General features: G+C 47.2%; 2 long non-coding RNA genes across 3 annotated transcripts; one reads left to right on the forward strand and one right to left on the reverse strand.

The window, feature by feature from the left end:
- Positions 1 to 25,729: 25,729 nt before the first annotated feature.
- Positions 25,730 to 36,131, reverse strand: LOC112579211. Of its 2 annotated transcripts, none has more exons than XR_003103698.3 (3): positions 33,019 to 36,131; positions 30,335 to 30,543; positions 25,730 to 26,727 (listed from the first exon to the last, which is right to left on the reverse strand). It is a non-coding gene; the product is annotated as an uncharacterized LOC112579211 (long non-coding RNA). The 2 variants fall into 2 exon arrangements; XR_003103696.3 differs by lacking the exon at positions 33,019 to 36,131 and adding an exon at positions 30,639 to 32,382.
- Positions 36,132 to 42,561: 6,430 nt separating this feature from the next.
- Positions 42,562 to 57,124, forward strand: LOC123329502. The gene is made up of 3 exons (XR_006545041.2): positions 42,562 to 44,360; positions 53,204 to 55,589; positions 56,519 to 57,124. It is a non-coding gene; the product is annotated as an uncharacterized LOC123329502 (long non-coding RNA).
- Positions 57,125 to 71,662: the final 14,538 nt, after the last annotated feature.

Genomic DNA, 71,662 nt, shown 5'->3' on the forward strand with positions numbered 1-71,662 from the left:
ATTTGTAGGGGCTACATATGATCCCTGCCCTCTAGGTTTTTACACTCAAACCATGGAGGATGTGAATTCACCTGGTTAAAGGTGAAAAGGAGGCTGACCTTCACTGAGGGTCTCCTCTGTACCAGACACTGTGTCAGGGGGTCCAAAGGTTATTGGGTTTATTCCTGCAGTAACTCTTTGAGGCTGAGATGGTCATTCTCATTTTCTGTTGTGATAACTGGGGCTCAGAGAAGTTAAGACATTTACCCAGGATTGTACAGCTAGATGTGTCAGAGCAGGGTGTGAACCCAAGACAGTCAGACCCCAGAGCCTGTGGACTTCCACTAACCATGTTGCCACACTATGTGCCAAGAACTCAGCTGGGGCCTGTGGGGGTCACAGAGCGGAATGAGCCTTGGGGTCACCTATAGGCCCTTGCTATCTGGTGAAGGGAGAACAGATTTAACTATGATATTGAGATAATGTAGACAGCGCCATGGAGCTCGGGGCGGGGCGGTGTGGGTAGCATTTGTGGAGGAGGTGGCATGTCAGAGGGGTTCTGGAGGACAGAAGCCTGTGCTCTGCAGATATGGGGCTGGGGAAGCAGACACTGCAGGGAGAGAACATGGAGGGAATCATAACGGCATATCATTCTATGGCAAGACCCGTCATGCTTTGCGAATTTGAACTCATTAAATCCTTACAGCAGTTCTAGGAGGCAGATATTTTTATTATCTTTGTTTCACGGAAGGCCAGAAAGGCTAAATAGTTTGCCTGTGGTCACACAACTGGCAGATGATAGAGCAGGTAGAAACCCAGCCTCTGGAGGGGGAAGTGAAGTCAGCCAGGAGGGTCATATTTGTGGGGGCAGCAGGGAGGAGGGTCAGACTGAAAAGGGAGGCTGGGGCTGGCTCCCAGAGTTCACATGCCGGGCAGGGGAATCTGGCCTTTGTCCTGCTGCCTTGGTGAGCTCAGGGAGGCCTTGAGGTAGGGGAGTGAAGTCAGCAAGCTGTGTTTAGGCAGATGACTCTGGTGGAAGGCTGTGGAATGCGTGAGAGGAGGAAAGGTTGTAGGTGGGTGGTGGCTTGGGAGGCTGCCATCCTTACTCTGGAGGGCACCAAGCCTGCAGCAGGGCTAGCCGTGGCAGAGGGGACTTGCCCAGCTGCAAGCTATCATCGGAAATTGGTGAGCTGTGACGTGTGCTCAGACCATGAAGAACAGCAGCGTGGCATTAAAGGTCGTGCTGCGTGTGCGTACCAAATCGCTTCACTTGTGTCCAACTCTTTGTGACCTATGGGCTGCAGCCCACCAAGCTCCTCTGTCCATGGGATTTTCCAGGCAAGAATACTGGGGTGGGTTGCCGTTTCCTTCTCCAGGAGATCTTACTGACCCAGGGATCGAACCTGCGTCTCTAACGTCTCCTGCGTTGGCAGGCAGATGCTTTACCACTAGTGCCGCCTGGGAAGCTGTGCTGTGTGGTGTCCATGCAGATGCCATCCTTGGCCTGGAGATCAGACCCCCATGGGACAGACTGGCTGAAGACAGCTTCAAGGCAGAGGACAATCTCTTCGGAGGACGAACAGATGGAAGGAGGAAGCTGTGTACAAGGGTTTCCACTGTCTTTTTTTTTTTTTTTTCTGGCCCCAAAGCCCTCCCGGTGCGTGGGATCTTAGTTCCCCAACCAGGGGTCCGAACCTGCACCCCCTGCAGTAAAGTGTGAAGTCTTAACCACTGGGCCGCCAGAGAAGTCCTGGTTTCCACTGTCTTGCTGGGCTCATCCGCCCACTGGGGATGCTGCCACCTGTCTGCCTCGGAGGGTTCACAAGCATGCTTTGAAGGCCAAATGAAACAATGCTTGTAAAGTGCTTGAGGAGTGATTGTCTGTGCCTACATACTGAAGGGGCTTGGTACAGCACCCCCGGGGAGCTGGGGAGCATCTGGTAGCTGAGGAATGTTCCTCACTAGCAGACTCACTGCCTTCTGGTGACCTGGAAGGGGGACTGCTTTGCCCTTTACTGACGGCAGGCTCACTCCCTTTCTACAGCAGCAGTGACTGGAGAAGGGCTTTCCACCTTGGAGGAGGGGAAACCTAGATGCCAAACAAAAGAACTCTCAGTCTTACTTAATTCATCAAACCTTGAGAGCAGGATGCCAGGTTGGGGGTGTGGCTGTGATTTGTGTCCGGTCCTTGCCTTCCATAGGCTCTCGGTTTATCAGCAGATACAACCCAGCTGGGATAGAGCGTTCCTGTCCCCTTTTAGGAAGATTGCACATCATTGCCCATGTTTAACACCCATGGGGCGGTTTCACTTGTTTTGAACAATGATCATTGAAAAGGATGAATGTATATTACTTCTCGGTGGAGGCAAATACCTTATTAAAAGTCAGTACCTTATTTAACATAATTTTCTTTTCTCTTTCTCATGACGACCAGCGATGTTCCCAAAATGGGATGTTCTGTCCAGTTGGGTTCCAGAGTGAAGCTGACCAGAGGAGCAAGCAATCCTTGCTGGACACGTAGGGTGAGTGAAAAGTAGGTCCGGGTTCTTGCAAGGCACCAAGAATCAGGGGAAGCTTGTTGGAGCAGCATAACCTGGCTCAAGCTGACTAATACATCAGGAAACAGTCCTACTGCAGTGGAGTGGGAATTTCTGGAAATTATCGTGTTGCATGGGAACACAGAGGAGGCAAGGAGGGAACAAAGATTAATCCTGTAGACAGAAGTCTCTGATGGTTTCTACTTTTGACTTGGTACTTATTTATGCCTTCTAATAAATTTGCAAGGTAGGAAGAGTTATCCTCATTTTTCAGGTAAGGGACTTTCGGCTCAGAGATGTTAAATTTCTCAGTGTCATTCAGCTTGCCATGCATGGAGATGTCATTTAATTTAGTTCTCCCTGCTACCTACACCCTATTTTTTTTTTTTTTTTTCTTTTTTGTATTAACAGTAGCTAACATATAGTACCTCTCATGGGCAAGTGTCTAATGGTGTCCTAGGAACTATGCTTGAATGCATATCAGTTAATCTTTATTAATCTTTATACCTACCCTATGAGTAGGTATATTATAAACCATTTTATAGAAAAGGAAATGAAAATCAAGTGACTTGCTTCATGTCACACAGCTGACTTTTGAAGCCCAGAAGTCTGGGCCCGGAATCCAGGTTCTTAACCACTGTCCCGTGCTCAGCCTGGTTCTTCTGTGCCCATGGGTTAGGTGGCTGAGCCTTCAAATAACTCCTCACCCTATGTTCCTTGCCTGAGTGATCTCACCAACACCCATGGCTTCAACCGTTGTATGCCAACTGTGTACTCAACAGTTCTCCTTAAGCCTCCTTTCTCATTAAACCTCCCTTCCTGGATGTCTGGTGGGTATCACAAACAACTAGATACAACCCTCACAGGTCGTCTTCAGACTCCAATCTGCAAACTCCAAATCGCAAACCTTCTGTTGAAAATCCTGCCATGTCTTCTCAGTGTCTTCCCTTCGCATTGCTGCCATGGTCATTCCTTTCTCTTCCTCCAGTCTTTCTTCATCTTCTTCCCTTTGCTGATCCCCTTTTCTAGAATATTCTTTTCTGACTCACTAACCCTCACTGTCCTTTAAGACTCAGGTCAGTAGTAGCTTTACTTATGACAGCCACAAACTGGAAGCAACCCAAGTGTCCATCAGCTAGTGAATGGATAAAACACCTGTGGTCCATCCATAAGGCAGAACACTGCTTAGCAACAAAAAGGACTGTACTGTTACCCAAAAATGTGGATGATTCTCAGAGGCAGGAGGCTAAATGAAAAGGGCCAGAAACAAAAGACTGTGTGATTCCAGGAAGTTCTAGGAAAGGCAAAACTATAATAGCAAAACTGACCAGTGGTTTCCAGGGATTGGGGGTGGGGGAGACAGGGAATGAGTATAAAGATACCCAAAGGAAATTTTTTTTTTTAAAAGAAGGAAGTGAAACTCTCTTTATTCACAGATAGTGAAAGTGAAAGTCAATCAGTTGTGTCTGACTCTTTGCGACCCCAATTCTCCAAGACAGAGTACTGGAGTGGGTAGCCTTTCCCTTCTTCAGGGGATCCTCCCAACCCAGGGATCGAACCCAGGTCTCCCACATTGCAGGCAGATTCTTTACCAGCTGAGCCACAGTTTAGTTCAGTTCAGTCCAGTCTCTCAGTCATGTCCGACTCTTTGCGACCCCATGAATCGCAGCACACCAGGCCTCCCTGTCCATCACCAATTCCTGGAGCTCACTCAGACTCACGTCCTTTGAGTCAGTGATGCCATCCAGCCACCTCATCCTCTGTCATCCCCTTGTCCTCCTGCCCCCAATCCCTCCCAACATTAGGGTCTTTTCCAATGAGTCAACTCTTTGCATGAGGTGGCCAAAGTACTGGAGTTTCAGCTTTAGCATCATTCCTTCCAAAGAGCCACAAGGGAAGCCCTATTCACAGGTAATCTGCAAAAGGGCTTCTAGAACTAACAAAGGAAATTTTTAAGGTGATAAAATGACTCTAGATCATACTTGTGATGGTGGTTACACAGGCATATACATATGCCAGACTCATCGACTCACTCAAGTGTTTAGGAACACTTAAAACAGATGCATTTTACTTTTGTAAATGACACCCGTTGATTTATTTTGCCATGCCCCCCAGGGCATGGAATCCCTGACTTGGGGTGCCCCCTGAATTGGCAGGATGGAGTCTTAAACTCTGGACCACCAAGGAAGTACCTAAAGTTGATTTTTAAAAAGCATTATTTCTGGATGCTGGCCTGGGGAAGGCTTGTAGGTCTCTATTGCTATACTGCAGCACTCCTCAGGCTATATTTTCTCAGTCTGTTTTCTGGCTTGTGTCTCACGCTAAGACTTGGATCTCCATGAGACTTATCTTGCAGGATCACCCTCACTTAGCACAGTGGCTGATACTCAGTGGACACTCAAGGAGTATTTGTCTAATGAAAAGTTGCTAATGACTTGCTGAAGTAATGGGGGTACCTGAAGAAATTTTTCCTTGCCTTCAGGGCCAAATTCAAGCCCCCAATCAGTTGGGCTGATAAAATCTGTAATCTGTATGCTGTAGGCTGTATCAAACCTCAGTCAACCATCTCTCTGGTTCAAAGAGAGGTCAGGACAGAGGGTGCAGATGGTCCTGACCACATATCATTGCACCTGGAGCAAACCCTGAACAGGTCTCTTGGTCACCACCATACCCTCATCCCCTCCCTGGCCCAAATGTCTATCATGCATCCTAACATGTAACCTGCAGTCCCAGGAGAGAAGAATCTGCGTCTGTCTTTCTCATGGATATTTCCTGATGCTTGGCATGCAATAAAATCACAATAGCTTTTATACATGATAAAATTGTCAAGTTTGGACACCTGGAATAAGTCAATTGTTAGTTTGCAGCTAAACATATTAAACTAATTTTAATTTTTGGAATGAAGGAATGGTGGGTCCAGGCGGTGGTTGTTTTCCCATCCTACACCGCCCTCTGCCCCACCAGTTGTCTTTGACCTTAAGTGAGTGGTGGTCTTGCACTTTGGGGTTAGAAACACAAGAGAGGTGACACCTCTGAGGTGTTAAAGTCTTGACGACCAGGTACATTTTGGAAGGGAGTGGCGAGTGGGACTGGGTTACTGACGTTTTGGACAATGATCTGTAGAGAAAAAAATTTTAATAAGCTTCAGTTTTTGTAGGATAGTTTTAGAGTTACAGATCAATTGCAATGATAGTTCAGAGAGTTCTCATATACCCTACACCCAGTTTTCTCTATTATTAATATCTTATATTAGAATGGGACTTTTTTCTTTTTTGTACAATTAGTGAACCAATATTAATAATTAAAAATCTGGTTTATTTAGCTTTCTTTAGTTTTTATTGAATGTCCTTTTCCTGTTTCAGGATCCCATGATAGCGCATTACACTTAGTTTTGTGTCTCCTAAGGCTCCTCTTGACTACGAAAGTTTCTAGAATTTTCTTTGCTTTTGATGACCTTTTGAGTTTGACCTTTTAGTGAGGTTTGAGGAGTAACAGTCTGGTATTTTCTAGACTGTTCCTCAATTGGGATTTGCCTGATGCTTTTCTCATGCTCAGTTCTGAAGTTATGGGTTTTGGGAAGGAAGACCATGGAGGTAAGAGGTTGTACTTACTTTTAAGATCTAAATTCAGTTAGTTTAGATGGAATGTGTTGTGGTTGACACTCTACACTTGTGAAATACCATGCTGATAAGAGATAAGGGTGAAAACAAAACAAACATTACACAAACAAAAAAATCACACAAACTTTTTTTGTACCTAAGCACCCTCCCTTCCACTTCCCGCCCACCCAAAGCAAAAATTACTGCAATTTCTGAATCTTGATAACTTTTTCTAAATGGACTCAGAATGAACCAGGAAGCCATTGCCTTTCACACTTGAGATCAGCCTCTTTCTGCTTCAGGGTTTTCTTTCTGAACAAATCTCCTTTGGATCAGAAGGTAGGGAAATGACTCTGTTCTGAAAGGTCTGCCTGACCAGGGAGCCCTCGACTCTCTCCCTTCCTTCCTCAGGCATTTTAAAGTTCCTATTATTAAGTTCCAGGAGCAATTCTTGGGCTGAATTGACAACCAAGCCCTAAAGCAGGACTGACGCCTGCAGAGAGCTGAATTTGGAAGGACAGACACACAATGAATGAAGGCTGCGAGGTGAGGATGTATTGATGCCTGAGACTGAGCAGCCCAACGGAGGGAGGGTGTCATTCTTTCAGGTTTGTATGAAGCTTGCCAATCAAATGCAACCCAGCAGCATAGGAGGCAGATAAAATGAGCATGTTAACAAGCTGGGTAGGCCCTGCTTGTCAGGGCCCAGTGAAAGCAGGATTTAACAAGGATAGTCTCTCCCCATATACCATCAGCCTTCAGGTGAATGAGAGATGCCTTTCCTTTCCATGTTCTGCCTGTGTGATGGCAAATGGTTTGCTTTGTACCCGGGCCAGGGGGAAGTAACCTAGTTTGTCTAGAGGCAGTGCTATGTTGTACCAACCCCTAATCCTTAAGTCTTGGGCTTTTCCCCCCACAAAACTAATGCCAAACCGATCCCCAGGAGTGAGGAACATGGTGCTTTGCAAAACACTCTGAATCTTAAGCCAGAAAGTTTGGGTTCAATTTTAAATGAATGAAAATTGCCTCTATTTGGGGGGCTGTATGAAAAGCTAGCTCCTATACTAAATGCCCTGTGTGTATTGCATCATCCAATCCTTCTAACAGTAAGAGATAATGCTACGAATGGGAGTTACAAAGTATTGAGCATTTATTATGTGCCAGAACTGTTTAAAGAGCTTGCTGAGGGTGCCCTCATTTAATTTTCATAACAGTCCTCTAAGTGCATACATCTCAAGCATGGAGCTAGATCAGTTTTTACCTCTGCGATCACCAGCACCCACATTAAGATACAGGACATTTCCCAGCAGGCTCCCTCCTGTCGTCTCCCAGTTTTTACCATCTCCCCACCCCCAGTGATCTCTCTTTCGACATGCATCACTGAAGATGAGTTTGGTCCATTAAAAAAATTGTTTTTAATTAAGGTGAAATTCACATAACAAAAATCACCCTGAAAATGCGCAATCCAGCAGTGTTTAGTTCATTCACAGGGTGGTGAAACCACCAGCTCTATGCAGATCCAAAACATTTTCAGCACTCTGCAAGGAAATCCTATGCTCATTAAGCAGTTGGCTTGTTTTTGATCATCAAATGTAATGAATCACGCAGCGTGGCCTTTGGGTTTGGCTTCTTTCTCCCCACATAAGCTTGTGAGAGTTACTGTGTTATGTGTGCCGTGGGTACCAATATCACCCTCACTTTATAGAGGAGACTCAGGCACAGAGAAGTTAAGTAATCTGCCTACAATCACACAGCTGGTACATGATGGAGCTGAGCCCCCTGGCAGGGTGGCCCCTAAACTCTGTTCCTGGAACCTGCACCCTCTTGCAGGGGAGGAGACCAGCTCCAGGGAGTGAGGTAATAAGCTGAGTGCAGCCATCCAGGGTTTCAGCGAGATTCCTCTGACTGCAGAGACAGATGTGTTGATAACTAGGCGATTTCCCCCTCAACTAGCTGTGTGATATGGGGCGCTTCTCTGGGCCCCGTTCCCCAGTCTTGGTAAAGCCTTCTGAACCTTCCTTGTTGGGCTGTGGGGGCCTTGGTTGAGAGCCCTTGTCAACCTCAGGGTGCCATACAAACTCAGTCATTAGGATTTAGTTGACTCTGTGCTGTTGTGGTCTTTGGAACTTGGCAGGGGCTGGTGGGCCCTTGAGGAGAGCAAGGGCTGCTTGATGCGGAGGGGTGTGGGCGACTGGGCAGGGGCCAGTGGGAGCCCAGCACCTCCCGTTCTCTCCGAGACAGCTTGTAGAGTTTTAGTATTTCCTGTGCGTGGCTCCATCCAGAATTATTATGCCAAACCCCGAAAATCCAGGGTCTCCTCACAAAAGAAAGTTCACCTTCAGAAATATCCCGACAGGCCCTGCTGGACTCCATAGGATGCACTGTTATCTTTATGCAGGTAACCGTCTGTTGGTCCAGAAGTCAGTTTAGGAGCAAAAAAGTTAAGTCAAGTGACCAGGCGTAGGGCAGTGCTCTCCAAGGGGTGGGTGCTTTGTTGAAATGAGTCCCACCATTTACTCAGGGCCAGAAAGTGTGCATGTGATACAAAGTGGAATTTTTTATTTTTAATTTTATTTTTTAACACCCAAACCATCTTGTATTAGGGTGTAGCTCACTAACAATGTTGTAATAGTTCCAGATGAACAGTGAAGGGATTCGGCCAAACATATACATGTATCCATTCTCTCCCAAACCCGGCTCCCATCCAGGCTGGCACATAACATTGAGCAGAGTTCCCTGTGCTATACAATAGGTTTTTGTTGATTATCTATTTTAAATATAGCAGCGTGTACATGACTTCCCCAAAGTCCTTAACTGTCCCTTCCCCCTGGCAACCAGGAGAGTTTTCTAAGTCTGTGAGTCTCTTTCTGTCTTATAAGCTCATTTATATCATTTTATTTTAGATTACACATATAAGCGATGCCATATATTTCTCCTCTGACTTAGGCAAAGGGGACTTAATACTTTCAGTCCTATCAATGAATAAAGTAATGTCATATCATGAAATGTCATACTCCCGAATAACAGTTCTCATCTCATCACCCTGCAGTTTCTGTGATGTTTCCAGCATTCCTCTCAATCCAGCAGCCGTTCTGCGTGCACACTGGGAAAATGAGTTCAGGTTGTGATGCCTTCCTCTGTCTGCTCTGTTATCCCTTTGGGCACCATGTCTTCCACTGGAGCCTTGTTTAAATCCCAATGCTTCCCTTTCCAAGTGGTTTCTAAGGGGAAACATAAAAAGAATGTTCCAGAAGGCTCTGCTGGCTCAGGGGTGATTTGCCAGAGCAGTTTCCTGGATTACGACCTCTTCCCCCAATCAGCAGATCATGTGAAACAAACTCCCGGTCAGCTGTAAACCCTGAATGTGGGAAAAAGAGCTGACCCACAGGGCGCGTTTTCGTAAAGTTGACATTTCTCATGAATAGCAAATTCCTGAATGTGGGCTGTTGACCAAGCCCAGGAATTCTCATTAGCTGGTGATAATCAGGCATGACTCTGGCAGCGGAAGGGAGGAGAGGTCATCCGTGTGGGCAGGGAGTGCCTGCTAAAATACGAAAACGCTCTGTAGGGGCTGCCGCTTCCTTTGCCTCCCCCAAGGCTCTGAGCCATCCTGGGGACCCCCACCACCCCACCATCCAACAGCAAAAGGGTGAATGTTGACCTGACAAAGGCCTTCCAGACCAGGACTGGCTGGGGTCTGCGCCTCTTTTGGATGGGTCTGTAGCTCACTAGTGGGTAAATAGATTACATGCCCCTCCTGGCTGTGGGGGTAACAGTTCCTTCCTCAGGCCCCAGCCTTCTTCCTGCTTCCTGAGAATGCGACCTCTGATCCCAGCACTTCAGAGTTGAAGGACATCTAGGAAATGAGTTAGGCTGATTGTTTCCCATGCAGAAGTCCAATCCCACCCGTCTCACATCCATGCTCCCTGAATAGTCAGCATTAGCTGTTTTTTTCCCCCTACCCTCATCTCTGCAGCATTTCCTGGTTTTCCCAAACAGAGTTAGTCACTTCCTTCTCTGTGTTCTCGTCATGCTCAGAAGCCACCGTATCTCTACGGTCTAACTTTTGTAAAAAAAATTTATTTATTTATTTGGCTGTGCTGAGTCTCAGCTGTGGCAAGCGGGATCGTCATTGCGGCATGCCAACTCTTAGCTGCATCATGAGGGATCTAGTTCCCTGACCAGGGATCAAACCTGGGCCGCCTACATTGGAAGCTCCAAGTCTTAGCCAGTCCCCATCTGTGGTCCAATTCTATTTTATGCACACTATGATTTTCTCTTATGGACATAACGAAAGCTTGTGAATATTTCTTTTTCTGCTTTGGCTTCTGGGAAGCTCAAATCCCAATTTGTAGCTGCACCTGGTTAAGTGATTGATATGTATATATTTTGTGAAGTGATCTTCTCCCTGGCTTTATCTGACATTCAGTGTTTCTTTCCTCTATTTCTTTATTTATATGTATTTGGATTATCTCTATCTATGTGACCCACCACAAATTAAAAAAATGTTATTTTTCGTTATCAACTTTAATGAGGTATAATTTACATACATAAAGTACATCCATTTTAACTAAAGTTTAATGACTTTGACAAGTGTATACACCCATGTAACCACCACTATAAAAACGATAGGGAATATATTTCTAAGATGCCAAAGTTGCCTTGTACCTGATCCTGGCTACTACTCATCTGCTTATAACCACTATATATCAGAGTCACCTTTTCCTAGAATTTCATATAAATGAAGCCATGTAGTATGTGGTCTTCTAGGTCTGGCTTTGTTTACTTGGCATAATGCTTTTGAGATGCTTCCATGATTTTGCATGTACCAACAGCGGTTCCTTTTTATTGCTCAGCAGTATTCCATTGTATGGATATATCACAGTTTGTCCATTCTCCTGTTGATAGACACGTGAGCTATTTCCATTTCTGGGTTATTGTGAAAATAACTGCTCTTACTCTCTATATACAAGTGTTTGTAGGAAAAAAAAAAAAACAACAACACAGCTGATGTATTATTCAAGGTCCTCCAGAGAAACAGAGCCAATAGGATTTATCTGTCTATCTACCTATCTATTATTTATTTATTGAAATTGGCTCACACAATTATCTAGGCTCTCAAGTTCCTAGATCTGCAGCTGGCAAACTGGAGATCAGGAGAGCTGATGATTCTGTTTGAGCCTGAAGGCAGTAAAAAAAAAACAACAACAAGAAAAAACCAACCTCAATGTCCTTGCTTGAAGAGAGTCAAGCAGGAGGAATTCCCTTTCATTGGGGGAATAGTCAAGGTTTTGAGCTAGTCAGGCCTTCAACTGATTGGATTAGGCCCACCAGCATTAGGCAGGGCAATCTGTTTTACTCAGTCTACCTATTTAAATGTTCAGATCAGATCAGTCGCTCAGTCATGTCCGACTCTTTGCGACCCCATGAATCGCAGCACGCCAGGCCTCCCTGTCCATCACCAACTCCCAGAGTTCACTGAGACTCAAGTCCATCGAGTCAGTGATGCCATCCAGCCATCTCATCCTCTGTCGTCCCCTTCTCCTCTTGCCCCCAATCCCTCCCAGCATCAGAGTCTTTTCCAATGAGTTAACTCTTCGCACGAGGTGGCCAAAGTACTGGAGTTTCAGCTTTAGCATCATTCCTTCCAAAGAAATCCCAGGGCTGATCTCCTTTAGAATGGACTGGTTGGATCTCCTTGCTGTCCAAGGGACTCTCAAGAGTCTTCTCCAACACCACAGTTCAAAAGCATCAATTCTTTGGCGCTCATCCTTCTTCACAGTCCAACTCTCATATCCATACGTGACCACAGGAAAAACCATAGCCTTGACTAGACAAACCTTTGTTGGCAAAGTAGTGTCTCTGCTTTTGAATATGCTATCTAGGTTGGTCATAACTTTCCTTCCAAGGAGCAAGCGTCTTTTAATTTCATGGCTGCAGCCACCATCTGCAGTGATTTTGGAGCCCAGAAAAATAAAGTCAGCCACTGTTTCCTCATCTATTTCCCATGAAGTGATGGGACTGGATGCCATGATCTTCGTTTTCTGAATGTTGAGCTTTAAGCCAACTTTTTCACTCTCTACTTTCACCTTCATCAAGAGGCTTTTTAGTTCCTCTTCACTTTCTGCCATAAGGGTGGTGTCATCTGCATATCTGAGGTGATTGATATTTCTCCTGGCAATCTTGATTCCAGCTTGTGTTTCTTCCAGTCCAGCGTTTCTCATGATGTACTCTGCATAGAAGTTAAATAAACAGGGTGACAATATACAGCCTTGACGTACTCCTTTTCCTATTTGGAACCAGTCTGTTGTTCCATGTCCAGTTCTAACTGTTGCTTCCTGACCTGCATACAAATTTCTCAAGAGGCAGATCAGGTGGTCTGGTATTCCCATCTCTTTCAGAATTTTCCACAGTTTATTGTGATCCACACAGTCAAAGGCTTTGGCATAGTCAATAAAGCAGAAAGAGATGTTTTTCTGGAACTCTCTTGCTTTTTCCATGATCCAAAGGATGTTGGCAATTTGATCTCTGGTTCCTCTGCCTTTTCTAAAACCAGCTTGAACATCAGGAAGTTCACGTTTCACATATTGCTAAAGCCTGGCTTGGAGAATTTTGAGCATTACTTTACTAGCATGTGAGATGAGTGCAATTGCGCAGTAGTTTGAGCATTCTTTGGCATTGCCTTTCTTTGGAATTGGAATGAAAACTGACCTTTTCCAGTCCTGGGGCCACTGCTGAGTTTTCCAAATTTGCTGGCATATTGAGTGCAGCACTTTCACAGCATCATCTTTCAGGATTTGAAATAGCTCAACTGGAATTCCATCACCTCCACTAGCTTTGTTCGTAGTGATGCTTTCTAAGGCCCACTTGACTTCACATTCCAGGATGTCTGGCTCTAGGTCAGTGATCACACCATTGTGATTATCTGGGTCGTGAAGATCTTTTTTGTACAGTTCTTCTGTGTATTCTTGCCATCTCTTAATATCTTCTGCTTCTGTTAGGTCCATACCATTTCTGTCCTTTATCGAGCCCATCTTTGCATGAAATGTTCCTTTGGTATCTCTGATTTTCTTGAAGAGATCTCTAGTCTTTCCCATTCTGTTGTTTTCCTCTATTTCTTTGCATTGATCACTGAAGAAGGCTTTCTTATCTCTTCTTCCTATTCTTTGGAACTCTGCATTCAGATGTTTATATCCTTCCTTTTCTCCTTTGCTTTTCACTTCTGTTCTTTTCACAGCTATTTGTAAGGCCTCCCCAGACAGCCATTTTGCTTTTTTGCATTTCTTTTCCATGGGGATGGTCTTGATCCCTGTCTCCTGTACAATGTCACGAACCTCATTCCATAGTTCATCAGGCACTCTATCTATCAGATCTAGGCCCTTAAATCTATTTCTCACTTCCACTGTATAATCATAAGGGATTTGATTTAGGTCATACCTGAATGGTCTAGTGGTTTTCCCTACTTTCTTCAATTTAAGTCTGAATTTGGCAATAAGGAGTTCATGGTCTGAGCCTCAGTCAGCTCCTGGTCTTGTTTTTGCTGACTGTATAGAGCTTCTCCATCTTTGGCTGCAAAGAATATAATCAATCTGATTTCTGTGTTGACCATCTGGTGATGTCCATGTGTAGAGTCTTCTCTTGTGTTGTTGGAAGAGGGTGTTTGTTATGACCAGTGCATTTTCTTGGCAAAACTATTAGTCTTTGCCCTGCTTCATTCCGTATTCCAAGGCCAAATTTGCCTGTTACTCCAGGTGTTTCTTGACTTCCTACTTTTGCATTCCAGTCCCCTATAATGAAAGGACATCTTTTTTGGGTGTTAGTTCTAAAAGGTCTTGTAGGTCTTCATAGAACCGTTCAACTTCAGCTTTAATCCTATCCAAAAACATCTTCACAGAAACAACCAGAATGGTGTTTGACTAAGTATCTGTGATCCAGTCAAGGTGACACATAAAATCGGCCATGGCACCTGGTATCCGTAAACACACAAATAAATAGTATAGAATAGAATCCAGTTGGATTACTGGTTTTGGGGCTTGCCTCACTGAGTGGGCCTGCTTATCAATTATAATACATTCATCTGCAGGTAATAGGAAGTCTAGCACCAATGGCTAGAGTAAATAAAGGTTTTGTGGGGGACACAGGTATTGGTTCAGCTGTTCAACAATGCTGCCAGAGGTTTGAGTTCTTCTCTTCATCTTCCACATCCTGGTGTTGTGGTCTCATGGTTGCAGGATGCAAGGTTGACATCCCGAGGTCTCATGTCAAGGGTGAGGCAGGGGAAAGGGGACTAGGGAAGCAGAAGGAAGCTGGGGGACACAGCTGAGCCTGTCCCTTTTTCTCAAGAAAGTAGAGGGGAGTTCCCTGGCTGTCCAGCACTGACTTAGTGGTTTCACTGCTGTGTCCTGAGTTCAATCCCTAGTCAGAGAACTAAGATGGCCCCCCCCCAAAAATGTAAAAAGTATAGTCTTCCCAGAAACCCCACCTGGGGGATTTCTCCTTATACCTTTTTGGCCAGAAATAGGTCACTTTACACCCTTAAGCTGCAAGGAAACTGAGAAGCAGGATTGTCGTGCGTATTTGGTCCAGTCAAATACATGTTGTTACCTCAAATTAAATCAGAGTTCAGTAGCAACAAAGAGTGTGGAGTGGGTGTTGGGCCAACTTCATTGTCAATGCCTTCAAGTGGTGCCTAGCACACAAGAGTACTGAAGAAATGTATGTTTGGGTGATTTCAGAAGCACCCTGGTAGGGAGAGAATTGAACCATGAATCACAGAAATAGAGGTCTCCATCCCAGCCCTGCCACTCCCCACTCTGTGATCTTGAATAAGCCAACTGTTTCCCAGTTCTGTACAATGGAACTAATCCTTCCAAAATTAAAATAATACCAGTGAAAGTACTTTGCAAAGACAAGAGAGACATGAGTGAAAACCACTATTACCTAGATCCCCAAACGATTGCTCTTTCTCCCCAGATCTCAAAATTCTCTGCTCCTCCTTCTGTTCTGCTGTCCTTGATGGCCCATGACCTTCACAGATTCCAGCGGGGAATGGAGATGGTGTCCACCCTTATGATCCAAGTTAGATCATAGAAAAAGCAAGAGAATTCCAGAAAATCTTCTGCTTCATTGACTACACTAACGCCTTTGTGTAGATCACAACAAACTGTGGAAAATTCTTAAAGAGATGAGAATATCATATCACCTTACCTGCCTTCTGAGAAATCTGTATGCAGGTCATGAAGCAACAGTTAGAACCGGACATGGAACAATGGACTGGTTCCAAACTGGGAAAGGAGTGTGTCAAGGCTGTTTATTGTCACCCTGCTTATTTAACTTATATGCAGAGTACATCATGCGACAAGCTGGGCTGGATGAAGCACAAGCTGGAATCAAGATTGCTGGGAGAAATATCAATAACCTCAGATATGTAAAGGACACCACCCTTATGGCAGAAAACAAAGAGGAACTAAAGAGCCTTTTGATGAAAATGAAAGAGGAGAGTGAAAAAGCTGGCTTAAAACTCAACATTCAAAAAATGAAGATCATAGCATCTGATCCCATCACTTCATGGCAAATAGATGGGGAAACAATGAAAACAGTGAGAGACTTTATTTTCTTGGGCTCCAAAATCACTGCAGATGGTGACTGCAGTCATGAAATTAAAAGACACTTGTTCCTTGGAAGGAAAGCGATGACCAATTAAAAAGCAGAGACATTACTTTGCTGACAACAGTCTGTCTAGTCAAAGCTATGGTTTTTCCAGTAGTCATGTATGGTTGTGATAGTCGGACTATAAAGAAAGCTGAGTGCCAAAGGACTGATGCTTTGAACTGTGGTGTTGGAGAAGACTCCTGGGAGTCCCTTGCACTGCAAAGAGATCCAACCAGTCCATCCTAAAGGAAATCAGTCCTGAATACTTACTGATGCTAAAACTGAAGCTCCAATCCTTTGGCCACCTGATGTGAAGAACTGACTCATTGGAAAAGACCCTGATGCTGGGAAAGATTGAAGGTGGGAGGAGAAGGGGACGACAGAAGATGAGATGGTTGGATGGCATCACTGACTTGATGGACATGAATTTGAGCAAGCTCCGGGAGTTGGTGATGGAGAGGGAAGCCTGGTGTGCTGCAGTCCATGTGGTCATGAAGAGTCAGATACAACTGAGTGACTGAACTGAACTGAACTCATAACTGGATCATCCTTCTGAGCAGCCCATAGACGAATACAATGAGTGTCCAACTTCCCCTGCTCCTAGCACCTACTGGAGATTGGCGCTTCAGGTGGAAGCCCAGGTACACACTCCCTCCCTGGGCCAGTGCCATGTCACAGCGCCACCAGGGCTGTTTACCACCCTGACCTTGCTCTCTATGACTCAGGAGTCAATGTTGTGCAAGTTCATCCAATGGCCCCCTGTGAAGGGTTTCACCAAACAGTGCGGTGACCTGAACATTGGCTTCCCACATCGACCCTGCAAAACTCCTGGCTCCTGATGTCTTTCCGTTCTTATCTTCTCCCTTTCCTTCCTGTGACATTTTAATGCACCAGATCTTCCTTATCTTGACATTATGACTTAACCCTACCAGCTTTAGTTTTTTTCCCTCTTTAAAAAAGTATTTAATGAATTTGTTACAATATTGCTTCTGCTTTATGTTTTGTTTTTTTGGCCATGAGGCATATGAGATCTGAACTAGTACCCCCTGCATTGAAAGGTGAAGTCTTAACCACTGGGCCAGTCCAGCTTTTTAATTATAGTTCCTTTTTCCCCCATCATTTTCAACTTGGACACAACTTGTGTCTACCTACCTCATGGTTCCACCAGCTTTACCTCCATCTCGTCCCTGAAATAAATAAGCTCCTGAGTGCCAAGTACCCGGGGATGTATTGGATCTTTTCTCCCTAGTGCTCTGTGTGGCTTCCACATTTCACTGGGCACTTGCTGGGCCCATTCTTCTTGTTTCCTTCCACTTTCACTCTACCCTCCAGCTGACCCTTGAGGGCTCGCGTAATCCCTGTTCTGACTTCACTCTGCTTCTCTTCTTGGAACACACTTCACTTAAGCAGCTGCTTCTGCTTTCACTGTTGATGTTGCCTAGATCAATATTTCCAGCCCAGGTTTATCCCTTCAGAACACTCTTTAAAAATCTGAAAGCTGAAACACATAGAGGTCATACAGTATGTCCATGTTCACAACTATGAAGGGGATGAGATTTAAAAAATTTTTTTAAATTGAAGTCTAGTTGATTTACAGTATCATGTTAGTGTCAGGTACACAGCAAAATGATCCAGTTATTTACACAAATATACATATTTTCAGATTATTTTATTACTTTTATTTTTTTCAGATTTATTTTATTACTATTATTGCAAGATATTGAATATTTTCCCCTGGGTTATATAGTAAATTCTTGTTGTTTACCTACATTTTAAATATAGTAGTTTGTATCAGTTAATTCCTAAACTCCTAATTTATCCCTCCCCCTCCTTCTTTTCCCCTTTGGTAACCATAAATTTGCTTTCTATATCTGTGAGTCTATTTCTGTTTTGTAAATAAGTTCTTTTTTTTTTTTATCACTTTTTAAGATTCCACATGCAATATTTATTTGCCTTTCTCTGTCTGATTTACTTTACTAAGTATGTTAAGCTCTAGGTTCATCCATGTTGCTGCAAATGGCAATATTTTCATTCTTTTTACGGCAGAGTAGTAGTCCAATGTGTATACACACCACATCTTAATTTGTCAGTTGGTGGACATTCAGGTTGCTTCCATGGACATAGGAGCCTGGCGGACTACAGTCCATGGGGTCGCCAAGAGTCGGACACGACTGAGCGACTTCACTTCACTCACTTCACTCATTTCATACTTTATCACTGGAGAAGGAAATGGCAACCCACTCCAGTATTCTTGCCTGGAGAATCCCATGGACAGAGGAGCCTGGCGGGCCATGGTCCATGGGGTCTCAGAGTCGGACACGACTGAAGTGACTGAGCACACACGCATATCTTGGTTATTGTAGACAGTACTGCTATGAACATTGGGATGGATGTAGTTTTTGGAATTAGAGTTTTTGTCTTTTCTAGATATATGCCCAGGAATGGGATTGCTGGATCATATAGTAGCTCTATCTTTAGCTTTTAAGGGAATATCAATACTATTTTCCATAGTGGCTGCTCCAACTTAACATTTAAGGGGGCTGAGTATTAACTCTAGCTGTTTATTTCACTGACTTGCTCTCCAACTATCTGTAGGGGAAAGAAGAGAGAGGGGCAGCGAGGGGACTCGTATGTACTAAGAGCTCACTGTGGGCCAGAGGCTAACTGAACTGGGCACTTTTGCATCATTACATGTACTCTTTGTGATGTCATCAATTCCTGTTTTATAGGTGAGGAGACTGAGGCTTCCCAGGTGGTTAGCAGTAAAACAATCTGCCTGTGATGCAGGACACATGGATTTGATCCCTGGATCAGGAAGATACCCTGGAGAAGGAAAGGACAACCTACTCCAGCATTCTTATTTGGGAAATCCCATGAACAAAGGAGCCTTGCGGGCTATAGCCATAGATTTTGCCAAAAGTTGGACACAACTTAACGACTAAACAGCAAACTGAGGACCAGGGAGGTGGAATACATTGCTCTTGGTCACACAGCTAGTAAATCTGTCAAGTCTAACTCTAGCCTTCCAACATCAAAGTTCAGGGCCTCTATTTTTTATTACCTAGTGTGTCTCTTTCTTTAAAAATCCAGATTTAGACAAATAGCCTTTTACTTTCAATGAGTCCAGACCATGTGACCTTCTGTGCAATTTTTTTGGACAAGCCCTGATGGGAATGGCTATGGAATGAACCTATAACACAGCAGCAAGCACGGATGCCGTCTCAAATTAGCCCGGGTCAGCAGTTGTAGGCTTGGCAGCCACATAATGTCAACCCCAAAATTCCTTGGGCTGGCTCCAGTGGGCTCTGCAGCCAGTAGGACACTTCGAGAGCCATGGGAAATCTGTGATCTACTGTTGGCCCCTCCTGCTACACTGGCTTTCAAATTGTTCCAGAATCATCTGACTGGTTGCAATAGCAGGGGAAATAACGAGTTAATCCTCCTGCCTGGGCTGTTTGCAAGAAGTTGTGTGCTTTGCTTATTCAAGTCTGTCTAGCATGGAAGGGAATAAATGGCCCTTCCAGAAGGGAGCCTCGTTGAGCGGTAGAAATCATTTTCTTCTGGTCAAGTGCAGGTTGTGGGTTAGAGACCTGCCCTGCAGGTTTCAGATAGTTTGTGCCAGGCCCGTGGGCCTTGGTTTTGTGTTCTGCTCATTTAGCAAGACTCCATCCTCTTTTACCTCCTTGATCAGGCTTCTGCTAAGAGAATCTAATGCTCACAAAACTTCTGACCTGCCTTTTCAAATTACCCTATTATTTTTTCTTTCTCACTGGGTGATTAGTGTCATAAGCACAAGTTTCCAAAAGTCGCAACACACCAAATGAAAAGTCAAGTTACTCCCTCCCTACTCCCATGCCCCAAGTAAATCTGATGTGTAAATTTAGCCTTCTAAAAACATCCAGTTTCATCTTGGAGAGAAAGGTCTCTGGATGAGGCCTAAACACAATTTTAAATCATATAAAAAAACTGACAGCTCAGAAAACACAAACCATAATAGAAAAAAATGATAAATTCTACTTCATCAAAATGAAAATGTATGCCCTTTGAAAGACACTATTAAGGAAATGAGATGATAAGCCACAATCTGGGAGAAAATATTTGTGATGAAAACAATCTAATTAAGAAATGGACAAAAGATTATTCTTTTATAAACACTTTACCAAAGAATATGTACAAAAGGCTAGGAGGTCCATGAAAAGATGCTCTGCACTGTTAGCCATCAGCGAAATGTCAATTAAAACCAAAGTGAAATATTAATATACAGACACTGGGATGACTAAAGTTCAAAAGACTGAGAATGCCAACTGCTGGTAAAAAATTTGGAGCAACTGGAATTCTTGCACATTGCTGGTGAGAATGCAAAATGGAGTAAATGCTTTTTATTTTTAAGATAGTTAAAAAAAAAAGCATATTATAATTAGAATTAGCCAATCAAACTCCGATTAGATGATCACAATTTTTTTTTTCCAGCATCCAAAGTGCTATAGGCAGGGATTAAATGCACACTGTTTTCTCACTATGAGAGCTGGTCAGAGTGTTTGTTGGCTGTGGCTGGTCAAGGTAGTAGAGCTTCTCCACAGAGTGTTTGACCTCACACTTATTGACCTTGATAGCATCCTCGGTGAATACCAATGTGACCTTGATCTCTGTGGTCAACTTCATGGCCAGACCAACTTGACGGCCCAGGGGTCAAGCTTGTTTCTCCTGGGGATGCTCATCCTCCATTAGTTGGGCTGCCTCTGGAACCACAGTGTCTTGGGCTCCTGGGAGGTAAATGGCATACGGCTCTTCATTGTTTTGATGTCTTTGGACACATTTCAGCACTGTTTTCCTGGTTATTAAAGCTTTTGCTTTGGATCATGTTGTGGTTGAAACAAGGGCTTCATTTTTCACTTTCGGTGTCATGTTCGTAAAAATCTGGGAAATCACTTTGGAAAATACTTTGGCAGTTTCTTATGAAGGTAAACGTATACTTTCTCTCCGACCCATCAATCCGCAGAGAAATGAAAATATAAGTCCACACGGACACCTGTATGTGAATATTCATAGCAACTGTACTTGTAACAGCCCTGACCTGGAAGAAACCCAGATCTTCATCAGCTGGTAAACAAATAGTGGTACCTGCATGCATTGGAATACTACTCAGTGAAGGAATAATAGTGAGACAACGTGGGCAAATATGAAAATCATTATGCTTAGCGAAAGAAGCCAGACTTGAAAGGCCACATATTCTGTGATCCCAAAAGTACAGAGACAGAAATCAGATGAATGGTTGCCAAGGGCTGGGGAAAGAGGGAATAAATAGAAGGAGACTGACTGCCAAAAAGCACAGGAGACCTTTTGGGAATGACAGAAATGTTCGGTATCTTGATTGCGTTAATGGGTATATGACTGCATTTATCAAAAGTCATGAAAGTGTACTCTTAAGAAAGATCAGTTTTGTTGCATGTAACTAATACCTCAACAAACCTGGCTAAAAGATAAGGCACAAGAGTTATCTGGAACACAGGTGGGTCTGGGTTTGAACCCCTGCATTCTACATTATCTCTGTGACACTGAACAGATGTCTTGACCTCTCTGTGTGCCCATTGCTACACTTATAAAATGGAGTGTACTGGTTAGGATGGCTAACTGCGGTGACAAATAGGCCCCAGACGTATATGGTTTAACAAAGGGTTTTGGTTCATATTACAGCCGAGGTTTCAAGTTGGTGCTAGCTCTTCTCCATGTAATCATCTGGGAAAACTGATGTAGCTCCTAAGGTCACCCTGGAGGTCATTCTAGCCATCCCTTCAACCAGAAGTTAAAGAGTACATGCAGGTCTTACGGGCCAGGCCTGAGTAATGTCTCTATTCATGTTACACTGCAGAGGACTCAGTCCCCTGGCCACACCTGGCTGCAGAGGAGGCTGGGAAATGTAGTCTAGCTGTGTGCCCAGGGTGAAGAGAAGAGCACTGGTTTTGGTGAGCAGCAAGCCGACCAGGATGAAAGGATATGGCACGTAACACAGCCCTATAAGTGGCATGATGGGTGGTATGAATCTCTGTCATAACATCTTGATAGTATTATCTCAGCCTCAATAATAAGCATTACAATTGATATTAAAGAACAAGGGCCCAGACTCAAATGCCTACAGGGGCCAAGAATATAAAATAATTGTGAATTTGGCCTGGGTTATAAAAACAAGGAATGGAAGGTCTGTAGCTGAGCTGGAGAGACATTATCCTGTCTAATGGCTTATCAGCTCCCCCAGATTGTAAACCGCCGTGTTGGGGGAGCAGTATGCTCTGTGAAGCACCTATGGTGACTTACAACAAAGTCCCATATCCTACAGATGCTTGATGGTCAGCCAGGGAGGCAGGTTGATGAGCTGGCTTCCAGAATCCATTCTTCCATTTGTCCTGTTGTTAGGATCGTAGCTGGGCTTGTAGGTGGTCAGCTAAATTGCATTTCCCAACCTTCTCAGCAGTTAGATGTGGCCAACCTGAGTGTGGGCTCCCCAGGTAGCACATGGTAGAGAATCCACCTGCCAAAACAGGAGATACAGGTTCAATCCCTGGGTTGGAAAGATCCTCTGGGGAAGGAGATGATGACCTACTCCAGTATTCTGGCCTGGAAAATTCCATGGACAGAGGAGCCTGGCGGTTTACAGTCCATGGGGTTGCAAAGAGTCGGCCCCGACTGTGTCACTGAGCACACACACAAGAGCCTGAGTGCTCGCCAGTAGAAGTGGTGTGTGCCACGTGTGGGTCTGAGACTTGGGTAACTGGACAAAGCCCTTCTTTACTCTGACAGCTGGAATCTAGGTGTGATGGTGACTCAATTTGGACCAGGCACACAGCAACAATATTCTAGTCTAGGGGATGGTGGAGCAACAGGACATGCGAGTCTGAGTCCCTGAATGACTGTATGGAGCAGAGCCTCCTTGATGACCTGGACAGCTCACCTCAGGGCTGTTTCATGAAAGAGAATTCTCCATATTGTTTAAGCCATTGCATTTTTGGACCTCTTTGTTAGAGTAGCCCAGTCTTTACCCAACTAATACAGTCAGATTCATTTGCTAAATGACTTGCCCTTCTTGCCATCTTTATGCTTCTGTAATTCTAATTCGAGACTTCAGCTAAATTCAGAGTCACTACCATGTTAGAGGCCTTCAGAGCTGCTCATGCCTGTGTGCATGCTAAGTTGCTTCAGTCATGTCCAACTCTTTGCAACCCTATGGACTGTAGCCTGCCAGGCTCCTCTGTCCACAGGATTCTCCAGGCAAGAATATTGGAGTGGGTTGCCATGCCCCCCTCCAAGGGATTTTCCTGTTCCAGGCTTTGAACCGACGTCTCTTATGTCTCCTGCATTGGCAAGCAGGTTCTTTATCACTAGTGCCACCTGGGAAGCCCCAGAGTTGCTCATGGATAATCAAAGCTACGATTGTGGAAAATCAGTTCAGTTCAGTTCAGTCTTTCATTTGTGTCCGACTCTTTGTGACCCCATGGACTGCAGCACACCAGGCCTTCCTGTCCATCACCAACTCCTGGAGTTTACTCAAACTCATGTCCATTGAGACGGTGATGCCATCCAACCATCTCATCCTCTGTTGTCCCCTTCTCCTCCCGTCTTCAATCTTTCCCAGCATCAGGGTCTTTTCCAATGAGTCAGTTCTTTACATCAGGTGGCTAAAGTACTGGAGTTTCAGCTTCAGCATCAGTTCTTCCAATGAATATTCAGGGCTGATTTCCTTTAGGATTGGCTGGTTGGATCTCCTTGCAGTCCAAGGGACCCTCAAGAGTCTTCTCCAACACCACAGTTCAAAAGCATCAGTCCTTCGGCGCTCAGCTTTCTTTATAGTCCAACTCTCACATCCATACATGACTACTGGAAAAACCATAGCCTTGACTAGACGGACCTTTGTTGTGGAAAATACCAAACATTTAATCAATCAATCAAAGAACATGTTTAGAAATTGTTTATTTTCAGCCCGGAACAAGAAGAATGCATCTCAGAAAAAGGAGAGGGAAAGGCAGCTCCTTTACTGTGCCTGTCTAATGGGCCAGGTGCTGGACTAGGCATTTATAGATGGAATCCCAGGTTCACTCTTACAAGAGTCCAGCTACAGAACTGCTGTTACTTTACACCGTAGATGAAGAAATTGTGGTTCAGAGAGATAAAGTAGCTTTGTTAAATCATAGCATGGAGTTAAAGGAAGGGGCTCAAACCGTGGTGATATAAAGGAAATGGGCCTTGCGTGGCTGTGAGGTGCCCTTAACCTTCTGTAGACTCCCTCTTGGAGATAGGAGCTCAAGGAAGTTTGGGATGTTTATGAGGGCAGATGAGTACAGCTTCCAAAATTGTAAACCTGATCATGTGGTTCTCTCGTTTATAACCCTTCAACAGGTCCTCATTGCTTTCCAGATAAAATCCCCAATTCTTACCAGCCTGGCCAAGACTTCAGTCACCTGAGCTCTATTTTTTAGCCTCACCTGTCAACATATCTCTTTTATATATTTCAAGAGCTCTCTTTGTTCCTCTGATCCTGCCTTGACTGTCCATTCTTCTCATATCTCCTCCTCTTTGCTGACTCCTCCATATGTTGCGAGATGCAGACATCACCTCCACCAGGAAGCCTTCTCTCCTGAGGTTAAGTAACTTGCTGAAGTCAAGTAGCAGGGCTGGAATTCAAACACAGGCTGTGGGACTTGAAGCCCACGCAGGAGCCTCTGTGCAATGCTGTCTCAGGTTTTCCAGTCCAGGTCGTGTCAATTACTCAGCACTTCTCTCCTGGGCACCTGCTGGCAAAGGCGTTGTGCTGATACAGGGAATTCCCAGAGGAGGGAATAAAGGAGAGCTACACACTGTCACCGGCCATCCCTAACATCAATGCAGTATTTATTGTATGTTAAGGGAAAGTGGTGTTCTAGAGACTATACCCGTGTTAGACTTATTTAAGTCTCCCAGGGAACCTTTGTGATAGGTGCTAGGGTTACTTCCTATTTTACAGGTTGGGAAACTGAGGTTTATAGCTTGCATAAGGGCACATAGCTCCTAAAAGGTTGAGCCTGGATTTCCACACAGAGTTATTCCTTATGCAGGGTGCAGCCATGATGGAGGTAGCATTTGGATGGGCTTCAGAAGTGAAAAGGTCGTGGGGAGATGTGTGCTGCTGGGTACCAATGAGTAGGTATCCAGCTAACCCTTCCAGACTCAAAGTCAATTCATAATGTAATCCACGACCCATGCTGATACCATCTCTGGGAACAGACTTGGAACACCCATGAGAAACTGAGCACAATAGTTGAGCAATGCAGCTTCATCTCTTAGGGGATGGAAAATTCTGGAAAGGAAGGTTCTGGGAGTTTGGCAGAGCCAGCGGTCTGAGAGTCCCTTCCATGTTCTCACCATAACCTCAGTTTACCTTGCCTGTTTCTCCACCTCTGAGCCTTTTCTGTCGTCTATAAAATGTACCCTGCTTCCCCCACTGCCTCCCTTCCAATCCCTCTCTTCCCTTGAAGGCCCCTCATTGCTGGTGGCAGTTGTACGGCCTCCCATCTTCCCTCCTCAGTGCAGAGCCAGCCAGCTGTGGCACCTTTATCCACACCATCCGTGTTACCCACTAAGCCTGGGTGGCATCTGGGCAGTGGAGGCAGACCCGCCTGCACTGACACTGGTGGAATAATGAAGCTAGGACTTATCTCGTCCTGCACTTGCCCAGGATTAAAGGTTCAGAAGGGAGAGTGAATCTCCTTAGGCCACGTGGAGAATTATTAGAGAATTCCTGTCCTGGTTCTTTTTTTAAACAATAATTTTATTTATTTTATTTTTGGCTGTGCTGGGTCTTTGTTGCTGCATGGGCTTTTCTCTAAGTGCCGCACACAGGGTCTATTCTCTAGTTGCAGTGAGTGGGCTTCTCACTGCAGTGGTTTCTCTTGTTGCAGAGCGCAGGCTCTAGGGCACAGGAGGGCTTCAGTGGTTGTGGCTCCTGGGCTTAATTGCTCTGTGGCATGTGGGATCTTCCCAGACCAGGGATCAAACCCAAGTCTCCTGCATTGGCAGGTGGATTCTTGACCACTGAGCCTCTAGGGAAGCCTTTCAAATGAGGGGAGTGATACTTTTAGGGGTGGTATTTCCCTCTGTGCTCAGTCATTGTAGAGGTTAGCCCTACTCCCCACCCACCTCATTCATCTTTTCAGTTAGATGTGTTTTCTTTTATGAAATGGTAGGACTTTGGAGTGGAGGTCAGAGGGTCTTCCTTAGAGCATTGCAGTAGCCTGGAGGGTGTCTTGCCCATACAAAAAGGCTCAAAGGATGTTGCTTAACAAAACAGCCTTTCAAAGAATATCCAGAGCCAGAGTGAGGTCCAGACTCCCTGGGGCTGTTTTGGCATTTCAGCTGCCATGTCAGAAGAGTGCCCTTGTGGTGCATAGGGGTCAGTTTTCCTGAAAAACCTGTTCTGGGGACAGAGTCCAGCCCAGGGAAGTAGGGTGCTAGGCAGCCATCCCAGAGTGAGACCCCATTAATCTTTGCTCAGCTGGTTGGAAGGGAGCTGAATAATCATTTATGTGCTCGTTGCGACAGGCACCTGGGCTCCAGGTTGAGACAAGTGGCCTCAGGTCGCCTCGATATTAATGTGGCTCATTATGTAGATTGCTTCACTGGGAGATGGGAGATACGCTGAGGCCTTGGGAGTTCCTGCGGGGAAGGCAGGCTTTGTGGGACCCAGCCCTTGGCATGCTCATCGATGCTCTGTCTGGGAAAACTGGGGTGTCCGAGCCAGTTCCTGGAGTGGCTGATCCTCACAGCTGCTTTCCCTGTGACAGTCTGCATCTCCAGGATGATCCTGGTGTGGCCACTCACGGAGAGATGGGCCCTCTGGGAAGGAGAAAGTCCGGAGCCAGGTAGAGTGGTGCTGACAGATGGCTCGATAATGATCAAAAGGTGCACCTCCCAGGTCTGGAGGGAAATGCCACCCCCTGCAAGTACGGAAAAGAAAAAAGAAATGCTGCTGAGGACAAGTCCTTGCAGGGTATTTGATACCATAGAAGGGTGAGTCTGGTTTCACTATTGAGCTTGGCTTGACTATTTCTGGTTCTGAAGGGGACAAAAGTGTAGGCTCTCTTTCCCATTCTCATTGATTATAAAATGCTATATTGATTTAATAGCAACTTCTATCTATTTGTGCTCAGTTGCTTCAGTCATGTCCGACTCTGCAACCCCAAGGACTATATAGCTCGCCAGGCTTCTCTGTCCATGGGATTCTCCAGGCAGGAATAGTGGGGTGGGTTGCCATGCCCTCTTCTAGGGGATCTTCCCAACCCACAGATCGAACCCAGGTCTCCCTCATTGCAGGCAGATTCCTTACCATTTGAGCCACCCGGGAAGCCCACTGAGGGACACTTAGGCTGTTTCTATTGCTTGCTGTAAATAATGCTGCAGCATAATTTTATGCTGAAAAAATTTAATTTTATGAAAATGGGGTGAAGATAACTCTTCTCAAGTTACTGATTTCATTTCCTTTGGACATATACTCAGCAGAAGAATTGCTAACTCATATGGCAATTCTGTTTTTAGTTTCTTGAGGAAGCACCATGCTGTTTTTTACACTGTCTGCACCAATGTACATTTCCACCAGTACTGCACGAGGGCCCCCTTTCCTGCTCACCAGCATCCGTCATCTCCTGTCTTTTTCAGAACAACCATTCTGACAGTTGTGAGACGGTATTTCATTGTGGTTTCATTTGCATTTCCCTGGTTAGTCATGTTGAGCATCTTTTCACATCCCTGTGGACTGTTTGGATGATTTCTTTGGATAGATGTCTGTACAAGTCCTCTGCCCATTTCTTAATTGATTTGTTGTTTGGTTACTGTTTCACTTAAGACACCTTGGAAGCACCTCGAACAAGACATTGCTAAGACTGCTGCTCAGTTTCTTCTCTATTGATTCCCTTTCTTCACTGAGTTTGGGGCTGGTCAAGATGCTTTGACAGTGTGGCTGGTGCTCAGGCATCTGGCCAGGACCCAGTGGCATCTCTTGGCCTCCTGACTGATAGCTGAGGCCTCTCCTCCCGCATATCCCTGGGGGATATAGAAAAGGGTCAGGAGGATGTGTTCTCAGGCGGCGGACGGTTACTGGGACGTTTGCGATCAGGTGATTGCAAAACAGAAATTGGGAAAGGGTGCATGGGGGGCAGGGCCCAGGATCTTGGGGCTGGGGGTGGGCCCAGGACCTCGGGGCTGGGGGTGGACCCCGGCAGACCCTCCAGCCACAGCCAAGTGCCCTCCCGGCTGCAGTGACAGGTGATCCTCAGGTCCCACTGCTTCTGAGGGCAGCCAATATCTAAGAGTTTGTAGAGCCCACAGTCCAGGTGATGCCAGGCTTAACACTCTTACAAGGACACCTGGCACACAATATTGAACACGTTAGCTGCTGTGATTACTCCGAACATCAGGCTTGGCATTGCTGGCCTCTGGCCCCTTTGGAACACGGCCCTCTGTTCCAATGAACCCTGCCTCCTCCCTTGGTAACTGGTCCTACCATGCATCTACGAGGGTGGAACTGGCCCTCTGGGCATCTGAAGAGAGCCAGGAGGGGCTCTCAGTCCATAACCAAGCTGCCAGGCAAGACTGGACCTGTTCTCTTTAAGACCAAGGGTCCATGGGGCAATTTGCTGAGAAGCCTGGAAGGCTGCAGTCCATGGGGTCGCTGAGGGTCGGACATGACCGAGCGACTTCAATTTCACTTTTACTTCCATGCATTGGAGAAGGAAATAGCAAGCCACTCCAGTGTTCTTGACTGGAGAATCCCAGGGACGGGGGAGCCTGGTGGGCTGCCGTCTATGGGGTCGCACAGAGTCGGACACGACTGAAGTGACTTAGCAGCAGCACACCAAGCAGGTTAACATGTGTTTCTATATCCCGGACACAGGTTACTAAAATGGCAACAATACACACAGACCAATGGTAGAAGCGGGAGGCAGAAGAGGACAATTTCAGAAGCTAAGAAGCCTGGAATTACATATGGATCATATAATTTTGCACCTTAGCCTTTTCATAATGGCGATCACAGTTTCTGCTGAATCCTTTTGAGGGATCTTGGAAAGAGCCAAATGAAGTGAGGGGCAGAACTTGGGGGTGAGATTCCAAGGTTTGCCACTTACCAGCTTTGTGGCTTTGCTGTTGTTTAGTTGCTAAGTCATGTCTGATTCTTTGTGACCCCATGGACAGAAGCCCACCAGGCTCCTGAGTCCATACTCTTTCCCTGGCAAGAATACTGGAGTAGGTTGCCATTTCCTTCTCCAGGGGATCTTCCTGACCCAGGGATCAAACCCATGTCTCCTGAAGCTCCTGCATTGGTAGGAGGATTCTTTATCACCGAGCTACCGGAGAAGCCCTTGTGGCTGTGAGTAAGTCACTTACATCTTCTCCCAGCTCAATGTTCCATCCTGTACAATGGGAATTATTACACCAACCACCAGAGCTGCAGATTCTAATCACAGCAGCGCTCGTGAGAAGGAGGGTGGAGGGTGTGGCCAGGGTATGCAATGGGCACCCACACATCTAGGTGTGTGTTCTCTGACCCCTACTCCGGAAATGTGGAGTCCACACTCTGTCTTCATCCAGCAGCTGAGTGTGAGGTCTTGCTCTGCACTGTTCTTAGAACCTTCCTGGAGGGACTGTCTTAACCCAGAAACCCAGAATGGTGTTGCACAGTAAACCAGTCTGTTAAGAAGGATATGCAGCTAGGCTGGGCTTGCATGCTAAGTTGCTTCAGTCTTGTCCTACTCTTTGCAACTCTATGGACCGTAACCCACCAGGTTCCTCTGTCCATGGGAAGTCTCTAGGCAAGAATACTGGAGTGGGTTGCCATGCCCTCCTCCAGGGGATCTTCCCAACTCAGGAATCCTGCATCGGCGGAGGGTTCTTTTCTACTAGTGCCACTCAGGCTGCTTGGGGTCAAACCCTGCCTCCTCTTCTTCCTAGCTGTGTGCTGTTGGGCAACTCAGAGAACCTCTCAGTACCTTATTTCCTAATCTCTAAAGTGGGGATCATAGCACTGTCCTTTTCTTGAGCTAGTTTGAATATTGAAATGAGTTAATTTCAGAACACTTAGGGTACGGTCACATCAGTGCATATAAGTAAAATAAATGACCACCCATCCTGGGCCCTTCCTGAAGGCCTGGCCCCCTATGTCCAGTCATTGTCAGGAGATGTGGACGGGGAGAAAGCAGGTTTTAATATTCCTCATCCTCAAATGATCAAATGAGAAGAAAGGTCGAAATCACCTGTTTTGGGTTTTGTCTAAAGTGAGAAGTGAGGTCTGTTTACTGCATCTACCACTTTGGGGAACATCTGTATTTTGACAACAGATAACCTGAAACCCGGAGAAGGCAATGGCACCCCATTCTAGTACTCTTGCCTGGAAAATCCCATGGATGGAGGAGCCTGGTAGGCTGCAGTCCATGGGGTCGCTAAGAGTCGGACACAACTGAGCGACTTAGCAGCAGCAACCTGAAACCAGAAATGATCAAACCAGGGCCCCTGCCCTGTGCCATTCCTGCCCCACCCCACCTCCATTCTGACCTCCGTCCCTCTGTCCAGGCAGGCAGAAAACACTTCCTCGAAGCACAGCACAGGAGGTCCCACGCCCAGACTCTGGAGACTGGCTGCAGGTGGATGGAGCATGGAACTGGTTCTAGATCCAGGTCTGGCTTTGGTTCCAGGGCAAAATCTTGAAAGATCCCTGAGCTGCAGTCTGCAGTTTGGTAGAATAGGGATTGTCCTGAATGCACCTAGGAGACAATAGATGCAAATGTGTGTTGTAAACAGGAAAGCTTGTTGTGTCCTGAACAGTGGGTAAGGGATCATCATCATTGAATGAAATTACCAGTTGCCAGTGTGTCTGGCAACTTCCATCAGGAGATTCCTGAACAGCCTATCCTGGAGCTGGGTGTGTATGTATGTGTCCAAACTCAGCTCACGGTGTGGAGGCTCAGGAGAATCCCATGGGCTGGTGGAGCTTAGCTGTCAGATGACCAGCCGTGGGCATCTAAAGGAGTGGCCATGTCCCCGACCTGCAGTCAGGACACCTGAGTTCCAGCTGGTTTCTGTCACTGTGCGGCTTTGGGCAGGTCACTTTCCTCCTCTGGGCCCTGGTTTCACCTTTTGTGAAATGAGAGGATGGGGACAGGAAGCAACACAGTGTGGCAGTGTATAGACTGACTAGGTAACTTCTGTGAAATACTTTTGCAAACTCTATGCATTACAGCATAGAAATAGTGCTGGCTAGGTGTTCGGACTCGAGGCTGACCTCTGGAGCAAGCGTGCTGTATGACCTCCGGCAAGTCACTTCTCTCTGAGCCTGGTTTTCTTCATCGGTTAACTGAATATCTAGGGCTGGATCAGTAGTTCCAAACCAGCTACACGTTAGAATCAATTTAGGGGATGGGTATAAAGATGACCCACCCTGTCCCAGACCAACCCAATCAGAATATCTGGGTGGAGTGTCAGGATCATTTCCAAGCCACCCATGGGTTGTCAGTGCTCAGTCCAGGCAGGGGCTAGCCAGGACAGACTAGCCAGTGTCTAGTCTATTAGGAGGGCCCCTCTTGGCTTGAGCTTGTCTGATTTCTCAGAAGTTGATGAGATATGGTGGTCACAGGTGTCCCCAACACAGGGGCCACCATCCTCATGGCTGAGATGGGGGATTTTTTCCCAGCTGCGGACCTTCTGTTCTCAGCTCTGGCTGAGTCCAAGAGTTCCCTCTGGGAGTTTTTAAAAAACTTCCATGACTGGGTCCCATGGAGAGCAAGTGAATACGATCTCTGGGGCAAGACATCCCTAGTGTATGAGTTCCCCAGGTGGTTCTAATGTACGACCTGAGCTGAGCTGAGAGCCACTGGTTAAAAGAGGGCCAACAGGGACTTCCATGAGGGTCCCATGGTTAAGAATCTGCCTTCCAGTGCAGGGGAACTAAGATCCCACATGCCACAGGGCAACTAAGCCCAATCCCCAAGACTAGAGAGAAGCCCTGGGTGCTGAAATAAAAGATCCTGAGGGACACAGAGAAGATCCTGCGTGTTGAAATTGAGACCTGAGCAGCTAAAAAACTTAAATAAATAAACATTAAAAAGTAAAGGGCCGGAGAACCAGAGAAAGCAGAGACCCCCTACCTCCTGGCCCCTTCCTTTCTTTGCCTGGAGTGCTCATGGCCTCCTAGCTTTGATGGTTAGCTGTGAGTGAGGCAGGTGGTCTAAAGGCTAAGGGCATGGACTCTGAAGCCAAGTGGCCTGGTGAATTCCAACTTTACCTCTTTACTGGCTGTGTGACTGGGTTCAAACATTACTACTCTGAGCCTCAGTTTCTCTGTTTGTAAACTAGGGCCCATGAGGGTACCCACCTCATGGCGTTGTAGAGGTTGAATGAATTAATGCATGAAAGGGCTACAGAATGGGGCTTGGGGCAGAGCATGGAGGCTCTAATTTGGGGGCAGGGACCTAGTCCTGTTTACTCTAGACTCCAGTGTTAGAATCCAGTAGCCCCACCAGTGACCTGTTGCCTGCCTGCCTTCTCAGTCACTTCAGTCGTGTCCAACTCTTTGTGACTCCATGGATTGTAGCCCTCCAGGCTCCTCTGTCAGTGGGATTTTCCTAGCAAGAATATTGGAGTTGGTTGCCATTTCCTGCAATGGCAACCCACTCCAGTGTTCTTGCCTGGAGAATCCCAGGGATGGCGGAGCCTGGTGGGCTGCCGTCTCTGGGGCCGCAAATAGTCGGACACGGCTGAAGCGACTTAGCAGTAGCAGCAGCAGCAGTAGCAGTAGCCATTTCCTCCTCCAGGGGATATTCCTGACCCAGGGATTGAGCCTGCGTCTCCTGCATTGCAGGTGGATTCTTTACTGCTGAGCCACTGGGGAAGCCCAGTGACCTGTTAGGTTGGATTAAAGAGAAGCTTCTCTATAAACAATGGGCTCATTGCCCATATTTCTCAAGTTCCTGCCTTGATCTTTTCGCCCTTAAACTTGTTAGCTAATTCAGTGCTTCTTAACCATGACTGTGGATCAGAATTACTGGGAGAATTTTTGAGAATGCGGCTCACTGGGCCTACTCCTCTGCTGCCCCACCCCCAATCACAGTTCCTATTCAGTAGGTCTTGGGGTGGGGGCGGAGGTCCAGGAGTTTGGGATTTGCCTCTCAAGGGACTTTTATACTCAGCCAGGGCTGGGAAAGTCTGCCCTCCGTCTGACTTCATGGGAGCCGGCGACTTACCTTTGTACACACACTCACAGATCAGAGGGAAGTTCTCTTCAGTCTAGGTGTCTGGAGTTTTGATTCAAGAAAGTACACCTTGGCCAAATTATTTTCGAATAGTAAGGAAGTTTTTCCATGGAGCCATTTATATTTTCTCACCTTGTGCTAGATCTGAAAAACATGTGTTTCAGCAACTGCTGTAAAGAGGAAGAATCTATTTCTTGATTCCTAGAACCTGAGCTGATTCTGGGGAGTCGCTTGGACTGGCAGCACGTGGTGGAAGTGAGGTTGTGTGAGTTCTGGAACCGAGGCATCCAGATGCTCTGTGGCTTTCACCTTTGCCCCTTGGGATGCTCTCCTGAGACCCCACATAAGGCAGCCAGAAGTTCACCAACTGAAAGGTGACAGGCCGCATGCAGAAGGACTGGGGTGCCCCCAGCAGCAGCCAGGACCATCTACCAGACTCATGAGTGAGGCCATCTTGGACCTTCCATGCCAACTGACCTTCCAATGGACCCAGACAAAACCAGCAGAGGAACTGTCTAGCCGACCAGCAGAACTATGAGAAGTCACAGTCATTGTTTTAAGCCGTGATGTTTTGGCCTGATTTGTTACATTGCAATAGATGGCTAGGATACATCTTGTCCATCTCTTTCAACTCAGGAGCTCTATCTATCATCGGGACAAGTCCCCAAAATAAGGGGCAAAAACTTACTCCCCCAAACCCCTGGGGGTTGAACCTGGCCCCCAGGTTTAGCCAATTTGCTAAACAGTCCCAGAAGAGGCCCATGTGGGGGTTATTGGGGTCAAGGTGATGCAGACCCCTGGTGGCCTGCTCGTCTTTGGAAGCCTCCTCCTGTAAGTGGCCTGAGGCTCCAACTGTCCCCATCAACCTCTGTTCGCGTTGTGGCAATATCCATTCTGTGGCCCCGGAGCCTTGGGAAATCCTGGCGCAATCATGAATGAGTTAAATGCTATCTGATCAGAAGCCAGAGGGCCTGTTTTCATTTTCAAAACTCTGTGTGTCAGTGACTCTAATGCAATGTCCAGCAATGTCTTGAGCAAGTGACCGGCAGGGGACATAGGATGCTATTTACTCAAGATAGCCCCATCACGCAAAAGCAACTTGCCTAACCAGGTTTGTAAGCAATTGTTACGAGACCACCATTGCAACAGGGATAGCCCTGGGTGATGGTCTCAGGAAGGGACTGATCCCTCCCTGCAAGGCCGAATTTGGGGCCATCTCTCTGTTTTTGGAGTTCTCAGTGCCCTGGGTCTCTGGCAAAAGAACAGAGAAAAAACACAGTTGGGAAATCTCACTCAAATGTGGAGTGGTCCTTTTAAGGATGGATGCTCTGGGGAAGAAAGCTTCTTGCTACCTTGAAAGGATACAGCTGCTGGACCAGAGGAGGCTGGAGGGGTGGCTGAGACTTGTGGTTGGTGAGGATGATGTGGTCTGGCTCATAAGCCAGTTGCTGAGCAAGAACGAGGCTGCCTGGGCTTTTGAAAGGATTGGTTTGGGTAATAAATCTACAGGGTTGGGACAGGGTTGGGGCAGAGTGGGTTACTCTCCAGCACCAAAACCATGGTGATTAGTGGTCACAATCCTGCCTACCCTCAGGGCTGGCTTTATGGTTGTTTGGGGAAGGTCAAATTATTAAATCCTTCACCTTTGTTCTCTTGGCTAAAATCTGAGTACCTTCCACACCTTCATCTGAATAGCTCTTATGATTTAAAAGTATTTTCATATATTCTCTCAAATAATCCTCACAACAATCCCAAGAGATAGGCATCATTATACCCATTTTACAGTTGGGAAAGTTGAGGCTTAGAGAAGCTAAATGTCTCATACAAGATTCCAAGTCATGTGTCCTATGAAAATATAAAGCAAGTCAGAAATGGGACCTGCATACATAATTTAATTCTGGCAGTTACGTTAAAAAATGTAAAAATAAACAGGTGAAATTAATTTTAGTAATATATTTTTAGCCCACTGTATCCATAATCACTTAAATATGCAATCAGTATAAGCATTATTGAACAATTTTATGTTCTTTTTTCATATTATTTTTTTTCATGTCTTTGAAATCTGCAATGTACTTTACACTTACAACACATCTCAGTTTGGACTTGTCACATTTCTAATGTTCAGGAGGCATTGCTGACCAGCGCTGCTGTGTTGGATGGCACAGTTCTAGAACCTCTGACTCTCTGACTCTTTCTCCTTCCTCACAGCATCTGTCTTCCTGTACTATGCATCCTGTTTCCCCCGTTTCTAAAGGAGGTGCTTGAACCCAATTATTTCCAAGGGCTTTTCCAGCTCTGAGGTTTTCTGATTCCAGAGTGAAGCCAGGATTCTGTCCAGGCTTCTCATAGACCCAAGACACAGAGGATCCAGGAAACACGAAGAAAGGATTCTGGAAACCTGGACACAGGTTGGTATGTTTCTTTCTCTGTGGCCTGCAGGGGAACACAGCAACAGACAGACATAGGGACATACAGATACACAGGCACAAAAGACAGTCTCATAGGCAGAGTTCCCCCGGACCCCTAGATAACAGATGCAAGACACACAGTTACAAAACCAAACACAGAGACACAGCCCCATGATGGAGGCTGAGGAAGCGGAGAGGTCGGGTGACTCTGAGTGCATTCTTGGTGTTCTTGTGAACAAAGTGCGCATGTCACCAGGACCATTGTGCCCCATAAGATCCAGATAAAATTACTATAAGCACCCCAAATCCCAGCCCGTCACTTCCATTTTTTTTCTTTCTATATTTGTGTGTGTTTGCATGCATGTGCACAGGTCACTCTCTGCACATGGATGCTGGGTGACTGTGTAAGAAGTATTTCCAGCCACAGGTTGTGGTTAAGCAATGTTGGACAACCATCTTCAAGAGGTCCTTGTGGCCCTGACCAGACATGTCTGAATCCACCTCCCCAAGCCCGTTTGGATTGTGCCTCCATTTCTCCAGTATCCAAATGCTGTTTTCTTTCCTTAGGGTCAACCGTGCATTTCTTGCCTTTTTGGTCTTCTAGTTTACAAATCCTCCATTTCCTCTGCCTGTGGAAGTACAAAGTGCTCCCCCAACTTCTGTTACTTCCAGACAGACTCTCTGTCCTGCCTCTCATCTTCCCCAGTGTGAGTCTTAGACCATCTCTTTGCTCTGTACACCCCAAGTCTCCAAGCTCTTGAAGCTAGGAGATGCTCCTGAAGATCTTTGGGAGCTCACAGGGAGGACCTCTTTCTTTTCCCCAGTCCCCCACCCCCATGCCCTGCTTGCTCCCAAGTCTTACCTTTCTAAGGCAAAACACCTCCCTGCCACTGGTCATCCCCCCAAATCCCTTCCTTGTCTCCTCCTACCTTGCAAATACCCAGTGAGGTATTTGTAATTCCTGCTGCCCCAAACACCTGAAACAAAATCAGCCCTCTCCTTCAGAGGAATCCTGCTGTCAGCTTTCACTTACATACTTCTTCTGTCTTTAATTCATGGATTGAGATTATAACTGGGCAAGACCTTTAACCCAGGGTCTCCAGCTCTCCAGCTATTTGCTTATCTCAGCTTTCAGGAGGGTGAAGCAGGTGTCTCCCAGGGAGGTGAGACCTTTCTGCCACTCAATGTCTGTCCCTTGTTGCTGTACCTAAATGCTCACAAGCTCCGGGGGCTCTTCTCAGTGTTTTGTATTATCTCTTTGAATTTTCAAAATAGTCTTAGGAGGTAGGTACTATTATCATCCAGATTTTACAAACAACACAGCTGAGACAGAGAAGTTAGTGACTTGCCCAGGATCATGCAACTGAGGAGCCATGGCACTGGGAATCTGTCCTGGTTCTGTCCTGGTCTCCAGCCCACTCTGGGGCTTTCTGGTCTGGGTTTGTGCCTGAAGGCCCCTTCTCTCTTAGCAGGCAGAGCTGTGGGTAGGGCGACAAACCTGTGCTGTCGGTGGGTGGAAGTTCAGATGGAAATCCCAAGGGATGGGATATTTACTGATGAGATGCTGCGGTGTCAGGTGGGGCTGCACCCACCTCCTGCCAGTGCACCCCGAGGGTAGCAGTACATTCTGCTGTCATCAGGGCGGTGGCCTTAGAAAGCAGGGTGCTTTCTCTGGGTGTCTGGACTCTTCCTCCTCTTTCTCCCATTCCTCCGTTCCCCATCAAAGTGACTGAGCCACTTAGCTGCTTTGAAGCCCTTTGCAACTCGAGTTGCTCATTCTGATGGAGGGATGTTCCTGGGACTCTCTGTGGGCCCCTGGAGGCATTGCCCAACACCATGTTTGTCAAATGATCGACAAGGTCTGGTGTTTTGAAATAAAGTTCTTAAAGAGAAGGCAAAAGGTTTTTTTTTTTTTTTTCCCCCACAGAGGAGAATTTCTCTGCACTGTGGAAGGGGTGCATGATTCTAGATAGATAAAGAAACGTGTCTAAACTCAGGAAGTACAAACAGGACTAGAACCTCCACTGGTCTTCGGGAGAAATCAGTTTTCTTCCCAGAGCAACTGCATAATGGGGGAGGCAGTTTGCAAAGCTTGAGGGGGAGAGGGGATGTTGAAGGAAGAGGTGATGAGTGCAGGGTGAATGGTGGGGAGGTGGATCAGGGAGCAGATGATGGGATGAGCTGGTCAGCCCCCTGTAGGGAAAGGCATGTGGTTTAACAGTGTGCACGAGTACAGGCTGCAGGGCTTGGGGTGGGTGGGCTGTTTGGTGTAGGGTAAGAAGGAAGGAGAGTGATTATATGGGTCTGTAGTATTAAGGGATGCTGCTAAGGTGGTGCTTAGGGGTATGTATGTGTTTTGTCTGGAGTGTAGGATTATGACTTGAATAGTGTAGTAAGAGTGCCTGGGCAACATGTAACAGAAAACTCAAAACTCGTGGCTTCAGTAAGAAGGGGATTACTTTCCTCACAAAACAAGGCTTCTGAATGCGCAGGCAAGAGCTGGTGCAGACACTCAACAATGTCACCCAGGTCCAGGCTTTCTTGATCTTCTCGACCTACCATCTTGGTGTGTTGACTTTCGACCTTCTGGTTGCGAGATGGGCATCGTGCCCATCAGCCAGGCAGGAGGAAGGAGCAAGAGATCACACCAGCTGGGGCTGTTTACTTTTTATTGGGAAAGTCATAAACTTTCCCAGTTGCCTCCCCGCTTTCCAGCAAACTTCTGCTTAGATTTCGCCGGTTGGCCACAATTGTGCCATATGGTGACCCCTTTAACAGCAAAGGAGATGGGGAAGTGAATTATTTGCTTTTCCCACCTATCTACTACAGGAAGTCATGGGAGAAGGAGGTGGGGTTGGGTGTGGATTGGTCAATCTCTAGCGCTGCCCTAAGTGGGAGAGTGAAATGATGTGGGAGTGTGTTGCAGGGTAGGTGTGTAGGTAATTGGGAAGGTGGTCCCACAGAAGGAATATCACCTTTTTTCTCAGGCATCATGTAGTCCAACTCTGCTAGCCACAGAGATCTTGGCTAGCTACTTACCTTCTCTAAGTTTTCCTTGTGGGGCACGTAAATGCCCAGCACAGGACACAACACTTAGTTGGTGCCCAGCCAAAGGGAATTTAACTGTGTCAAAGTGTATGGAGAGTGGTGGGTTTTCAGCCAGGAGGGGAGAGATATTCAAGGTCTACTCCTCCACGCCTATCTCGGTCAAAATCTTGCTCTAGTACAAGCGCTGAGTCTCGGGTCCCTCCCTGTTTGTGTTTCAGGTTGAATCTCTCAAAAGAGCTTGTTGGGTCGGCGATGGGGTTTGGTTCCTTCAGGGCAGAGGCCCAGGGAGAGGGCAGCTGGAAGGGGTGGGGTGTGGGAGTGGGGGGCCAGACGCACCCTTCCTTAAGAAGGAGTGGGTGGGGCTTCCCTGGTGGCTCAGTGGTAAAGAACCCACCTGCCGGTGCAGGAGACACAGGTTCGATCCCTGGTCTGGGAAGATCCCACATGCTGTGGAGCAACTGAGCCCACGTGCCACAATTACTGAGACTGTACTCGAGAGCCCGGGAACCACAGCTTCTGAAGCCCACACGCCCTAGAGCCCGAGATCGGCAACAAGAGAAGCCCCTGCAGCGAGCAGCCTGCACACTGCAGCAGATAGCCCCTTCTCAGCAACAGAGACCCAGCATGGCCAAAAGTAAATAAATAAGTAAAAATGTAAAACTGGAGTGGGTGTGAGGCAGCACTTTCCCCATGGTCTCATTGAGGAACCCTCGAAGGTGGATGTCGCTGACCTCATTCCCAACACAGGAAAGCTGAGGCTCAGAGGGGAAAGTTCATCCTTTGGGATACCCCAGTTTGGAGTGTGTGTGGGACCTGGGGGCTGGAGGAAATCCCAGGGCATCCTACGGGGTGGGTGTGGGTTCAGAATCAGCCTGGCCGGGCCTCCTGGTGGGGGTGGGCATGCTGCCTGTGAGTGTGAGAAGGCGGGCTCCCAGCTCCGCAGCAGGCCAGGGAGACACTGAAGGGCGCTGCGGTGATGAAACCTTTGTGACTCATTTCTACCTGACCCAGTGGCTTTTCCACCCAGCATGCTCTGGAGGCCAAGCTGCCCCCTGGGGGGTGGGGGTGGGGGGTGAGGGGCTCTGAGTGTCTTTCCAAGGCCTCCCCCTCGTTTGGGGGCTTTTGTCCTTGAGCTTTGACAGTGTCATGCTGGCTCTCAGCTAGTCTTCTCTCTTCCCCACTGAGGGCTGCTTTCACAAACGTGGGCCCAGTCTTACCTTCTCCAGGAAGTCTTCTCTGGTTGCCCCCACCCACCACACACACCTGCACTTAGAGGGCACTCAACTTCTGTGGGCGGGTCCCAATTTGCTCACTATGAAAGTGCAGATGCTCAGAGCAGGCAAATAAAGGGGACTGTTCTTCACTTTACAAGTGTCCCAGTATCTGCCTTTGTCAAATATCAACACATATCAACACACACTAGAAATTGATTTGATGTATGGAAATTAGATTTAAGCCCAGACCACTCTTAAGACCTACAATTAAGGACACTTGGGTTCAGATTCAGTCCTTTACATGTTTTACTTTTTGAAAGCCGGTTGAATTCACTTGCCCTCCCCCGTCCCCTTTTGATGGGAAAACAACATAAAAATAACACTAAAGATTTCTTTTTTTGGAAGAAAGAGGAAAAAAAAATCCTTTCCACCCATCAGCCGTCTTATTTTTGAACATTCCTGTCTCTGTTCACATGCATGTAGACTGAAATAGCCACAATCCTGGAACTTTGACTTGACTGCTGGGCTGTGAGCTTCCTGGGAGGAAGCGGAGACGCCTGTCATTCACCTGGAAGCCAGCAGAGTGCCAGCCAGTGATGGCAGACCCTGGCTGCGTGCGTGCTAAGTCCCTTCAGTCATGTTCAACACTTTGTGAGTCTATGGGCTGTAACCCACCAGGCTTCTCTGTCCATGGGATTCTCCAGGCAAGAATACTGGAGTGGGTTGCCATATCCTCCTCCAGGGGATCTTCCTGACCCAGGGATCGAACCTGAGTCTCTTAAGTCTCCTGTATTGGCAGGCAGGTTCTTTACCACCACCACCACCTGGGAAGCTCAGACACTGGCTACAAGAGTTATTGTCACTGTTGCTGTGCCTTCTAGCATGGTTGAGTCAGAGGTCAAGATCACTGCCCTCATTTGGCAATTTTAGGTGACCCCCTCCTTCATTTGATCCTCACAACCATCTTGCAGGGTAGGTGTTATTCCCTTCCTTTTACAGAAGAGGAAAAAGCTGCTTACCTGCCCAGAATTATAGAATTACCAACTGGCCGAGCTAGGATTTGAACCTAGTACCTTTGAGCTTACCACCTATAGTTTTTTTTTTTTCCCCTTCAAAAAGATGTATTAATTTAAGTTTTACTTGGTCTTTGTTGCTGCACACAGGCATTCCCTAGCTGTGGCAAGCGGGAGCTACTCACTAGTTGCGGAGCATGGCCTTCTTACTGTGGTTTCTTCTCTTGTTGTGGAGCCGGGACCCTAGCAGCACGGGTTTCAATAGTTGCGGCACAGCCTCTGTTAGTTGCCATGAGGCTTGTGGGATCTTCCCAGAGCAGGGATTGAACCTGTGTCCCCTGCACTGGCAGGCAGATTCTTTGAACCACCATGGAAGCCTGAGCCTGTAGTTTTTTCATTGCATTAGGTTTTCTCAAACGCAGCACTATTCATATTTGGGGCCGGATATTCTTGGCTGTGTGGGGCTGTCCTGTGCATTAGAGGATGTTTAGCAGTGTCCCCAGGCTCCACTCACTAAATACCAGCAGCCCTCTCTGCCCCCTCCACCCCTCCATCGTAACAGCCAAACATGTTTCCAGACATTGGTTAATGTCCTCTAAGGCACAAAATATCCCAGGGCTAGGAAGCACTGTTGCACAGTAAAGACCAGCAGACCGTGTAGCCTGTTTCTTTCATGTCCTTTCCCGGAGTCTAGGGCGGCATATACAGTAGGTGCCAATCCCTGTGGCTGCCTGCCAGGGCCCCCTTGCTGTCTGCGTTTGTGGTTGGTCCACAGGCAGGTTCCTGCTATTTAAGAGGTACAGAAATGAGGATTTGTGTCCAGTCTCTGGCTCAGCCTAGCAGGTCTTGGCACCCTGTCCAAGAATCTGGGATTTGCTTATCCTTGGCTACACCCAGCTGTGTTTGGGAGACTTACCTTTGGGGTGAGGCTTTGGCTACTGTGGGCACACCCAGCAGCATTGTACGAATTAGGACCATGCACCCGTTCCTTCTCCCTGTGCCAGGGCACGAGGCTTGGTGAACAGAGCCTGGGCTGGATTCCTGCCTCCACTCACCCCCTTGGATGTTCTTGTAGAGTCCACAGCCTGAACAACCTTTCATAGCAACCTCAATGTAGAACATTTTGCTAACTCTCTCTCTCTCGTTCCACCCCATGTAGGCAGGGGAAGCTCATAGATGAAGCCTAAACCTGCCTTGTGATATGAAACTGGACCTTTTCCTCCCCTAAATGTGCCCTGGACTTGCTCCTTTACTCACTCAACAAACACATAAGACATCTACTTTGTGCAAGGACGCGTCTAGACAACTGGGTTTGGAGCACCAGAAATGAGGTATATGATATGATGCGGCACAGTGATTCTCCAAGTCTGGTTCAGGGACCGTTGCAGGGGGTCTGTGAGATACTAGGATTTTATTCATTATGCTTTAATCCAAACCATGTATTACACAGTCCTGAATGCAGAAGAAGAGATGGAAACCCAGCTGCTTTCTCTTAAGCTCGGCATGAAGGAGATGTGCCAGATACAAAACAGTGCCACCCTTCTCAGTAATTTTTGTTTTATTTTGAAAAATAGGGCTATTTTTCATGAAAAGATATATAATATCTTATGTATTTCATATTTATGTTAAAGTGAAATGGGTTTCTTATTATTTCAGTTGAATTAATGAACATTAAACCTGAGAAAATTTGGGGATTTCCTTGAAGGTTCATTGGTTAAGACTGCGCTTTCAATGCAGGGGTTGCGGGTTTGATCCCTGGTCGGGGAACTAAAATCCCACATGCCGTGGTGTGGTCAAAAATAAATTTAAAAAACATTTTAGTTTCTATTGAAGCAAATATCAGTAGATAGACTCCACAAAAATGAGAGCTCGCTGGGGGCCTGCATAATTGTTAAGACTGTAAAAAGTGCCTGAGGCCAAAGGTATGGGGACTGCTTTTGTGGTGGGGCAGAGCCCTGGGCTTGGAGAATTGAAAATCAATAGCAATCCAGTTCTTCATTAGCAGGTTGTGAACTCTGGGCAAGTCCCTTAATTTTTCCGAGCCTCAGGTTTCTCATCTATACAATGGGAGCCTAATGGCCTCCTCAGAGGGTGATTGTGAGAATTTTGGGTCGCTCGCTGGAGCCTGTGATCTGTGGAGCTGAGCTGTGTGTGGTGTTGAGGTGTTCCAGGGGGACGTGTTGAGTGGATAGTGCCATGGGGGGAGGGGATACCAGTTTCCCCCACAAGGTAAATATGTGAGGATTGGGAAAGTTGGTCAAAGGAAAGGAATTCAGTTTGTGAAATAGCTTCAAAGGGGAATTGGAGGCAATGTGTTTTGCCTTTGATTATTTTGACTGTAGCCACTGTTAACTTTTTTAAACTTCTGCTCATGGTTCTCCTCTTCCTCTTTTCAACAGACAGAAAGGTCTTCTTAAGGTGCAACTAGCTGTCCCTTGCTGGGGTCCACTCAGGGAGGTAGCCTCCATGTCTGCTGGACACAGAGCCCTGGGAAGTAGCTTCAGAGAAGTGCAAAGGCCCACAGGTGTCAAGAGGGGACCAGGCATTAGTCCTGACCAGGCAGCTGATGAGGGGCTTCACCACCAGACTTGCCATGTTGGGGGCAGCAAAATGGCCCTTCCATCAGCCCGTCATGGTGCTGAATTTCTGCCACGTGAGATTTCTTCTGTGGGCTCTGGTTCTTATTTACCAGGAGCCTTATTCTACCTAAGTATAAATAACAGAACAACTTGTCACCAGCCAACAAATGCCTCATGATGGCCTTATTTGTTTGATAACAGAAAGCAGGGCTTTGGGATCATGACCTGGAGAACAGATAAATGTTGCATGTCACAGCCCCTACTGAGTTTCCAGCCTCTGTGTCTTAGCTCTTGGTTCTCCTGGGGCCCCTAGAACCCAGCCGTGGGTTTAGGACCACTCCTGTCCTGGAGAGGATGGGTCTCAAATCTTTAAACACCAGGGACTTAGCATTCTTCCTCCCTCAGCTCCCTTTTCCCTTATCTGTTCCAATTCTGATTCAAGTCTTTTATGACTCCCACCTAACAAGGTTCTACTTGCTTGAAGACTGAGAAATATCAAATTGGAAATTTGTATGATATTTAGGAGCTTGTGTTGGCCCTGAGATCTCTGTCTTCATCTCGATGATGCAGCTTAACTACTGTTCTTCTAATGAATTTCTAGTGGCTTCTTTAAGGCCTCTAGTGGGTGGAGTTCACAGAGTACTGCTTCCTCTCCTAAATGTCCACATTCTGATTCCTGGAATTTGTGAATATGTTGCCTCACCTGGCAAAAGGGACTTTGCACAAGATGTAATTAAGTTAAGGCTCTTGAGATCAGAGATTATCCTGGGTTATCCGGAGGGCCTGATGTAATCACAAAGGTCCTTAGGAGAGGGAGGCAGGAGGGTCAGAGGCAGAGGAGAGGTGATGATGGATGCAGAGGCTGGGCTGATGTGGTTGCTGGCTGTGAAGATGGAGGCAGGGACCCCGAGCCAAGATTCCAGCCTCAAAAGCTGGAGAAGGCAAGCAAATAGATTTTCTCCTAGAATTTCCAGGAAGGAGCACAATCCTGCCAATATGACCCATTGAAACCCAGTCTGGACTTCTGACTCCTGGGATTATAATATAATAAATTCGTGTTGTTTTAAACTGGTAAGTCTGTGGGGATTTGTTACAGTAAAAATAGGAAACAAGTACAGTTGGGAATAAGGACTGTCAGAAACTGATCAAGCGGTTGGTAGATACCCCTCAGGATGCAAGAAGATGTCGTGGTATAAATTATGCATGTTGATGTTTGGCAGAAACCAACAAAATTCTGTAAAGCAATTATTCTTCAATTAAAAAATAAATTAAAAAAACAAAACCCATATGGTAGCCATATTAAAAATTAGAAAAAGTAAAGCATTACCATTCCTTTTTAAAAAAAATAATGCACGGATTCTCCCCTCTAGGAGTTGACAGTCTAGCAGTGGGAACCAGACTTAAGGCAAGTAAGTCTAGAGTGATGAACACTAGGGTGAAGCTGCAGCTCATGCACAGACGACTGAGATGCTGCTTCTGCCCAGTGAGTTCCTGGGAGGATTCCTATCAGAGGTGACATTTGGGTTGGTCCTTAAGGGAAGGGTAAGATTCCCATGAATGGGCAGAGGGAACAGCGTGAGTGACAGCTCAGAAGTGGGAAAGCACAGCATGATCCCAGAACTCAAGGGAGAGTTGGGTTTGGAGCCAGTGATTTTCTATCAGGATGTTTGTCTCTGAGCAACAGACAATCTCAAGTCCCTTCATACAGAAGAAGCCCCAAAGTAGGGAGCATCTAGGTTCACCAATATGGTGCCTCCACGACCTCTCCAGTGACCCCTGTTTTTTCCTCCTCTGTTTTGTACCCTCATCTCACAGAGTTTGCCTTGGCCATCCCCCCCTGCCCCCCAGCCCCAACTCCTCAATCACAGGAGGGCTGCCGCTAATTCAGGAACCTGGTACAGACATGACAGTGTCTAGGAGAGGGCTGGGGACTCATTCTTCACACAAATGTCTACTGATTGGCAAAGAAACTTTTCCAAGAAGTTTCCATTCCTCTTTTTCTCTCTATGTCTCCAAGGCCTGAATTTTATCTCCTGCTTACTGGCAAGAGGACTGGTTTAGGGAAGCATGTGTGAAGAATAGAATAGATTATCAAACAGCTTTGGTGTTCTGTTAACTCAGAAGATGGGCAGATGAATTTTGGATAAGCAACCAAAAGTGTGTGCTGCCAGGGATGTAGAATTGGGGATGAACGAGGGAGGAGGGGGAGGACTTGGATGCCAAGTGGGTATCATCAGTTCGTTTTTCTGGTCTTTGGGAGCCATGGAAGGCTGTAGAGCAAGGGTGTGATCTGACCAGAGCTGAGCTTTAGAGAGATCACTCTAGTATTGTCATGGAGTGAAGAAGGGCATCCCTGGAGGCAGAGAGATAAGTTGGAAGCTAATGCAGTCATCCATGTAAGAGGGTAGCGGTGCTGTGCTCAGCTGTATCTGACTCTTTGTGACTTCATGGACTGCAGTCCCCCAGGTTCTTCTGTCCATGGGATTTTCCAGGCAAGACTACTGGAACGGGCTGGCATTTCCTTCTCCTGGGGATCTTCCCAACCCAGGGATTGAACCCTTGTCTCCTGTGTCTCCTGCATTGACAGGCCAGTTCTTTACCTTTGTGTCACCTGGGAAGCCCTGTAAGAGGGCAGTGAGTGTGAAAGGGAGAATGGAAATGAGAAGCATATTGGGAGCAGAATGGATGGAACTTTGGGCTGATTCTGTCTCTCACCACTTCTCATCCATCCCCAGTCCTGTTGGCACGGAGCTCCCCGTTTTCACAGCTGGGGCTCTACTTCCCCTCGCCTGCTTCTCCCACCAGGTTTACCACCCGCCCCACTTCCATTTCACTCCCCTCTAATCTAGGGGGAACACTATTTTTGTGGGGCTCCAAAATCGCTGCAGATGGTGACTGCAGCCATGAAATCAAAAGACGCTTGCTCATTGAAAGAAAAGCTATGACCAACCTAGACAGCATATGAAAAAGCAGAGACATTACTTTGCCAACAAAGGTCTGTCTAGTTAAAGCTATGGTTTTTCCAATGGTCATGTATGGATATGAGAACTGGACTAGAAAGACAGCTGAGTGCCGAAGAATTGATGCTTTTGAACTGTGGTGTTGGAGAAGACTCTTGAGAGTCCCTTGGAACTGCAAGGAGATCAAACCAGTCCATCCTAAAGGAAACCAGTCCTGGGTGTTCATTGGAAGGACTGATGCTGATGCTAATGCTGAAACTCCAACCCTTTGGCCACCTGATGTGAAGAATTGACTCATATGAAAAGACCCTGATGCTGGGAAAGATTGAAGGTGGGAGAAGGGGACAACGGAGGATGAGATGGTTGGATGATATCACCAACGTGAAGGACATAAGTCTGAGTAAGCTCTAGGAGTTAGTGATGGACAGGGAAGCCTGGTGTGCTGCAGTCCATGGGGGTCACAAAGAGTCAGACATGACTGAGCTACTGAGCACCAACCAACATTTTGGGTCTGACAATTCTCTGTTGTGGGAGGGGCCTGTCCTGAACACAGCAGGGAGTTTGGTGGCATCCTGGCCTCCACCCAGGATGGGTGATAAATGCCTGTGGCACCCTTGCCCCCAGCGTTGACAACTGACCATGTCTGCACGTGTGCCATATGTTCCCTGGGGGCAAAGTGCCCACAGCTGAGAACCACTGTCTGATGATCTTTAAAATGACAAACCTGATAGAGCTGCTCCCTTGCCTCCCATCTTCAATGTCTCTGGAGGTTTCTGGCTACACTCCTTTTGTTGTTGGCTTCTGCACACCCTTTGAACTTCACCCCCAGGTACCCCTCCCCTTCTCTAAGCCTGCTCTGGATATACTGGTCCTATCTCTACTCCTCAAGCCCTTCCCAAGAGTTGTGTCTTATGTCTGAAATGTTCTCCCACCCCTTTGCCTGGCCACACTGAGCATCCCTCAGCTCTTGGAGCCAATGTGACTTCTTCCAGGAAGCCTTCCTGGATTCCCCCCAATCCAGATTGAATCCCCAGTTATGAAAAACTCTCTCGAACACAACCCTCTTGATACAACTGAGGGGCTAAACCAGAAGATGAGTGAGGGGTTGTTCCTGTGAGGGGTCATTTCCTGTGAGGGGTCTGAAATCTGGCTGGTCAAGGGAGGGCAGTTTTTGTGACCAGAGGCATCACATGGAATGTGTCAGTCTGAGGGGTCATGCTGTGTCTGAAAACTGCACGTTATCCTTGTGCCTTCAGAGAAGACACCGCTGGGTGCGTGTAGGAGTGCTTGGGGTCTGGATACGGGTGGAAAGTTCTCGCTGGTCCAAAGAGACCTCTTGGCTGTGAAAGCGTGCTAGCTTTCGTATGAGCTGGGTGGCTTGGGAACCTCAGTTCATGTTTCTGACACTCATTTTTACCACCTATAAAGTGAGTATACATTCACAATCTTCTACCAAGTGAGGCCTGTTTTATAGAGTTGCAATTCAGTTAATGACAACATATATAAAATTCTTGGCACGTCTCAAGTACTCAACAGGTGAATCAACTGTTATTGTACTTGAGTGGGGAGTCTTAGCTCCCTGCCCTGGGGCTCCCTCAACTGAGCGTGTGCAATGTGTGTGTGTATCTGTCTCTGTGTGCGTGTGTCTGTGTGAATGCATGTGTGTGTGTGTGTTTGCATGTGTGTGTCTGTGCATGAGCATGTGTATATGGCAATCTGTGGAGGGGGCCGCCGGCTCTTACTCTGCAGGAAGTCGGAGCACTCCTGACAGCTCAGCACCCTGCCTGCCCTGGTCACGGGCACCTCACCCCAGGTGGTTGGAGGCGGCTGGTTGGCAGTGGTGTGGGTTTTTCACAATGACAGTTTCCTGAAAGTCACCCTGACTTCGGGCTGGGCATTGCTGGGTACCGGCCAAGGGGGGAAACATAGAAAGAGGAAGGTGCTTCCTGTTAGAAAGCAGAGGGCTGGGAGGTGAGACAAGGGGAGCAGGGCCCCAGAATTGAGGTGGGACTGTGGAGCGGCCTCAGCCAACGTCCAGGACTCTCAGGGCCTGGGAGGTGGAGGGGCTGGCGGGGCCTCCCGTGGCCGGTTCTGCCCAGGCCTGGCCAGCCCTGAGCCAGGTTGGTTGGCAGACCTCTCCAGGGCCCTGCCCTGGCCCAGCCGGCCTGGGGCCCTGCCTCTGTCTGCCCTGACTGAGCTTGCTGCTTCCCTCAGCGTCCCCTCTCCTGCCTCTCAGGCCCTGGACTGCTTTGCTTTCGAACCTACTTAGAAAAAAAAGGAAGGAAGCTGAGGGCTTCCCTCCCAGAGAGGCCACCACCCAGCGAGGCCAGGCTGCACGTGGCGGCTCCTAGCTCCCCTGCAACTCCAGCAATGGGGGCCTGCTGGCCATGCAAGACCCCTCCTCTGCTCCCATCCCCATCCGCGGAGCCCTCCGCCATCCTGGGCTGCCTTGGGCTCCTCTGAGGGGAAAGTTATACATCTGTCATATCCCCGGCTTACCAGAGCACTGCCCGATCACGGTGGACGGAAATCCCCACAAACCCTTCAGAGGTGACTGCGCCAGCCGACTACTCGCCTGCTTTCTCCTTTCTTCCCTCAGGACCTGGATTCCATCCGCTCACCCCCTTTGGCAGCTGCCTGTTGGCCAGGGGATTCTGAGCAGGTTTTAGTACCCCCTGAGCCTCCTCAGATGGAGGTATAATACTAACAACCCCCTGTCAGGGCTGACATGACGGTGCAGCAGCCTGGAAATCTCTCACTGCGGCTGGCGCGTCACAGGCTCGTGGTTCACGACCCTGTGTCCTTTTTCGCCCGGGGCAACCTGGTTTATGCCCACTGTCTTAGCGCCATTATTTAGTTGTTTATATTTTGGCGGCATTGCGTAGCGTGTGGGCGCTTAGTTCCAACCAGGGATCGAACCCCATTCCCCCTGCCTTAGCAGCATGGAGTCTTAACCACTGGACTGGCAGGAAAGTCCCTGGTGTCGTTATTAACAGACACCCCTTTTAATTCCCAGAAGTGTCCCGATTTGAACACTAAATGACACAGCCAGGGTCTGTTCCCCTCTCCTAACCGTTGGGGCCCCTCTTCCCTCGGTGGCCCACGGTGGGCTGGGTTCTCGTCCCGGCTCTGCCACCAAGCGCAGTACCGCCTCGGGCAAGCTGCTGCCCTGAGCTTCTGTGGCCCCGGCTGTGTGGCTTACTGTCACCCGCCGCCCTGGAGGGCCCAGCCGTGTGCTGTTCTGGTCTGTACCCTCAGTGCCTGGCACACAGGGAGTGCTTCGCTGGCCGGATGACTGACCTGCTCTGACTGGGGAAGACATCTCTGCCCTGCTTCAGACTCCCAGGGATGCCGGAGGCTGAATCAGGGCCAGCCGGCGCCTGTGGTCAGTGCCCCAGGACTACCGGCTCGCCTCCCCGGCCTCCCCACCCCCAGGCGGGATGTGGGCCCCGGACTGACTCCAGCTGCTTCAAACCTCCTCCCCGATTCCTCAGAGCACCCATTTCCTCAGCTTCGCGCTGGGAGATTGGGCAAGACAGGGTGTCAGGCTGCCTCCAACGCCAGCTGGGTTTCTGGCTTTAGGGGCCGCATTCCACAATGGGCTTGAGGGACACCAAGGCCATGGTGTGGACCCTGGCTGTGCCCCTTTATCATTGTGTGACCGTGGGCAAGCCTCTTATCCTCCTAGGCCACCATTTTCTCAAGGGAACAATGGGGAAATCTTACTTTGGCTGTGGGGTGGAGTCAAGGAGAGGCTGAAGTAGGTGTGCGGTGCAGGGGCCCAAGTAGGTACGTCACACACATCAGCCCCTCCCGCCAGGCTTTGCTTTCCCTCCCCTCCCCCTTCCCCCTGACGTCTCTCCTGGGCAGCCAAGGCGGGACCAGTGTCCCAGCTGGATGGTGGGAACTGGTCACCCTTCACCATACAGTATCTGAGTCCAGAGAGGTATGACAAGAGGCCTAATGGCGATGTAACCAAGAGGAGACTGGGCATCCCTGGTGGATCAGATGGTAGAGAATCTGCTTGCAATGCAGGAGATCCCGGGTTCAGTCTCTAGGGTGGGGAAGATCCCCTGGAGGAGGAAATGGCCACCCATTTCAATATTCTTGCCTGGAGAATTCCATGGACAGAGGAGCCTGGAGGGCTATATAGTCCACGGGGTCGCAAAGAGTCATACATGATTGAGCAACTAACACTTCTTTAAACCGAGAGAAAGTCAAGAAACCACGGTCCCTGAAAGTGTCCAGTGTGGACATGATCGGGTAGCTCACCCATCACAGGCTGATTTCTTGGCAGGAAGCAGGACAGTCCCAGGTGCATGATTCCTAAGCACTTATTAGGTGCTGGCATCTGCACTCAGGTGATGCTTTTCATCTCATGCTGTTCTGGGAAGGAGGCGTTGTTACTCTGACTTCAAGACGGAAATGGCATTGCTTTCCTTGCCTGATTTGTTCTCTGGCTAACTTACTCTCAGCAGACTTGCTGAGGAGACTTGAACCCAGGTGTGTGTATCACCCAAGCCTGCATGTCTTCCATCACCTTCCCCATCCAGGCCCCCCAGGCCTTTGTTCCATCCCCTCTCTCTGTCACAGTTGTGCTGGCCTCTGGGGATGCCTCAGTTTCTTCCTGCTCCATCAGCTGAGCCCTGCCTCCCACCCACTTCTCAGGGCTGCTTTGAAGACGGATCAGAGTGTGTTTTCCCAGAGCTCCCAGGGCCCTCCAGGGCCTCACCGGGGCATCGTGTTATTAGCTAAAGCACAAAGACAGCAGCAGTGTAGCCATAATGAGCGCTCTCCCAGCATCCTGTCGCCGAGGCAAGTGGCAGGCGTCATTAGCCCCATTTTAGAGACGGGAAAGCAGAGGCTGAGATCATCATTTGTGACCTGCCCATGGTGCCACGATGAGTCAGTGGAGGCTCCTTGCAAGCTTCCTTTGTTCTCTTCCCCTCTGGAGAAAAGGAGGGTCAGCAAAGAGAACTGCCACCCTGGGAACATCAGACTCATCTTTAGAGAGGAAAGGGGTACAGCCAGACTCTGTGGCTCCAGCCTGGCCTATGATGGGAGTGGAGAGAAATGAGGATGGGGGTGTCCAGGATCCCTTCCTCACTGGACACAGGCTCTGGTTGGTAGTGCTGGGACAGTGTCCCCCACGTTTCTCCAGCTGTTACTTTGAGGCTGAAACCATGGCCAAGGAGGTGGTGGAGGTGATGTCTATATGTTCTGGTTCTTCTAGCCCAAAGGGAAAGAAACTGATATGGAGGAGGGAGATGGGGAGGAAGGCAAAGAATTCCCATGTGCTCAGCACCTTTCATGTGCCACACATTTTACATCTCATCCCCATTCGACAGATGGGGAAACTGAGGTCAGGGGGTGAAGCATTTCCTGTGGGTAGCACAGCAGGTGGAAAACAGATCTGGTATTTCAGTCCAGGCTTCTTTAGCTGGAAAGCTATTGTTTTGGAAGCAGCCTACCTTGCTCTCTCTTTGGGAGAGGTGGGGTCTACACAGGGTTGGCTTCATGCGTGTGGGACCCGTGTGATCACACAGGCTCCTGCTTTTGCAGGGACCCTGCTGTTGGTCTAATTGGTTCTGCTGTCACTGTCCTTGAAATTCTTAATAAATTTTGAACAAGGGTCCCTGCAAATGGTGTGGCTAGTCCTGGGTCTAAGCACAAAGTTTGCAGAGGGCTTTGGGTTGATCATTTTGACTAAGTGTCCTGACCTGCATTGTAGGAAGCTGAGTGATAGGAGCAGGCCTCGTGAGCATCACATTCATAGGGCTTGAGGGTTTGGTGAGGACCTCTTGTGGGAAGAAGGACCCTGAAATAGAAGCTGGGGTTCAGCCTCAGAGGACCTAGTGCCTGGTGGAGCTTTAGAGTGACAGGTGCTAGAGAACAAAGAAAGGGGACCAGGAGCTCCCCGGGATGCTTTGGGTTGGGTGAGGGCCTTACTTCAGCTGTTAGTCCAGGAAGTTGCTGAGAAACGGTTGATATGCTTAATCATGAATCCAATGGTCAGAACCAGAGGGGAGGCATGACCTGGTTTTTCTTTCAAATAAACACTTGTGGAATATTTTCCAAGTTTTCACCAGGGGAGACTGTGGGCTTATTCCAATGGCATCACTGGAGTGGCTTTTTTGCCCTGAGCACATCTCAGCCAACTCTCCATTTTAGCTGCACCTATGGTGGGTCTCCAGTACTTTGGCCACCTCATGCGAAGAGTTGACTCATTGGAAAAGACTCTGATGCTGGGAGGGATTGGGGGCAGGAGGAGAAGGGGACGACAGAGGATGAGATGGCTGGATGGCATCACCGACTTGATGGACATGAGTTTGAGTGAACTCTGGGAGTTGGTGATGGACAGGGAGGTCTGGCATGCTGTGATTCATGGGGTCACAAAGAGTCGGACATGACTGAGCGACTGAACTGACTGATGGTGGGTCGGGGGCTTCCCTGATGGCTCAGTGGGTAAAGAATCTGGCTGCAATGCAGGAGACACAGGTTTGATCCCTGGCTTGGGAAGATCACCTGGAGGAGGAAATGGCAACCCACTCCAGTATTCTTGACTGGAGAATCCCACGGACAGAGGATCCTGGCGGGCTACAGTCCATGGGGTCACACAGAATTGGACACGACAGAGTGACTTAGCATGCACTCGCCTGGTGGGTTGGATACCACTTAACGAGTAATCATCAGCAGCAGCATGGTGAGTGGATGGTTCCATGTGAGTTCTGACTCTTGCCCACAGCTTCCTGCCTCAGATGCTGGACACATGACTCTCTGATTTCTGTCTTGGGCCCAGCTCGGGGAACCCACTTAGCCTGGTGGAGGAGCAGCCCAGAGGTCAGCGGTCTTGGAAGACTCTTGTTCCTATGTGTATAAGGGTGACTTTGAAATCACATCCTTGGATTGACCTTCCTTCTTTTTCTTATTCATCTCCCTCCCCTCTCATTCTAGTATTTTGGGGCTGCCTCCTAAATGAACTACACTTACCCTTGTCTTTGCCTGAGGCCCTGCATTTGGAAGAACACAAGCTGAAATAGGTGGTATCACAGCATTGTCCGTCTCTCTCCTGGACTACTTTCAGAAGCTGAGGCCGTCTTTTGTATGTCCTTGAAGATGGCAGGCCTTTCATCTTCCAGGAGGGGGAGTTTCCTACCAGCAGCCACACATGATCCAGGACAAAGCTTGGTACAAAAGGAGGTGACAAATCACACTTGGTGTGGAGTGGGGGCTGGAGGCCCTGACAGAAGACTGGCTTTTGCTGAGAGTTGGCTTTAAGTCTGATCTCTGTTGTGGCTCAGATGGTAAAGAATCTGCATGAAATGCAGGAGACACCGGTTCAATCCTTGGGTCAGGAAGATCCCCTGGAGGAGGAAATGGCAACCCACTCTAGCAATCTTGCCTAGAAACTCCCATGGACAGAGGAGCCTGGGCTATAACCCATGGGGCCACAAAGAGTCAGACGTGGATGAAACGACTAACACTTTCCCTTTTTCACTGATCTTCATTGTGCCTTTGCTTTGTGATCTTGAGCAAGTGACTTGACTTCTCTGGGATCCAGGACCTTCATCTGGAAAATGAAGGCCTGTAGCACTCAGCTCCCAGGTTTGTTATGAGGATCGAGCATATTTGTGAAGTTATTTTGTGACTGATAAACAGTTGTACATACACGAATTATGATTGGTTGAAGACAAGATGGGGGGTGCAGTTCAAGAGCTTGGCACCAGTAAATTGTGAAGGCCAGTGTCCCATGGGAGTCTGAATGCATTTGATTGGTGGGAGCATCATTAGAAGGGCTTCTCACGAGGCTTCTGGACCAGGACAACTATTTTCTGGCTGTAGTCACCCTGGTATGCTGGTTACGCAGCAGCTCTTGGTCCTCTGTGGGCGTGTCTTGGAGATACTGTCTGTACGAGAAATAGTGTTGGTTCTGAGCTTGCTTTGTGTGCATTCATAAACTAGTCCTTACAGAAAAACATGTGATCCTGGGGCTTGGCAGAAGACATGCTGGTCTGGTGGGTGTGGGTCAGGGCATTGGTGTAGATGTGAACCCCAAACTGCGTTGTCCATTCATTCAGAAAATAGATTTATCAAGCCACTGCTGTGTTCCGATCACTATGCTGGTGTGTTGGGGGTACAGCAGGAAGCCCTGCCCCTTCTGGGACCACATTCCAATGGAGGATAAGGTGATAAACAAATGTGATGAAGGATGATAAAGCAAAATGAGTAAATGGAGTGGCACTGAGGCATGGATTCCGACTTAGAATCTTGAGAGATCTGGGGTAAAGGCAGGGGCAACAGGCAATGCAAAGGCCCTGAGGTAGGAGAAAGAGAGAGGAGAGGGAGGAAGAAGAAGGGGAGGAGACTGGGGGAGGAAGAGACTGGAGGTAAAGTGAGAGAACTCAGAGAGGTGGTGGGGACATGGGAGGCCAGGTCATGCAGGGCTTTGTAGGCCAATGGAAAATTCAAGTCCAATGACTCCTTATATGTAAAGTGAGGGCTTGGACTAGGCAAGGAGTTTTCAACTCTAAAATGTCTGGCTTTAAAAAGCACCAATGGAAAAAAAAAATGTACCAGTGCCCAGGCCCCACCTAGCATCTCTGGAGACCAAGCCTGAGTTTATTACTTCCCCCTGACTGCCCCCACAGCTCCCACAGCCCCACCTCCACCCCAGGTGACTTTGTAGGCAGCCGCAATCAAAAACCACTGGACCAAAATGCCTTCAGGGCCAGCAGGAAGAGCTTCCCATGGGGATACCTCCCTCCCTTCTGTCCCTCTGGGCATCTTCCTTAGGCTGAGACCAGCTCCAGCCTAGGCCGGCAGCCTGCCTCCCCATCAAACATCCTGATCTGCAGGAAGAGAAGATGAGCCATGTCTAGGCCTTCTTCCTATCCAGGGACCCGGGGACCAGAGGGCACAAGGCAGCGGCCACCCTTGGCCCGGGAGATTTTGTTTACTGTGCACATTTCACTTCTACAGGGCCCACAGCTGCGATCTTGCCTCATCGCAGTTGCCAGCAATGGGGGGCGGGCTTCACCCCGCCTGCTAGTCTCCCAAGTTCCTCTTTTGGGCATGTGCCTGCCCCTCCGTGTTCCCGTGGCTGCGTGGAAGTGGACCGAGGCCCAGAGGGTGACTAAGAGGGGAAGCCCCTGCGCCGAGGCTCCCAGCGGCTCCTGGATTGCGTAAGGGCTATTTTTGAGGCAATTGCAGACCATCTGATGAATCATAGCAAACACACATGGCCCTGGTGCTGGGGACAATCCTTCCTCATGAAGCTGTGGAAAGCGGAGCTTCTCAAAATGAATCAGCAGCAGCTGAACCCCACGTCCGTGGGAGGAGGGTAAGGCTGAGAATTACACATTTCCAAAGTATAGGGGTGCGGCCTCTGGGGGCCTGGGAGTGGGGGCTGCAGGAACCCAGGTCTATGGCTTCCTCTGAACTCCAAGGGTCCCCCTCGCCCACCCGAGTCCACCCTGGAGCCCAGGGCTCTCCATCATGGAACATAGTCCTTGCACTTACCAAGGAGTTGAAGACTAGAAAATCTGAGGAGGTGCTAGGGTAACTGGTTGATGGCAACACCCAGGCTTTGGATCTAGAAACCACAGAGGCCTCCCCTTGACTGGGTGACTGATGCAAGAAGTTCTTGGCCGTAAGAAGTAGGCTCAGACCACTCTGGAGATGGGGAGGCCCTTCTTGTTTCCCCAAAGCAAAGAGGAGTGTGAGCTGAGGGGCAGAGTTGTGTGGTGATGGGGACCTCAGATTCTGAGATTAGATAATACTGGGTTCCAATATCTTGATTTGGTGCCCATGTCCAGATATAGCTGAGACTCAGCTTTATCATTTGTAAAATCAGGAAATACTATCTGCCTGGAAAGACTGTCATTAAGAACACATAAAGATTGGATGAGGCATCGCATATAGATGCTAAGAACTCAGACTGTAAAACCTGGAGTTTCAGCCCTTGCTCTGCTACTCATTGGCTGTGTGTCCTTAAGCAGGTGACTCAACTCTTCTGTCCCCCAGTTTCCTCATCTTTAAGGAATGGGGATGATAGGATAATAGCATCTTTCTCATAGAATTGATAAATAAGCCAATACAGGTAAAATTGAAAGAAGGATGCCTGGTATGTAATGAGTTCTAAATAAGTGCTAGCTATTATTATATAAATGGTTATCATAGCACATTATCATAGATTTTTTTTTTACTGCCAGAGTGCAAGAAAGAATAGCTGTCATTCATTATCATCATTATTTTTTTCTTTTTTAAAAGAGAGCTGGAGTGGTTTTGGATAAAAGCTGGGGCCTGAAGGGGCACTGGAGAGAGGAAAACCTGAAGTCAGGAACAAACAATCCTAAACTTAGTATGGAACCACAAAAGACCCTGAAGTCAGAGCAATCTTGAGAAAGAAGAACTAAGCTGGAGGCATCGTGCTCCCTGATCTCCAACTATATTACAAGGCTATAGTGACTAAAGCAGTATGGTAATTAACGTTAAAATAGATACATAGATCCATGGAACAGAATAGAGGGCACAGGAATAAACCCATGCATGCATGGCCAATAAATTTATGACATAGGAACCAAAGATATACAATGGGGAAAAGACAGTCTTTTCAATAAGTGATTTTGGAAAAAATGGATGGCCACATGCAAAAGAATGGAACTGGAGCACTCTCTTACACCTATTTTAACCTTACAAAAATTAACTCAAAATGGATTAAAGACTTGAATGTCTAAGACCCAAAGCCATAAAATTCCTAGAAGAAAGCATGGGGTGAGCTGCTTTGAATAGGTCTTGGTGATAATTGTTTGAGTCTGACTCTAAATGCAAAAGCAACAAAAGTAAAAATAAACAAGTGGGACTATATCAACTTAAAAGTTTCTGTGCAGGAAAGGAAATCATCAACAAAATGAAAAGGCAGCCTATGGAATGGGAGAAAGTAATTGCAAATCATATATCTGATAAGTGGCTAGTAAGCAAAATACATAAAGAACTCATACAACTCAATAGGAAAACCCCAAACAATCCAGTTAAAAAATGGTCAAAGGCCCTGAATAGACATTTTCCCAAAGACATACGACGGCCACAGATACAAGAAGATGCTCAACATCAGTAATTATCAGGAAAATGCAAAACAAAACCACTGTGAGATATCACTTTGCATCTACTAGAATGGCTATTATCAAGAAGATAAGAAATAAGTGTTGGGGAGGATATAGAGAAAAGGGAACCCTAGTATACCATTGGTGGGAATGTAAGCTGGTGTAAACACTATGGAAAACAATATGGAGGTTCCTAAAAAAATTAAATATAGAACTACAATATGATCCAGCAATTCCACTTCAAGGTATTTATCTGAAGGAAATAAAAATACTAATTTTAAAAGATATATGCACTCCCATGTTCATTGCAGCATTATTTATAATAGCCAAGATGAAAACAAACCATGTCCATTGATGGATAAGTGGATAGAGAATATGTCTCACACACAGGAATATTATTCAGCCATAAAAAGAATGAAATTTTGTTATTTGCAACACCATGGATGGACCTCGAGGGCATTATAAGAGCAATATGTCAGACAATGAATGACAAATACTAAATGACCTTTCTTATATATTTAAAAAGCAAATAAAACCTAAAACAAACCAAGCTCAAAGACACAGATTGGTGGTTGCAAAAGGTGAGTGGTGAGAGAAATGGGTAAACTATTTTTTTTAATGTTAGCTTACATTAAATTTAAAAAATCTAAAGTCAGGAAGACTTTGGAAGTCAGATTTTGGGATTCCTTTATAATTTTGCAGGCTTCCCATGTAGCTCACGGAGAAGGCAATGGCACCCCACTCCAGTACTCTTGCCTGGAGAACCCCATGGACAGAGGAGCCTGGTGGGCTGCAGTCCATGGGGTCACGGGGAGTCGGACACGACTGAGCGACTTCACTTTCACTTTTCACTTTCATGCATTGGAGAAGGAAATGGCAACCCACTCCAGTGTTCTTGACTGGAGAATCCCAGGGACGGTGGAGCCTGGTGGGCTGCCATCTATGGGGTCGCACAGAGTCGGACGTGACTGAAGTGACTTAGCAGCAGCAGCAGCATGTAGCTCAGTCAGTAAAGCATCTGCCAACAATGCAGGAAGCCTGGGTTGAATTCCTGGGTGGGGAAGTTCCCCTGGAGAGGGAAATGGCAACCCACTCCAGTATTCTTGCCTGGAGAATCCCACAGAGAGAGGAGCCTGGCAGGCTACAGTTTATGGAATTGCAAGAGTTGGACATGACTTAGCGCTCTCTTCTTCTTATAATTTTGCTTGCTTTTGTTCAAAGCAGAGGGAGATGGCAATTAGCTGGAAAGCAAGCAAAATTATAAGAAGAAGAGAGCGCTAAGTCATGTCCAACTCTTGCAATTCCATAAACTGTAGCCTGCCAGGCTCCTCTCTCTGTGGGTGGACCCTGTATATCTCACTGTAAAGATGGAACAGCTTGAGAGAGCCCATCCATACTGTGCAGAGAAGAGCATAAAGCTACTTCAGCAGTCCTACCAGCCCCCCGGCAGAATTGGCCACTGAGGTTCAGATGAGAGTTTCCACTCATACGTTTGTCAGAACAATGTGCAATCCTGGGCAATGGCTGAAAATTCAAGAGGTTTTCTGTGGTTGCTGCTGGTGCTCATGTTCCCTTACAGATACGTTGTTTGTAGGGTTCGGGGTTCTGGTTTGTAACTCCTGTGCAAAAGCCTGACAGCTGGGTTTGAGGTTAACCTAGTTTCTGTAACTAAAATGTCCTAATAGAATAGTTCCCACTCTGGGATGCAAATTTGCATCACATGAAAAGCTTTTAAAAATAATGGCGCTTGGGCCCCACGCCAGACCAATCGAATCTGAATGGCCATGAGTAGGTCCAGGCATTGTATGGTTTAAAAGCTCCCCGGGTGGTTCCAATGTGCATTGAGGGTTGAAAAGTCACTGTTCCAGTCCATCTGCTGCTCTGAATTGATTTTTTTCCTGCTTCCTTTCATCTTGAATTACCTGCCCCTCCCTACCCCACCCCACCCCATCTCAGTCCGTTCCATTTTTTCCCTTTTATGTTCCACTCCACTCCACTTTATTTCACTGTGATCCATTCTATTTGAATGCATTCCAATGAGATTGATTGGCTGAATGATTCAATTATACAAAAAATATTTATGGAAGGCCCACTGTATATCTGATGCTTGACTAGGAAGGGCAGACAACAGCAGGAAGCAGGAAGGGGCAAAATTCCTGCTGCCGTGGAATTAGAAAGAGAAATAAACCAATAAATAGAGGATGTTTCCCTGGTGGCTTAGACAGTAAAGCATCTGCCTACAATGCAGGAGACCTGGGTTCAATCCCTGGGTCGGAAAGATCTCCTGGAGAAGGAAATGGCAACCCACTCCAGTATTCTTGCCTGGAAAATCCCATGGATGGAGGAACCTGGTAGGCTACAGTCCATGGTGTCCCAAAGAGTCAGACACGACTGAGCGACTTCACTTTCACTTCACTTTGTTGTTCAGTCGCTCATTCGTGTCTGATTCTTTGCAACTCCATGGACTGCAGCAAGCCAGGCTTTCCTGTCCTTCACTATCTCCTGGAGCTTGCTCAGACTCATGTCCCTTGAGTCGATGATGCCATCCAACCATCTCATTCTCTGTCATCCCCTTCTCCTGCCCTCAGTCTTTCCCAGCATCGGGGTTTTTTCCAATGAGTCGACCCTTCAATCAGGTGGCCAAAGTATTGGAGCTTCAGCTTCAGCATCAGTCCTTCCAATGAATATTCAGAATTGGTTTCTTTTCAGATTGACTGATTTGATCTCCTTGCAGTCCAAGGGACTCTCAAGAGTCTTCTCCAGCACCACATTTCGAAAGCATCAATCCTTCAGTGCTCAGCCTTCGTTATGGTCCAGCTCTCATATCTGTACATGACTACTGGAAAAACCATAGCTTTGATTAATGAAACTTTGTTGGCAAAGTGATGTCTCTGCTTTTTAATACTCTGTCTAGGTTTGTCATAGCTTTTCTTCCAAGGGACAAGCGTCTCTTAATTTCATGGCTTCAGTCACTGTCCTCAGTGCTTTTATTTACAGATGGAAATTAGAAAAATAAACTAGGGAAGAAGGTGTGGGAGTGATGTCTGGTCAGAGAAGGTGACATTTGAGCAGGGACCTGAATGAAATGAAGGAGCTGCCATAGGTTATAGAATATTCTGGAAAAAGAAAAGAAATGCAGGCCTGAGAGGGGAGCACCTTCCATTCCAGTTCATTCTATCTGCACATTACATTCCATCCTTTCATTTATTGTCCACCCCGTTCCATTCCTTTAAATGCTCCCCTAGTTTATTATTTCAGTCCTCACTTGTTTCTTTTGGCTTGGTTTAACCAACTGGGTTACTAGTTAATATCAGGTAACAGGTAGAGATGCAATGACTGCTAATTTGGAGATCGGCCAGTGGAGATGTCGCTGTCTCACTGGGGGCTCAGCTCATGTCTAGACAGATGTTCTGCCCGACCACCAGGTTCAGGTTTAGAAAGCAATTAGAAATTGGTTGCCTCAGATACACTTGCCCAAATATAGCCCTGCTGATCTCATGGATTTTTTGTTTCATGATATATTCCAAATATAGGTCCTTAAGTAGACATCATAAACCTATCTGGATTCAAAATGCATGCCCTTATCTCACTTTCTTACATGCCACAGTGTCTGAAATTGCCTTCTTCGGGTCATTTAGTAGGGGTCTTTCTAGAGATGAGCAAGTTTAATGGGGCTCAGGGGTCCAATTATTCTGTTAGGGTCCTTTGTGGTCATGCATAGACTGGGATCTTGAGGGAATGGGACATAGGGCAGGTGTATTAGTCTTCTCAGGCAATCATAACAGAATACCATAGACTGGATGACTTAAACAACATACTTATTTCTCACAGATCTGGAGGCTGGAATTCCAGGTCAAGGAGCTGGCAGATATGGTATCTGGTGAGGGCTCTCTTCCTGGCTTTTGATGGTTGCCCACTCACTGTGTCCTCATATGGCAGGAAGAGAGACAGAGCTCTGATCTCTTCAACCTTCTTATAAGCACATTAAGCCCATTAAAGAGGCCTGATGACTTCGTGTAAACCTACTTACTTCTCAGAGATCTCACCTCCAAATACCATCACACTGGGGATTAGGATTTCAACACATGAATTTTGAGGGAAACAGACATTCAGTCCATAGCAAAAGGCAAGGTTTGATTAGAGAGGAGAAGAAAGAGCTGCTGCTGCTGCTAAATCACTTCAGTCATGTCCGACTCTGTGCGACCCCATAGACAGCAGCCCACCAGGCTCCCCCGTCCCTGGGATTCTCCAGGCAAGAACACTGGAGTGGGTTGCCATTTCCTTCTCCAATGCATGAAAGTGAAAAGTGAAAGTGAAGTCGCTCAGTTGTGCCAACCCTCAGTGACCCCATGGACTGCAGTCTTCCAGGCTCCTCCATCTGTGGGATTTTCCAGGCAAGAGTACTAGAGTAGGGTGCCATTGCTTTCTCCAGAAGAAAGAGCTAAGACCTGGTAAAGCAGGGGTTATATTCCAGGAGAGTGTGAGGGCCCTGAGGCTGTAGACATGAAGTGGACAGGGAAGGCCAAGGCCACACATTGTACATCAGTGTTCTACCGAGGGCCAGGCTGATGTCTTGTGTGGCAGTTTTAAGACAAGTCTGCCAACTCATTGATATACATCCCATTGAGAGGTGAGGTTGATGTTTCTCTCTGTGCCATAGCTTAAATCTGAGTTGGTCTTAGTGACTCACTTGTAAGCGGTAGAGGTTTTGCCACATGATTTTCAAAGCTAGGTCCTAAAAGCCCATGGAGCTTCTGCCTGGTTCTCTTGGGCCACTTGCTCCGGAGGAAGCCAGTTTAGGCATGTAGAAAGCCTGAGACCACGGTGGTAGAGAGGTACATCTTAGCATCTGGACAAAAACCAGCCTCAACTATCAGCTCTCTTGGACTGAGACTGAATGTTACTGAGCCCCCTGGGAGGTCCAACCCCACTGAGCCTTCTGATGAACGCAGCCCCAGCCATAATTGACTCCAATCTCATGAGGGATCCCAAGCAGGAGCTGCCTGGTTAAGTCACTGTCAGATTCTCAGTCCGTGGAAACACAGAATTTTATCTCAGTCCACAAAGTAAAATGGCAGTTCTTTTACACCACTGAGTGTTGGGGTAATTTATTTCCCAGCAGTAGTAACCAGAGCATCTCGCCAGCTCTTTGTGGCCCACGTTGATGGACCAAAAATCCAGAAAAATGACAATGGCAGCCCAGAGCAGGCTGCCCCAGGTAGCTGGAGGGGAGAGAGGAGAATAAAAAGGGGCTTTTATAAAAATGGAGTTTATGGACTGGGAAGTGATTTTAGAGATTATCTTGTCTGACATTCTTCCTTTGAGAAACAGGGGAAGTGACTTGCCCCAGGTCACCAGGAATGTACTGAGAGATCTAAGGACTGGAAACCAGATCCCCACATCCAGACTCCTACTTTCCGTCTTCAGATTTTCTGGGTCAGTACAGGACTTTGAGTATAAGGGAGTGGTAAGGTGGTTGATTCTGGCTTCCCTGGGGTGAGTTTGTACATGCTCAGATGCTCAGGCATGTCTGAGTCTTTGTGACCCCATGGACTGTAGCCCACCAGCCTCCTCTGTCCATGGAATTTTCTAAACAAGACTACTTGAGTGGGTTGCCATTTCCTGTTCCAGGGTAAGTTCCCTCAGGATTGAACCTGAGCCTCCTGCATCTCCTGAATTGGCAGGCGGATTCTTTCCCATTGAGCCACCCGGGAAGCCCAGTGTGAGTTTGGATGTGACTAAATGAAATACCACCCTAGATTTCCCTGGAAGTGACTCTTCTTGGAATTCCATTGCCCAGAATGTCCCCCTTCACCCATCCCCGCATGTCTGGATCTTCCCCAAGTCATATTCATTTTGATGCACTCAATGACCTAATAAATAAATATGTATAAGTCACTTTTTATATGCCAAGAGCTGTATTGGGGTCTGGGACTTGCTTGTGGAGCAACATAAACATGGCCGCTGTCCTCAGGAGCCACCCTGACCTCCCCACTTGGGAAAAAGCAGCTCATATCTGAAACTCCAGGCCTGGTATCTTTGCTCTGCGTAGGACATCACCCCTCTGTGTAATAACTGGATTTGTGACTCATCTCTGGAATCGAAGCTCCTCTGGGGCAGCATTAGTGCCGATTGGTAGATGTCGCTTCTAAAGCATGTGGCTCGACACCTGACCCAGATGCTCCGGCTGCTCTGGAAGGTCGTGAGTCCTCCGTCACTACAAGCGTGTGGGAGGGAGGACTCGGGGGCCAGAGGGTTAGACCGGGGAGCCTCATCCCTCTGGCAGAGAGTCTCAGGTCTTCGCGTGACACTGCGGTGACACCTGCCATTTACTGAATGCTCTCACTGTGTCCTGGTGTGGCGCTGCAGGGTTCATATCCGTTTAATCCTTACATCCAGGAGGTGGTATTATTTTAATGCCCACACCTGCCTCAGCTGGGAGGTTGTTCCATCAGCCGGACCTCTCATTATTTTAGGATATGTTGATTCATTTATTTCCACTCTTGAAGCACAAACACATTGACGTGTTTCCAAAATTGGATGCAGGGCAGGTGGTTGTAACAGGAGCCACAGGATGAGGGAAGAGTAGGGAGGACAGTTCTTACTCTGCCTTTTCAGGTTGTGGGACACAGAACATCAAAGCAAGCAGAGTCTCTTTAGATGTCACCTAATCCAGCCCCTTAATTTTATAGATGAGGAAGCTGAGGTCCAAGAGGGGAAGGGAAGCCAGATGGACCCAGACTGGTCCCTTTCCTGGAGCTGGGTTCTGCTGGCAAATGAAGGGGCACAGGCTGCTGTTGTTAATAAAGATGTCTTCACACAAGGTCTCCCTACACCTCTAGAGGAAGCAAAGTTCAGGGCAAGGCAATTATGCTGCAGTCTGCTAGTCACACACAAACCACAGCCTCATGCAAGAAGGAACAGGATTGGGCTTTCCAAACCAATGCGAGTTAGGCTCCTGCAGCCAAAGCAGGGGGCAGAGTCATGGAAAAGATCCACAGTTCTTAGTCGGACTAGAAATATGTTGCAATGCCCCTCATTGGCACGCTAAGCCCATTTGGAGCAAGAACTTCAAGATGAGAGCAGTGGGGAGCTTTTTCCTGGACTGCTGTTGGCAAGGCACATGGGCAAGTCACAGGAAGAACTGGCCCCCAAATAAATAAGACCATGTTGCCTAGACTTGAACAAGTGCACAGGAAGAAGGATCAGTAGAACATCCGAGCTGGAGGGAACTGTGAGAACATCTTACTCAGTGGTTCCCCAAATGGGTTCCGTGGCACCTCAGGGGGTCCCATCTCCTTCATCAAGAACAGATCTACTCCAGGGATATACAGTGTGATTCTCCCACTAAGGTTTGCCATAGACTCCACGCAGCATCTTTTCCCCCTTAGATTTGCCCTAATACCATACGCTCTGCCCAGGTAACACCAGTGGTAAAGAACTCGCCTGCCAATGTCAGGAGACATAAAAGATGTGAATTCAATCCCTGGGTCAGGAAGATCCCCTGGAGAAGGAAATGGCAATCCACTCCAATATTCTTGCCTGGAAAATCCCATGGACAGAGGAGCCTGGCAGGTTACACACATGGGGTGCAAGGAGTTGGACATGACTGAAGCAGCTTTGAACGCCTATGTTTATATGTTATAGGGTCTTCCAGGACTCAACCCTCAAGTACTGTAACTCTTTGTACCCTAACCATAATCTGCTTCATCGTACTTCTTTGTTCCAGGCTCTGCTCAAAGTTGGCAGTCTTCGATGTCACATAGAAATTGGTTTGGAGCATTATTCTCATTAAAAATATAACTAAATAAGATCCGCTGAAAATAATGGAAAATGTAGTACAGATACGTTAACCAATTGTAGCCATAGCTGTAACATTTTCCTTGAGAAAAAATACAACTCTTGGGGAAATAAAATGTACATCTGAAAAATTTTCCAAAGGAAAAGCAACGTAAAAGAAAATACTTCTCTTTGAGACAGGGAAACGAGTATGTTGTCTTTTCATCAAGATGTTATCTGACACAAAAAGTAGTCACAGAATTGCACCAATTCCATATCCATTTTCCTGAGCATGTTAAGAGTAAAAGGAGTTTATAAAGCAGAATGCAGTTACTGAATTTTACATTTGAAATGGATGGCATTCTCCTACAGAATGTCGTATTACAACAGATCTGTTTACAGACTGTACAATACTTTCATTTTGTGGCCAGACATGAATATGAACATACGGTTTCTGCCACCTCTCTCATTCTGGTGTTTGTCAGAGTCAGGAAGAAATAATGAAGTCACTGAAGTGTTGTCTCTCTAGCAATAAAGAAAAAAAAATATTCAGCGCATGCTTCATTATTTGTCAAAAGACAATTCTGAAAAATAAAACTCATTTACCCGATGGCTTACAAAATAGAAAAATCGTTCACTAGGAAATGCTAAATCCTAGTGAATGATTAGTTGAATCTCCTCACTCCAGAACCTAAAGAGGCTCTCCAGGTGTTGTGCTTTTTTTTTCAGTAGTGTAGGGAGTGGGGTATAATAATTTGCTCTTCCTTTTGGAGGGAACATTCTGGCCTTTCTCACAACCCATTAAAACTGACGTGGCAGGACTCTGCCTCCTCTGTGGGCTTTATCTCTCATCTTCTGGAGGGTCTGTGTCTTATCAAAACCTCCAAGGTATTTGCCACTCATCACTTACTGATTAATGTGAAGTCATTAATGTGGTCAACCAACGTGCCATTCTGTGGAATGTCCAGATGATCCAAAGTCCACGCTACAACCAAGTGTGGATGAGTCAAGGTAGTCCCAGGGGAAGATGGTGCATGTAGAGTGCTGTCCATTCCACACGAGTATGAGCTGTTCCCAGTCCTTCCTGGGAGAGATTTGAAAAGACACCTTCATCAGCTCAGCCCAGTGGCCACACTCCATCCTAGGCTGTTCCCTGTTCAGCAGAGATACTACCTACAACACAGCAGTTACAATCAGAACGGCTGCTTGGTCAACATTCATATCAACCTCTAGATCCTTCTAGGGCATTTTCAGTGGCCAGACTAGCAAATTAAACTCTGTTTGTGTGTGTGTGTTAGAAACTCAGTTGTGTCCGACTCTTTGCAACGCTATGGACTATATAGTTCACTAAGCTCCACTGTCCATAGAATTCTCCAGGCAAGAATACTGGAGTGGGAGCCATTCTCTTCTCCAGGGGGTCTTCCCAACCCAGGAATCAAATCCAGGTCTTCTGCATTGCAGGTAGATTCTTAACTGTCTGAGCCACCAGGGAAACCATTATCTCTATAACCTTTAGATCTGTAAGGGTGGCACTTATCTCTCTCTGATGAAATACTGATTTTGATTTACTATCTTATCTACTGTGGGGGAGAGATGGGTGGAGGCTGTTTCAGAAGTTTCTACCTGTCCTTCCACACTTTGATAGTTCCGACTTCACAGGCCAAGGAAATAATACGGAAGTTCTGCCAACTATCAAGGCAGAACTTGATATACAACTATACAACTATTCTGGTTGTATACTGAGGGACTGACTGAGGAAATGACCACTGAGGGACAGGTCTGAGCCTGGACTCCACTTCTTACTGGGCCCCCTGGACATTCTCATTCTAACATGAGCAAGGGAATGTTTTGTATCAACTCAGACCTTAAATGCAACTGTACTCAAAATTCCTGGGTATTTTTCCCTTCCAGAGTGAAACCCTGGAGGTCACTTTGACAGGGTAGTGCTGAGTCCTTCTTCCTGGAGTGTTGGTTTTTCCTTCAGTCAATGGATTTCACATCTGAAAATGGGCTCAGGTCTGGGAACTTGGCAAGAGACCCCGATTCTGGATTTTTTTTTTTTTTTTCCAATTGTGTGGATCGAGCAATTGCTCACCTAACTTGTCTTCAGCGATGCTGTGTTCTGTTAACCATCTCCGAGGCTGGGGGTGGGTGGGTCAGGCCCTGGCAGCCTGTGACTCTGAAGTTCCTTATGATGTTTGTATTCATCGTGCTTCTGATAGCTAAGTGCCATCTGGTATCTGTTATGCCAGCATCCTGTCATTCCCATTCCTATCTCGGAAGCCTAGCAAACCCAGTGTTTTTTGACTGAATAAGGTTATGACTTCACCTTACATGTGGGTTTGGCAGACAGAAGGTGAGGTGGGGGTCTAACTGAGTGGGGGTTGGGGGCATATGATTTTTTGCAGCACAGAGAAGGGGAGATAATTTCCTACATCATTTTAAAGCCAGGCAGGAGTGCTTATATTTGGTAGGAGTCCTGGCCCCTTTCTGCAGTCTTAGAGAGTTCTGGAGGATCTGGGGCCTCAGTGTTCTTGAGTGCATCCATGCTCAAGTCCCTATTCCAGATGTCGGGGCCCCACTTCTTTCTAACTGAAGTTCTGACCTTGGCATAACAGAATTGCCAGGGTTCAGAATTTTCTGGTGCTCTGTTGCCCTTATAATGAAGACATGGGCCCTATTTTCAGCCTTTTCTATCTTCTGACTGCAGGAGATAAGGGCTCTTTAGACATTCCCAAAGTGGCCCTCTGACCTTGACACTTTGGAGAGCCACCCAATTTTATTGTCATTATGATTAGCACCTCATCTAAACCTCTCCAAGGGCTTCCCAGGTAGCACTAGTGGTAAAGAGCGTAACTGTCAATGCAGGAGATGTAAGAGACGTGGGTTCTATCCCTGGGTTGGGAAGATCCTCTGGAGGAAGGCAAGGTAACCCACTCTCGTATTCTTGCCTGGAGAATCCTATGGACAGAGAAGCCTGGAAGGCTACCATCCTTGGGGTTGCACAGAGTTGGCATGACTGAAGTGACTGAGCATGCATGCATGCACAAACCTCTCCAAAGCCTGAGATGTTGCACCCACCTGTTCATTCCCATCTGCTGGTCACTGATTCCAGCTTGTTGCCAGTGAAAGGCTTCATGTTTCCACTGTTCTATCATCCCAAGGGCTGTGCTTACTACCCTCAACCCACCCCCAGTGCCGGAGCACCTGCTGTCAGCCAGCTGGAGAAGGGGTGAATCAGCTTCAAGATCCACTGCAATCTGCTTCCTTTGAGCACACACTTCTGGGACCAACTCCCTAGAAATCGATTCTGGGACAAAAACTTGAATTCAGGGTGTTTCACGGGGAGTGGTTTGGGGAACAACACCCGCAGGGCTGAAACACACAGAAAGGTGGAGGGAGACTTTGAATTCTGATTCTGTTGCCATGGAGGCCTCAGCCAACTCCTTGTGGAGCCCTGAAGCTGATCTGGCCCTGCAGAGCTGTTTCAAACAGAGGCCCTGGATCTTCTCCATTGACCGGTAGTGGGCCGCGCGCATAGGATGGGGTGATAACTCCAGGTGAGGCAGTACCCTTGAATTAAGAACAATTTCTGTGGAGGGCCAAATTCCTGGGCAAGCGAAGGCCTCAGTCCTAAAGTGTTATCTGGGACTTTGCAGTAGTATGGAGGATAAGAATCTGCCTGCCAATTCAGGGGACCAAGGTTCAACATGTTGTGAAGCAACTAAGCCCATATGCCAAAAAAATGAAGCCTGTGCTCTAAAGCCCAGAAACTGCAATTACTGAAGTCTGCACACCTAGAGTCCATGCTTCACAACAAGAGAAGCCACCGCAAGAAGAAGCCTGGGCAATGCAAAGAATAGCCTCCGCTCACCGCAACTAGAGAAAGCTCAACAAAGACCCAGCACAGCCAAGACTAAATAAATAAATAATTTTTTTTTTTAAAAGAGTGATCTGAGCAGAGATTATAGTGTCCCCTTTAGCAGTGGCTCTTAAAGTGTAGTCCCCAGCAGCATCACCTGGGAACTTGTTAGAAAAGCAAGCTCTCTGGCCCCACCCTGGACCTGTTGACTCAGAAGCTTTGGGTGTAAGATGCAGCAGCCTGTGTTTTAATAAACTCTCCCAGTTAGTCTGTGCAGTGGAAGTCTGAGCTCCACGGTGGCAGGGGGAGCAGGACCTAGTGGGTCATTTATGAAGAAAAACCTTTCCGCCCCCAGTCAGTTTCAGTGGACATTCAGAGAGGCACGTTTGATGATGGGATGTGTATGTATAGTGATAACTACTTGTAAGTGGCTTCTCTAATCTTCTTTAAAAACTGTGTTCATGTGTTTCTCAATGGACTGATCCTTGAGGGCAACTGACTCACTTGTCAATTGTCACCTCGTTTGTTTCATTCATTTGCTTGGGCTCTGAGGTATTTCCCAAAGAAAGTTCCAGCAGTTTTTAGGAAGTACCTGGGAATACTGACATACATTTTAAAACATTTATTTATTTATTAAGCATTTTAAAAATTAATTTTTATTGGAGTGCAGCTGCTTTTAGTGCTGTGTTAGTTTTGGCTGTACAGCAAAGTTAATCAGCCATACGTATACATAATATATATCCCCTTATTTTTGAAATTCTTTCCCATTTAGATCACCACAGAGCACTGAGGAGGGTTCCCTGTGCTCTACAGTAGGTTCTCACTAGTTATCTATTTTATATGCTATAGTGCTAAGTCGCTTCAGTTGTGTTTGACTCTTTGCGACCTTATGGACTGTAGCCTGCCAGGCTCCTCTGTCCATGGAATTTCCCAGGCAAGAATACTGGAGTGGGTTGCCATGCCCTTCTCCATGGGATCTTATCAACCCAGGAATAGAACCCGTTTCTCTTACGCGTGCCTTCTATATTGGCAGGCGGGTTCTTCACCACTAGCGCCGCCGGGAAGCCCTTATCTATTTTACATACAGTATCAATAGTGTATATATATGTCAATCCCAATCTCCCAATTCCTCTCACCTTCCCTTTCCCCCCTTGCTGTCCATATATTTGTCTCTATTTCTGCTTTGCAGATAAGATCATCCACACCATTTTCCTAAATTTCACATTTACAGGTTAATACAGGATATTTGTTTTTCTCTTTCTGACTTACTTCATCCTGTATGACAGTCTCTAGGTCCACCTACATCTCTACAGATGAACAAATTTCATCCCTTTTTACAACTGAACACTGTTCCATTGTATATATGTACCATGTCTTCTTTATCCACTCCTCTGTTGATGGACACTTAGGTTCAAACAGCCCAGTGGAAAGGGTGTGGGCTTTGGGATCAGACGACCCTGGGTTCAGAGTCTGGTGGGCCCTTGGTGAGAAGACTAAATGGACATCACACATGGTAACTGCTAAGCATGTGAGCTCCACTTTCATTTCCAGTGGCCCACGTTCCAGTTTCTGCTCTGTCATAGCCCCTTGGGGTGATCTCAGACACATCCCTTCCCATCTCAGGGCTGTCTCCTCCATCAACAGAGCAGAGGGCATTAATCTGCTCAAATGCCTATGAGTGGGAGTCCTGTTGGTCACCTTGTCCTGCAGGCATGTGGGATCAGGAAGGGAAGAGTCCTCCAGGGTGTTGAAAATCTCCCTTGGAATGAAGTCCTAATCTCTACTCTGGCCTGGGATGTCCTACCTTTGTGACCTGGTGTCTAGAAGCTTCTCAGGCCTGCCCTCCTTCCCATGCTGCATGCTCCAGCCACACTGTCCCTTCCTGGCTTTGAGCAAGTCCAACTTTTCTCCTGTCACATGGCCTCTGAATGTTCAGCTCGCTCTTCTGGAATGTTCCACCCCAGTTCCTCGCGTGGCTGGCCCCTTCTCATCTTTCTATTCTCTGCTCATTGTCACCTCCTCAGAGAAGCTTCCACTAATTACCCCACTAGCTCAGTACCTTCTCCACAGCTCAGTTCCTAGTACACCAGCCTATCTGTTTACCTCAAAACATTTTTCACAGCCTGACGCTCTCTTGCTTTGTCTTGTTGCGAGTTTATTCGGCCATTTTCTGTGCCGTCCACGTGAATGGACAGCTCTGTGAGGCTGGAACCTGTGATGTGGCCTGACTCAGCATCTCTAGCTAGTCGCAGCACATAGTCAGTATTCAAAAATGCCTTTCAGTGGGTGAGGGAGTGGAGACATTTCTGAGAGCTCAGGCTGGTGCCGCCTCCCCCCCCCCCCCCCCCCCTTGACCAGTTCTCTTCGGTTCTCATCACTGAGAAATGGGCTTCAACAAGCAGCCCTGTGTCCTCCACCGCCACGTTGCTGCGCTGTGGCTCCTGCCATGCAGCCTCGGGCACTGAACGGGAGGTTCTGGGTGGGCTGGACCTGGCATTCTCTGCTGTGAGTGCCCCCTCCCAGCTCCTCCATTCTCAGAAGCCAGGAGGAGAGAGAGAAAGTAAAGAGAAAAAGGGGCCAGACTTGACTTTGTCCTCCAACAAACCAGAGCACACACACGCGCGCGCGCGCACACACACACACACACACCCCATCTGGTTTTGAATTTCA

This window comes from Bubalus bubalis, chromosome 15, assembly GCF_019923935.1.
Source record: "Bubalus bubalis isolate 160015118507 breed Murrah chromosome 15, NDDB_SH_1, whole genome shotgun sequence".
NCBI classification, from domain to species: domain Eukaryota; kingdom Metazoa; phylum Chordata; class Mammalia; order Artiodactyla; family Bovidae; genus Bubalus; species Bubalus bubalis.